Source organism: Enhydra lutris, unplaced genomic scaffold (genome assembly GCF_002288905.1).
Source record: "Enhydra lutris kenyoni isolate GAN:26980312 unplaced genomic scaffold, ASM228890v2 scaffoldscaffold6, whole genome shotgun sequence".
Taxonomy (NCBI): domain Eukaryota; kingdom Metazoa; phylum Chordata; class Mammalia; order Carnivora; family Mustelidae; genus Enhydra; species Enhydra lutris.
Window position 1 is genome coordinate 14,966,897 of NW_019154090.1, and position 70,096 is coordinate 15,036,992.

The following is a 70,096-nucleotide window of genomic DNA, read 5'->3' on the forward strand; positions in this document are numbered from 1 at the left end:
TGCCAGCAGCCTGCAGAGGGGAAGGTCAGAGCCAGGGACCAGAAGGTGCTCAACAAAAGGCACCCTATTCTCATCAGCGCCATCCTTTGGGTAAGCTTAGCTCCAAGAGGCCCCCCAATGACCTATCGCTGTGCAAAATTACCCCCTGATGGAGGGGCTAAGGACCAGTATCTCGCAGAGTTTCTGCAGATCAGGAATGTGGGAGCAGCTGAGCTAGGGCGTGTGGGGCCTCTCGAATTTGTCGTCAGAATGCTGACCAAGGAGGCAGTCATCTAGAAACTTGACCCGGCTTGGAGGATCCACTTCCAAGGTGGCTCACCCCCATGTCTGGCAAGTTGGTGCTGCAGGCTGTTGACAGGAGGCCGCAGTTTCTTGGCATGTGGACCCTCAAGGGCCGATTGTGTGTCTTCATGACATTGGTGGCTGCCATTCCCCAGACAGTGATCCATGAGAGCAGGAAAGTACAATGCCTTTTATGGCCAAACCTCGGGTCCCGCACTGTCACTTCCACGAAGTAGCCTCTTGGTCACACAGGTCAGCCCCATTCATTGTGAAAGGAGACTCCAGGAGGCAAGACCCCTTAGAAGCCATCTTAAAGGCTGGGTTCCATATATCCTGGCTTCTGGCCAACTCTGGACAGGGCTTCATTTCCCTAAGTGCTAACTCTGAGTGCAACTTGGGATAATATTATTTCTGAGGATTGGGCACAGGATGCAAAGTAGATTTTAGACAGTATTGAGCCATTTTGTTCATGATTTTGCCATTTTCCTGAAGCAGTAAAAACATGGATCCCTGTATGGGGCAATTCCTCCATGGGGCATGGGGAGGCCTATAGGCCAAAAAGATTCCCCCTTGCCAGGAATTTGCTATGTAGTTTTGGGGCATGAAAGAGTCAGAATTCTAAGGTGTTCCCCAATAATTCTGCCCTCTGTTGTAGACACCTGTTATTCTTTCCCCTTGAACGTGGACAGGACCTGTGAACATGATGGAGGCCACCTCTATGACCAGGTTACATTAGATAGGAAAGGCAAAGGGGTTTCGCAGAGGTAACTGATGTCCCAAATTAGTTGATTTTTGAATTAGTAAAAAGGGAGAGTACCTTGGGCGGGCCAGGCATAATGATTAGAAAGCACAGATAAGAGGGTCTGGAACCTTCCTGAGAAGAGAGATGCTCTCCTGTTGACCTTGAGGAAGCAACCTTCCAGGAGTTCTACAGCTACAAGGACATGAGTTTTGCCAGCTGTGAACTTGGAATAGGATCCTTGGCCTCAGACAGACTGCCCTGTGAGCTCTGGCTCGCACCTTGATTACAGTGTTGGGAAATCCTTAGCAGATGACCCAACTAAGCAATTGCTTGGACTCCCAGTCCGTGGAAACTATGGGACAGTAAACAGGTGTTATTTTCACCCATTATATCTGTGCTAGTTTGTTACACGACATAGAAAACTAATACAGGAAGGTCACCTGCCTCTGGGTCACCAGTTTCCCCATCCGTGAAATGGAGGGGAACACAATGTCTGGGTCACCTCTAAATGTACTTCTGGAGGAATGACAATGAAAGCAAGGTTCCCATATAAAGTGGGGACAGTGGGGCAGGTCCTGCTGAAAGTGTTTTACATATATTGGTTATTTTATTCCTCGGGACGCCTTGTGAAACCAATACTTCCCCCTTTACAGAAGGGGCAACAGAAGCACAGAGCGTTTAAGCGACTTGAACTTGCCGAACCTGCCCAGCTTCAACATAAAACTTGGCCTCCAAGATGGCTGTATGGAGCCATACAAAGCTACCATTTGTATTCCTTGATTTTAAGGTGATCCCTCTGAAAACACATATGAATCATTAAGTGTGAGAAGGGAATAGATCTATGTGTATCAGGACAAAATCAGCCAAGCCCAGGATACTCCTTGCCAGGATGAGGTGTGGACGGCACCCTTCCAGACACCAGCCAAGGCTGGGGAGGAGAGGAGGACGGTTTGAACCAGATGGGGGCTGGGGGATGAGCTCTTCAGAGTAGGCTCCCCATTAGCCCTCTATCATCAAAGGGAATCCATAAAGAAGTTGGTCACAAGGCTTTGCCTTCCCCTAGAACTTTGCCTGCCTCTGGGGCGCGCAGCCAGCTGGAGCAGGTGTTTACCCCTTCGGCCCCTGAAAGCATTATTGTGCCACTACTGCCCCGCCTGCCTTTTTCCCTGGGGTTTGGGAAGAGAGCCAAGCCTGCCTGGAGGGCCTTTTTTTGGTGAGTATGGTCAGGGATGACTCTTACAGAACTTAGTGGACATTATCTAATTGGTTTCATTCCCCTTGAAGCTGTTTCCTCCCTCCCTTGCTGTCTTTGCGGTCTGTGCCTTCAGCAGTCTACAGTCTTCCCCAGGGAGGAAGGTGTCTGAGAATTCTACCCACACTGCGGTTTTAACAGTTCCTCTGAGAAAACCCCACTTAAAAGAAACAAAAGAGAGAGAAACCCAAGAGTCAATGCTTAAGTCTGTAGACTAGGCTGGTTATGGTGGAACCTCAGGCAACGTGAGCTGGTAAACTAGGAGATTTTAGAACCGAGATTTTGACTTTATTCTTGCTCTGAGAACCCCAGAGTCCCAGATTTAGCATCAAGAGTATAGGATTTAAATTGGGCTCTGCCATCATCCTGTTCTTGGAGTTTCGTGGTCCTTCTCTCTGAGCCTGTTGCCTCGTCTGTAAAACTTGGAGAACTATGGACTAGAGCAAGGATTCTCCACCCTGGGGTTCTGATCATGACAGTGCGAAAATGTTAAGATTAGGTTTTAAAGACCCGAATAGTTCTTGAATGAGGCGTAAATGAAAACTTAACTCTTGGGCGGGAAACAGTGCCACCTGCTGGCCTCACTTTGCACTTGCAAATCTCCTAATTGCCAATGCAACGCACAGCTCTTGGTATTCATTGAGCCCCACTCAAAGTTCAAAGTACGCCAGTGTGCCCTCTGGGACACAGCCATGAGCCTCTTTCCCCAGGAGCTCACAGTCTAGAGGGGACAATCGACATGTACATAAGGCCCTTTGATCCAGGGTGGGTGGCCACAGGGTCCCGGTGAAGTTCTAGGGAAACACGGGGTGGGGCCAGAGTATGTGAATTGTGCCGTCATTCAAGGCTCCGTACTTAGAAGGGCCTGCCTTGATTTTTACGCTCCGGTGTCACTGTCTTGAAATTCTTAATGTTTGAACAAGGTGCCATACCTTTTCATTTTCTCCTTTTGTCCCCCACATACTTTTTCATTTTGCACTGGGTCCCACCCATAAGGTATGTAGCTAGCTGCTCCTCCCCTGGGGAAATCTTAGAAGAGGTGATATTTGAGCTGGATTTGGAGAACAGCGTAGTAGGTGGAGGGAGAGGAAAGAAGGAGGCCTATTCTAGTGTAAGAGACACGGTGGAGAGGTGGAGCCCTTAGGCCTCCATGACGGAGAGGTGTGAGGGAAGAAGCTAGGGGATGGGTTACTAGGTGATGGGAGGGGTGGACAGGGAGGGGACAAGATGTCAGAGGGATTCAGGTTCGGGGCTAGGAGGACCTCCAAGCATAGAACAGCAGCTGGAACTCAGAAGACAGGCCAGGGCTGGAGCTGTGAGGTCACCGACTTCCACGTGGGCACACAGGTGGGACCAAGGGCACTACGGTTCCCCGAGGGGAGTAAAAAAGAAGACAGAGCTGCACCGCTGGGCCTGGGCTCTCAGGCCAACCTGGGATCTTGGCTTCCAGGACTCCTGCCTTGTGGAGTGGCAGAGGAAGTCCTTGAGGGCACAGCTGAATGGGCCTTTTTGCCCCAGTGCCCTGTGTGGTGTGCTGTGAAACTCAGTCTCCTACAAGTGGCTTCCTTCTTCAACAGCATCACGGGGCCATGAGAGCAAACTCTTGTGAGGCAGGCTCTCCAGTAAGGGCCGTTTCCCATTCAACTTGTTCGCTGTATTCCTGGGCCAGGATGAGTTCTCAGGGGCACGAGGGTCCTTCAACAAGCTTCTCCTTCCTTGCCATCGCAGGTTTTAGCCGGCTGATAGCAGGTGACAGAACTTCCCGAAGACTTTGGGAGGTTTAAAGAGCAAAGGTCACCTCCTCCCCTTGGGAAATGGGCCCTTGCTCACAATTCAAGGAAGGGCCGAGAGGGGTAAGAGCTCTGAACCCGAATTTCAGATCAGTTGTCTCCGCTGGGCAGCATGGGGACTGGTTCCGATCTCTGGCACCCAAGGTGTATCTATATCCTTGGTTCCAACGGCCAGAGCCAAGACCCTGCCTGGTTTTTCTGCTTCCCTGTAAACCATAGACTTGACAAAGTAGGGGCAGGTGGATCAGGATGGACTGTGATTTGGTCCCTAGACCCCATGCAGAGTGGTCTGGTTTTTGCCCAGTTGATCCCAGGAGTTCTGCCCAGAGTTGTCCTGTGTTTTGTATCCTGTGTTTGCCCCGGGCCCGGGGAGCATCTTTGCATGGACTGGTGGGGGTGCATAGCTAGGAGGGTAACTCATCCCCAGAGCCGGCAGGTGGGCCCTGGGGCAAGGACAGGAGCTCGGGGATGCTAGCTGCTTCTGAACGCCATTGCTTCTCCAGAAGGGGTCAGAAAGGCAGGCTCTCTGTTCCATCAGAGTTGTCCCTTCTTCTGTGTGAGGGTGGGAGGGAGTACACTAAGCACCCCACTCCTTGGGGCGGTGGGTCATGCAGATCAGACTCTCCCTTGGCATAGAGGAATCCCTGATCTGCAGGACTGCATCCCGCTGGACCTGCAAGACAAGTGCCTGGGGGGACAGTTAAGATGGCAAGACCTGACCACTGTCCCAGGCACCGAAGCCATAGGCCAGAGAGCAGACACAAGCAAGGGTACTGTGCCTGGTCCAGCCATCGTGCGTGAGTTCGAGGAGAGGCAGGTCTTTGGATTCCAGGGTGGAAGCCGGCACTCCAGGGCAGGACCCTCAGGCCCCAGGAGGGGCTTGGTGCTTCCCATGGGATCCAGTGTTCAGGATCGGACTTGGTGCTCCAGCAAGCACCTGCGCCAGGTGGGACTGGGTGTGCTGCGGGAGCCCAGTGCTCCAGGTGAGACCCGGGGCTCTAGGAGTAACCTACTGCTCCAAGTAGACCCCAGCGCTCCAGGCAGTTCCAAGTGACCCAGGTAAGAGCCAGTGCTGTGGGCAGGCCATGGGGCTCTAGGCAGCTGGCATTCCAAGGCAGGTCTAGCACTCCAAGTAGGACACGATGCTCCAGGGTGTGTCTCAGGAGCCCATGCTCCATGCCTGCGTGGGTGACACCACGTGTCTTCTCTTCAAGAGGAGACACAACTGCATGGAGGGTAAACACCCCAGACCTGACCTCTAAGAGTATGTGAAATCCTAGTGAGACTTGGAGGAAGAGAGAGAGACAAAGTTGGAGGGATAGGGACACACAAGTAGGAAGCCATGCATAGTTACTCCAGGAGAGAGAGAGAGAGAGGAGATTGATTGCTTGATTTAAAGAGAGAGTTGGGCAAACACAGGGAGAGCCACACTCGTGTCTGGACGCAGACACACAGCATCACTCAGGTCATGTCTTGTTGGATATTTAAAGACAAGTGAGTGACAGTTTCTATGGCGAGAGCGTCCCCAGACCCAGGCTTTGGCCTTCTCTTGTCCGCAAAGGAGCAGGGGCCAGGGCTGGGGAGCCAGAACACCGGCCCAGGCCGGCCGTGGGCGGGAACCTAAGTCTGGATGAAGAGGTGGAAGTTGGTGCGCGTGAACTCGTGGTGGATGCTCTCCAGCAGCGCGTCTGCGTCGGGGGCGGGCTCCGGGGCGCCCGGGGGGCCGGGCCTCGCACTGTACTCCGGGGTGTAGGTGAAGGAGAAGGCGCTGGGGTAGAAGAGGCCGTCGGCACGCACCAGGCTCACGGGCACAGTGATGGGTGTGCGCAGCCAGCGCCAGTCGCTGCCTAAGGCGGCTATGTCAGGCACGACGCACACCAGGGACCGCGGGCTCCTGGGGGTGGCACCGAGGTTAAGGCTGCAGTGATTCCGATGACGCGCACCCGCCCCGTCCTCCGCGGCCCAAGGGAGGCGCCCGCTGTACCTGTACATGGTTTCCGCCTCCACGTCCCCGAACCACACCTTGAGCCCCGCGTGGAAGTTCTCACCGTGGAGTTCCAGCGTGGCCACGTCGCCCCCACCGCTCAGCTGAGGGAGGAAGGGAGCGGGTGCCGTGGCCGAGAGCCTGCTGCTCTCCATCGCCAGCCCCTCCACCGCTCCCGGAGTCAGATCCCCGCCCGCCCGCGCCAGCCAGCGCCCAGAGTCACCTCCAGGGTGCTGATGAGGGGCACCGGAGTGACCGGCTCCCGCGTCCATGCCAGGCTGGTGCTGAAGGAGAACTCCACCGCCTCGGTGCCGATGATGGTCCAGCAAGAGCTGTCGTTGAGTAGCGCCCTGTTTGCCTCCTTGGGGCAGGGGGAGGCCTTCGAGGAGACGAGGGAATGGTGGCCACCGGCATGGGGGAGCCAGCATAGTGCCTGAGTCTTTGCATTCTGGGGTCCAGTCCTAGGCTCTGAGCTTTACCTGCCCTGTGAGCTTGGACAAGACCCTTATGTTCCCAGGGGCAAATAAGTTCGCTGAACTAGCTAGTTTCTAATAGTCTATTTTCTTTTCTACTTGTTTGTTTTATTTTTAAAAGATTTTATTTATTTATTTATTTGACACAGAGAGAGATCACAAGCAGGCAGAGAGGCAGGTGGAGGAGAGAGGGGGAAGCAGGCTCCCTGCTGAGCAGAGAACCCCATGTGGAGTGCTCTGCCAGGACCCTGAGATCATGACCTGAACTGAAGGCAGAGGCTTAACCCACTGAGCCACCCAGGCGCCCCATTTTCTTAGGATTTTAGAATGTTATTTTTTAACATTGTGCAATTCTATTCTACATTTTATTTATTTATTTATTTGACACAGAGAGAGAAATATCTCAAGTAGGCAGAGAAACAGGCAGAGAGAGAAGGGGAAGCAAGCTCCCTGCTGAGCAGAGAGCCCGATGCGGGACTCGATCCCAGGGCCCTGAGATCATGACCTGAGCCAAAGGCAGAAGCTCAACCCACTGAGCCACCCAGGCGCCCCTATTCTACATTTTAAGAAAATTCTTTGGGAGGGATTATTGCTCAATAATAATGTTACTTTCTACATAATTTTTTTATTTCAACATTCTATGACAATATTCTTTTGGGAGTTATACTGCTTAATAATAATAATAGTAGCAGTAATAATAATAGTAATTTTCCACATTCTATAATTCTACACTTGATCTTAGCCAAAAGGCTGAGAAGTGATCATTCTATAATTCTATGGCTTAACATTTTATGATTCTAATGATCTCTGCACAATAATACTCATGCTATTCCTTATTGCGAATTTAAGTTTCGTTCTATAACCTTATCTCCAAACATTCTATGACTCTTAATATTCTCTGGGAAGGAGCATGGCTCAATGATATCATTACCATTTTTTCTTCATTCTTGGATTCTGTCCTGATAGTCTGCGGTTCCAACATTTTAAGGGAGGTAGTGTTGCTCAGTAAGCAGCAGCCGTGATGATGATCTTATAACCTATGGTTCTCTGTGTTCTGGCTTTCTAGGATGCTTGGTGCCAGTACAGTATCCCTCACCTGGAATTGCACCACCTTGTCTGTAGCCAGGCATAAGTAAGTGCCCACCCCTCCGGAAGGATCACCGGGAAACTGGAATGCACACTTATGCAGTTGGGAAATGGGCTCGTCCACGTCAAGGAGGGCGCACTGTTTGGCTGCTTTGCGGATGATCTACAATGGAAGGAGTGCTGGGCAGTGAGGTGTCTGGGTGGTCAGAGGCTGCCCTCCAGGCTAGCTTCCCGCTATCCAATAGCCATGCGGTCCCTGGTAGGCTCCTCCTACCCCGTGCCACGCCCCGCCCACCCTTTACCTCCATCCCGCCCCACAAAGCCCCGAGTATCCAGAGTGAGAACAGGTGTCTTTATGCCTTGGGCTCTCAGCCTCTAGCCCTGCCCTTGTGGGTCACACCTTCGATATGCACCTGTAGGGATCTTTCCCTCTCCCCCCAGGTATGCCCTCCCTTCTCGTACCATTGGAGGTAGTGTGATGCCTGTGACAGTACAGACAAGTTGCACTAGGGAGCCGTAGCGGACGTAGCCTTCTCGAGGCGGGAAGTCCCCCTGAGAACAGTGTTCATCAGCTGGGGTGCAAAAAGGGAAGGGAAGAAAGGAAGGTTTCAGGGGTTTCAAGCTTTTGCCCCCAACCCTGCCCTCCTCGCCTCTAGCTCCACCCCACTTCACGCATGGGTCTTATGGGTGGGGTCGGCATGCAGTCCTGGAGGGGTCCTCTGTGGCTATCTTTAAAAATGTTTGCTCCTGGGATGGGGTTTGAGAGGAGAGGAGAGGGCTGGACATTGGAGCCAGAATGGCTTGGACCAGTCACAGACTCACCGGAAATTTGGGGCAAGCCTTAATTCCATGGGCAAAGTATACTTTTCTCAAGGGGTTATAGGGAAGGTGGAGTGAACTCATGCATGCGAAGCACCCAGTCCCGGGCCTGCTGTTGTGGTTACCCAGGTGGAGCGTGAAAGCAGCCCACTGGCGTGCGCTGGCCACAAAGGCCCCATCTTCCACAGAGAGGTAGCGCGTGGACACGGTCTGGGAGCGCAGGCGGTTGAAGAGAGAGACCTTCGAGCCCGAGGATATGCACACTGTGAGGGGAGGTGAAATCAGCACCCAAGCCTGGCTTGGTTCTTTGTACTTTTCAGACAATTTCTGGTCCCCTGTCCCCTGTGTCAGTCCCCTCATATGCTCACTGGCTTAGATACACTCGGCTGATTTTATGGTCATTTACCTAGCACTTGTGGTAGTCCTGTTTTTGTACTTTTGCCTGTTCCTTTTTTGCTGCCTGGGCATCCCAGCTCAGCAAGTAATATTACCAACTGTTCACCAAGTGCCTTCTTTCAGGCGGGCACTGTGCCGGGTTCTGGGCACCAAAGGGTGAATTAGACCCAGTTTTGCTTTGGAGGAGTTCACGTTCTCAGAGAGGAGGGACATATATATAAAATTTCAAAATGATGTGGTAAGGCTGGGTGAAGGAGGGCATCCTGGAGGAGGTTATACTCTCAGCTGGGGAGCAGGAAGTAGGTAGGAGTTGCTCAGGGCCTGCGTAAGCAAAGACCATGTGGTGTGAGACAGCAGTGTGATCTTTCCAGGGCTTGGCACTGATCTCTTCCTGCTTATCACTCACACTCAGAGCCATGGTTTTGTTTTCTGATTGAGCTCTGACCACCTGGGGAGAAAGCACTGGGTCATCTCCCTCTCTCGCCTGCTAGGCATACAGTAGGTGCTCAGTTTATACTTAGTCCAAGTTCCCATCCATTGGATAATAATGATAGCTAACATTTGCTGTGTGTCAGGTACTGTTTTAAATGCTCTATACATGCTAGCTCACTTGATTCTCTCAACAGAGCTCTGGGACAGACATTATCTCTATTCAAGAGAGCTACCCTCTCCACATCACAAGGCTGGCTGGTGCTTAGCAGAGTCAGGATTCAAACCCACCCACCCAGCTTTAGAATCTGCACTCCTAACCACCACACTATAGCACCTACCTGATACCAAGGGCCGGACAGAGCCTTGCCTGGGTCTGAGAGGTTCTATGGGGTTTTTTAATAGACAGAAAGTAAATATGATGTAGGGACAGGAGCTGGGCTCTGGAGGCACACTGACTCAAGTTCAAATCCTGGCTGGGTCTCTTCCTAGCCGGGCAGTCTTGGCCGAGTCACCTGGATTGTCACCTGAATTGTGATAGGCCCCAGGAGTTCATTACATGAATGGATGAATGTTCCAGACCTCCTTTTCCTCATCCCTGACATAGGAACAATGATAGTACCCACTTCAGAGGGACACGATAAATATCAAATAGGATGATTCGTGTTAATGTTGGCCAGGAAAGCTCCACCTTTCCCTAGGTCTTCCCCCACCTCCCTGCCAGGGTAGTGGTGATGTCGTCATTGTTATTCAGCCCCACCCCCTTCTCAAAGCCCCCAGCCCTGGGATTTGTCACTCGGCATCTAGGGTAGTACTTATTTCAAACTGTTTCTTTGATAAGCGATGTGTGTCCTCCCCTGCTAGGCGGTGGGTTCCTCCAGAACAGACACTTGTCCTTTTTTTACAGGGACGCGGCAGCTAGCACAGAGCCAGGCCTACATCAGCCACTGAATTGGTACTTTTGACTAAATTTCCGTCACTTTTAATTAATTTGTCTTTAGCTCAGCACCTGCAGGCCATTTTTGTCTGCTCTGGACGCCACCTCCCGCCCCCTTTCCCAGGGTCTGGGCTCTGTCCCCTTTCCTCTCTGCTCTTGCTCCCCTAGTTTCTCTTTCTCCGACCTCCGCCGCACCTGCTTCCCCAGACCCCGCCCCTCTCTCGGCCCAGGCTCCACCTCCCCCGCTCTGGCCCCACCCCTCCAGTCTAGGCCTCCGCCCTCCCCAGTTCCGCGGCTGCAGACCTGGTGGCCCATCCCCGCCCTGCCCGGCGCTCACGCCCCGCCCGGCTCACGGTCGGTGTTTTTCAGCGACTGCTTCTTCTGCGAGGGCTTCGAGATGACCTTGATGAGGCGGCTGTGGAAGGTGCCCAGCTCTCGGCCCCCTCTGTGCACCAGCCGCAGCACCAGTCGGAAGTGCTTCCTCTTGTCTGCGTCCGAGATGTACAGGGTCTTGGCGCAACCGAATTCCTACGGGGTGCGCGGGCGCGGGGCGGTCTCATCTCAGCTCTCCGCCACCAGGTCTGCCCCATCAGACGTGACATGAAGCCCCACGATCCCAGCTCCCGGGCTCACCCTCGAGGCAGAACCCCGGTCCTCCCGCCTCTCTACCTATCTCTTGGCTTCTTCGGGGAGGGTGGTGGGTGCAAAGGACCCCTCCTAGCCGAAGGAGGGGCAGGGATGGGAGCAGGAATCGGACCTTATCCCGTGCGCTCTCACCCTGGAGTCCGGCTGCTCTTCGAAATTCAACTTTTGCGTCTCGGCGGCGCTGCCGGACGCGCCGTCCAGTCCCATGTAACCGCAGACCGTGGGCCCGGTTTCCCCTGCCTGGTGGGCTGGAAAGGGACGCGAGCGGGCTCAGGAAGGACTCAAGTGGCAGGCAAGCTGAGTCCTCGCCGCCAGAGGGCGCGGCGACACTGCGCCTGCGACCCGCCGGGCTCCCAGGCCTCGCTGCGCAGTCCCCCAGTAGGGGGAGGCGCCCGGCAGCTCAGGAGTCCGCCCTCACCTTGGCCCTGCACTGGCTTCACTCTCCAGCCGGGACCTGCGAGGTAGACACAGGGCGGGGGGCAGAAGAACCTGCGGAGACATGCAAACAAGCGCTGGACTCGCACGTCCGTCCCCCACTTGACCTTCTCTAGACTTCTCAAAGGCAGCATAAATGGGGCAGGATCCTTGATGGTTCCTCCACATTTCCCACCGCCCTCCCGGGGCTTCTCCATGACTGTGGACCCCATTAACATCTGAACCTTCTTTTATCACTTCTTCCACTCAACCCATTAATCAGTCCTGTCTCCCACATTCAAAACACATCCAGAATCCAAGGGTCTCTTACCACCTCCACCTTAATCCCAACGGCTATCAATTTTGCCTGGACTGCAGCATTAGCCTTCCACGGCTCTCTCCGCTTCCCCCCCCGCCACCCCTTTGCACAAAGCAGTCACACTGTCTTTTCCTTTCTTTAAAAGCACTAGTCAATCATGTTGCTTTTCTTCCTAAAACCTTTCGGTGGTTTAAATCCGAACTCCTCACATAATGTGGCCCCTGCTTTACCTCTCTGACTTTATTCCCTGTAACATCACTCTCCTTTTCTAATTCCAGCCCCTCTGACTTCTTTTGCACCAGAATAGGCCAAGCTGGTACAGCTTCAAGGTGTGCGCATTTTCTTTTCTTATTAATGGGAGCACACTTCTCCTGGATTTTCTCCAGTCTGGAGTCTTTTTCATGTTCGTCTCAGTTCAGCTGTCACCTGCTTAAAAGGCCTTCCCACCATCTTGACATTTCTAGCTCAAGTGTCCCCCCACTTCAGTTTCTGCTATATTATGCTATTCTATCACTCTTCTAGCTCTTCTCACGATCTGGAAGGATCTTGATCACTCATCTGTGGGGAGTTTGTGGTCTGTCTCTTGCCCACTACAGTGAAGATACCTTGAGAGCAGGGGCTGTACCTGGCATCTGGAGCTGTAATGTGCTGGGCCCAGTGCTGTCCAGCCAGCCTGGCACCTGATAAATGCCCACTAAGTCCTTGGTGAAAGACAGAAGGAATGAATGGATGGATGGATGAGTGAGTGGGGACTGTAGAATCACAGGGATGTTCCAAAGTGGGAGCTAGTAGGGGCTGATGAAAAAGGTTTGTGATTGGCCAAAAGTTGAGCCCTGAGTCCTTCCCAGGGTTCTAAAAGGCACCAAACTGGGAGGCAAGCATAGAGTGGAAGGTGGCCGCTTGGAGGGGCCGCTGAGGCACCTACCGCTTCTCATTTCCATAGGACTTCTGGGCCACCTTAGCGTGCAGGATCCGCACAGTCTGCGCACCCTGTTGCTGCAGGCACTGGCGCACGCCTTCCCTCAGGACCATGACGCGCTCTGGGGAGGACCTGGGAGTGGGGGCAGGCCGGCGGGGCAGGAGCGATTGTTAGGGGAGAGCGGGCATGGACCCCAGCAAGCAGGGTGAATGAAATGCAATGCATGGGGGCAAGGGACTAATTTAGTTCTGCCCCCCCCCCCCTCCACCGGGGATCAGGGAGGGGAAGCGTTAGGCAAGAGAGGGGATTTGGGTGTAAGTCATGGGTTAAATATTTAGCTTGCCAGGTACTCAATGAGGCCAAACGGAGCCCACCGCCCACCAGGACCACCCAGGCACCACTCCGCAGGTCTGGCACCATGCCCGTGCCCCGTGCAGCCTGAAGCACTGGGGAGAGGCCCCAGCGGCACAAAGGCCACGCTTGTGCCCACCTTGGGATGGAGACTGAGTATGGGAGGGTGCATGGTTTCCTTCCACTTTGAGGGGGCCCACCCCAGTGACATCTTGATGCGGGGGAGAAGAGTTTTGCTGGACCCCCGGGGCCCAGAGTGCTCTCTTGCTTGTCCTCAGAAGCCTGGAAACATGGAAGCCCCCCCCCCAAAAAAGTGTCCCCAGGATCCTGGGGGGAACATTTGAGTCCTTCAGGGGTCAAAGCACCCCTCCTAACCCCCTTTCTCCCAAGAGGAGGGGCCTGTTACTGTCGTAGCCTTCCTTCCCTTAATTACAAGACCTCCACAATCAAGGGACTGGGCCAGCCAGAGTCCAGCGGCCTGGGGGTTTTGAGGAGCGAGGGTGGTGGGTGGGCCCAAGACTTGAGCAATCGCAGAGATCCGGTGGGGGAGTCCGCGAGGGCAGAGATTTGAGGAACCACCAGCGGATGGGGCCTGGGGAGCCATGCACCCTGCGGCCGCCCTTCTGAACCCTTCACCCTTAAGCAGGACCAGAGTCCGGGGCTTCTCCTCCCTCCTGGAAGGGGCCCGGGAGGGCAGGAGCCCGGCCGCGCCCTCGAAAGCGGGGCCCGGCAGCCGGCCGCGGGAGCCAGGCCCCGCTCCGCCCCTTGGGGCTCTACTCCGGGAAGGGCCTCAGAGGCTTCCGACACATTCCGGCGGCCGAAAACGGAGCCGCCCAGCCTCCCTCTGGGAGCCGAATTCCGACCCCGCAGCTCGCGCCGCGGGCTCCCGGGGTGGCAGGCGCAGGGGCGCCGCGCTGGCCCCGCCCCAGCCCTCCGAGGAACCCGGAGCGCTCGCTGCCGGTGGGAGGGGTCGCTGCCCGCGCTCCCCCTCCCCACCGCCAGCCCCGGGTTAAATGCGGCCGCCGCCTCGGCTCGCTCCAGCCGCCTGGCAGTCCCCATCTCGGGCACGCTGCCTGCGCCGTTACCTGGTCCAATTGCCCGGGAGGCTCCGCCCGTGGGCTCCGCTCTGCGGCCGCGCCTCCGAGCTGTCCGGCAGGCTCAGGTGAGTCAAAGGGCCTGGGGGCGCTGAGGGGTCTGCGGGGGAGCAGGCGTCAAGCCAGACCGGGCGACCGTGTTTTACCGCGGCTGTACCACTGACGGAGCCCCCATCTGACTCGCAGTGCCCTTCGTCATTTCTGTGGGGTCCTTTCCAAGTTCAACCTCCATCAACAAGGCCACCATGGGTAGGGGGACTTCCACCCAATCGCCTCCCTCGAGGAACCGCCAAGAACGTCCCCGCGGTGTTTATTCTTCAGCCAGCTCTTGGGGGGTTATTCACAGACCTCTCCTCCCTTTCGAGCCCGGTCTCCGCACCCTCAGGCATTTCCGAATCTTCCCAAATTTAGGATTAACTCCTCAGAGGAGCGCAGGGCTCTAGCGTCAGACCTGTCACCACACTGCTGTGTGGCTTTGGGCAAGACACTAGTCTCTGGACCTTACTTCCCCCTCCGTGGAATAAGAGGGTTGGGAAGGTGATGGGCTTTGACGCAGTCGCTATTTTAACTCTCTAGGATTTCTGGGGTGGTGGTGGGGGCGACACGTGGGCTCAGGCCAAGAGCAGGATAACGGGGAATCTTAATCAAGATTTGGGGCCCCTGAGGCTTCTGCAGGTGGGGAAGAACGGGAGGTGACAAAGGTCCCTTCTCTTGGGCCCCTCACGCCCCAGAGGTGATGGCCCTGGCTATGGCCCAAGCTAGGGAAGGCCTTCCGCACCCTCCAGTTTCCAGCGGCAGCTGAAACATCTGGCTTACTCAACCTCCCACCACGGGCCCTGCCAGAGGGATTTTTGTTCTTCTACTAGGCCTGAAAGGCGAGGGCGGAGAGGATCCGGGTAGGAAAGGCCTCCTGGAATGAGCGAGCTGTAGGCACCCGACCTTGCTCAGAATAGGCCCATTCACGGAATTGGGGGAGGGGGGTAGAGGGGCTGCGGTTGGGTTAAGGCAGCTGGTCCCCTCTGCCAAGAAACACGCAACAGAAAAATGGCTAAGGCAGCTTCAGCATGGGGCGGGGGCGGGGCGGAGTGCAGAGCAGTGCGAGTGGGGTACAGAGCAGTGGGAGCGGGGTACAGAGCAGTGCGAGTGGGGTACAGAGCAGTAGGAGGAGATGTAAGGAAGAGAGTTTTAGTGACTCCGAGGAGCCAGGTTGCTAGGCAGCCAGGCAGCCCAGAAGGGAGAAAGGAAGCCAGGAGTCCCGGGTTCTAGTCGCAGGTTCCTTTGCAGCTCAGCGGGCAGCCTTCTTGGGCCTCAGTTTTCCCATCTGTGCACGGGAATTCTTCGGGATTATCAAGGGCCGTCTCTAAGGGCAGTGGAAGAGTGAGCGCTCACCTGTTGCCCGTACAGGGTCCATGACCACACTCGGGCCCACTCACCGCCCTCCGGGCTCATCCAATGCTGCTGTCCCCGGAACCCTGCGCGCGCCTGCTTCTTGGCCCTTGTGCGGGATATATCCTGCCCCGGGCTTATCTCCAAGGCCTCCAGGCTCCCGGCCACTGTTTGCTCTGGGCAGGGGCACCTGCTAGGCAGATGTGGGCTTCCCACGGCCACCTAGCCAACGCAGCCAGACCCAGGAAGACGCCCCCTGGCGGCCTCTCCTGAGAGCAGGAGGGAAGCGGAGGCGCCAAACTTGCGTGGTGGGTTTTGGCCTCGGTGCTGCGGGTCCCCAACCCCCAGAGACCCGTGAAAGGGCGCGGCTCTCCCCGGCGGCCTGAGGCTTGGCGGTGCATGTTTGAGTGTGTAGGTTCGTGTGTGTGCGCGCGTGCGTGTGTTGGAAGGACGGCCACACAGAAGCGCCTTATGTGAGGAGGGGAAGGGGAGCGAGGAGGGGGACTGGCAGGCTTTCGTCTGCAGAGGTTCTCCCGGGAGAAGAGCGCGCGGAGCCGAACGCGCCGCTAGTTTTGGGAACCGCTTCAACATAGGACTGTACGGTGGTGAACCACTTTCTTGCCAAAAGACTTTGGGTACCAGAGTTTACCTTTTCTGAGCCTGTTTCCTGATCTGTACAATGGGAACAATAACGGTCTTAGTCTCATAGAATTGCCGAGAGGATTAAATGTCCGAGTGCATAAGAAGCATTTAACACTGTGCTCGGTATTCAGAAAGGTCTTTTTTCTTTTTCATTTATTTTTGTTTTTGTTTCTTTTAGAGGGTCCTTTCTTTTTAAATGTTTTATTTTTAAAATCTACTTTCTATTTATTTACTATTCTGCAATTCGGCAGAGTAGAATTCCTTGTATTGCCCAGCACTGTAAATGCAATATTTTTTTTAAAGATTTTATTTATTTATTTGTCAGAGAGAGAGAGAGGGAGAGAGAGCGAGCACAGGCAGACAGAATGGCAGGCAGAGGCAGAGGGAGAAGCAGGCTCCCTGCTGAGCAAGGAGCCCGATGTGGGACTCGATCCCAGGACACTGGGATCATGACCTGAGCCGAAGGCAGCTGCTTAACCAACTGAGCCACCCAGGCGTCCCTGCAATATTTTTTTTATTATGACAAACTTCAAACATACACAAAGGTAGAGAGATTAGTAAAAAAAAAAAAAAAATCCATAATCCTTCTCCCCCTCCAAGTGCCCATCACCCAGAATAAGAGTTCCGTAAACATTATTGCTTTGCTTTTTTCTTTGTAGGGTCCAGGCTCCAATACTTCTGTTCCCTGCCACTCAAGCGCCATGAGGGGCCTTCTGTGCTCGCCACTGCTCATGTTGCTGCTTTTTCTCCAGCCCTGGGAAACCCAGCTCCAGTTTGCAGGTGAGTGGGGCTCACCAACAGGGGGAAGGGAGCAAAAACTGATTATCCCTCTGCAGCCAGCTAGGTCTGCTGGGGAGAGAAAAATCAAAGGTTCTGAAATCATAAAGGGGCTGGGTTCTAGTTCACAGCTTCCCCTCTCTGGGACTCAGATTTCCTTATCTGTAGGATGTGGCTTAGAGATGACAAAGTTGTGCTCATGCAAAACTGCCCATTGGTGTTTAATTTAATTTAATTTTTAAAAGATTTTATTTCTTTATTCGACAGACGGAGATCACAAGTATGCAGAGAGGCAGGCAGAGAGAGGAGGAAGCAGGCTCCCTGCTGAGCAGAGAGCCCGATGCGGGGCTCAATCCCGGCACCCTGGGATCATGACCAGAGCAGAAGGCAGAGGCTTTAACCCACTGAGCCACTCAGGCGCCCCTAATTTTTAAAAAGTTAATTAAAAAATCAGGAGACTTCACATACAAATCCCGATTTGGGACTTCTCTTGAAAAATCCAAGGATCTGTTACCTTGGGGTCCACATTTGGCCGTAGAAGGGATACGTGTGTCCGCCAGCCTAACGCAACCAGTTCATTCATTTATGTTACCTGCCTGGTCCCTATAGACATTTGAGATTGCCATATCCCTTCACCTACTCCCGAATTGTAGAATACCTCTTCAGAACAGCCCTAAGAGCTGTAGGATAGAGAATTGGGGGAAATCTGGCCCAGGCCCTTAGCAAATGCTAAGTGAATGTATCTAACTCACATTTACTAGGTTAATTCTGCGCTAGGCGCTATTACCCCTGGGATGGCACCACTTCGCCCTGGGTTTCTTGGGGATCTCCTCCAAGATGAGGTTTTGCAGACCTAGGAAAGTCCTTCCTGATCTTCTCGAAGGTCCCAGGTGTCGGACGGGACCCCTGGATTTGGTGTTCGTGATTGACAGCTCGCGCAGCGTGCGCCCCTTTGAGTTCGAGACCATGCGGCAGTTCCTGGTGGGCCTCCTCCGCGGCCTGGACGTGGGGCCCAATGCCACGCGCGTCGGCGTGATCCAGTACTCGAGTCAAGTGCAGAGCGTCTTCCCACTCGGCGCCTTCTCGCGACGCGAGGACATGGAGCGCGCCATCCGCGCGCTGGTGCCGCTAGCTCAGGGCACCATGACCGGGCTGGCAATCCAGTACGCCATGAACGTGGCCTTCAGTGTGGCCGAGGGTGCGCGCCCGCCGGAGGCGCGCGTACCGCGCGTCGCTGTCATCGTGACCGACGGGCGGCCCCAGGATCGCGTGGCTGAGGTGGCGGCGCAGGCGCGCGCCCGGGGCATCGAGATCTACGCGGTGGGTGTGCAGCGCGCCGACGTGGGCTCCCTGCGGGCCATGGCGTCTCCCCCGCTGGACGAGCACGTCTTCCTCGTTGAGTCCTTCGATCTTATCCAGGAGTTTGGCCTGCAGTTCCAGGGCCGGCTGTGTGGTGAGTTAGGGGAGCACTGGAGCGAGGCGCGCACTACCCAGACGCTTGGATGCCGCTTCCCTCCACGTAAATAACATTCTATCCCGGGAGGCACCGCCCGCTCCTGCGTTAGCTCCGCCCACCAGATGGTGGCGAGGCGCCCGGCTGCCTCAGGCTGTTTCAAATTCCAGCTCTGCCCACTTTTGCTTAGGCTTCGCCCACAAGAAACAACATTTAGCGTGCCTGCTCACCCGGATGAGCTATTGTGGTTTACCACAGGCCTAAGGTCAAACTCCAAAATCGCCCTCGACACAAAAAGCACCGCCTTTCGAAGCTGAGAACAATCGCCCACCCGAAAGAGTCATGTCCCGCCCACATGGGCATGGCCCCGCCCACTGTCACTTTAGTTCCTCCCACAATGCAGCAGGTCTGGTCTAGTCACGCCTTGACTTAATTCACCCACCTTGATTTAGTACCTCTCCACCTCCTCTGTCTTGTCCCTGAGCAGTCCTGCCCTATGTCACTGCATTTAGCCGGCATTTAGCCCGGTGACCCCTTCTGAGCCTATTCATGGGAGCTACACAGGCCCTGTTCTTTCTCTAAGCCCTCTCATCTGGACTGGCGCTCTCAAATGAGACTTGTCCCCTCTAAAGTTGTACTTGAGTTTGGTGCCTGCCTCTGACCCCACCCAGTTTTTTCTTGTTGGAGGGTTCTGCCCATCTGTCTCTCACTGATTCTACTGTTGTGTGTCCTCAGGAAAGGATCTGTGTGCTGAGGGGGAACACGGCTGCCAGCACCAATGTGTCAGCACCCCAGGCACGTTCCACTGTGCCTGCAACCCTGGCTACCAGCTAGCTGCAGATAACAAGAGCTGTTTGGGTGAGAGCTGCTCCTGCCCTGAGTCTTCTGTGGCTCCCTATTGCCCCAGGATCAGACCAATGAGTCTGGAAGGGCTTTTGGAGTAAAAGTTCAGTGCCCTTACTTTATGGGTCCAAGAAAGGGACAGCATTGCCTGCGGCCACACAATTCCTTGATGAAATCTTGACCCCACAGTTAAGTGTGCTTTTTACATCATTCTTTCCCTTATTTCAGCCTTGTCTCCTACCTGGCCTCCCAAACTTGTTTGTGAATTCTCACATGGATATCTTCTTACTGTTTCTGTTACTTAGACACTCACTGTTGCAGTCTTCAGTTAGGGTCTCCGTACTCCTCCCTACACCTCTATATACACTGTTCATTTCTGCTTCTGCATCTCAGCTCTTTCTGGGCTGCCCTTGCTACTTCTTTCTGCAAATGCTTCAAGGCCTGGTTCTTCATTTTTGTCTTCTGAAAAGCTATGGCACACTATGCCTTCCTTATACAAATGGAATTTGCTTTTTTGTGTGTATGTGTGTCCACTCCTTTGATCATGATGGCAGCTACCATTCACAGAGTACCGATTTAGTATTAGACAATGCACTTGAAGCTTTCCATATATCAACTCTCAATCTCATGACTACTGGGGAAAAGAAGCCATGTGTTCCCCAAAATGCAGATGTCAGCTGGGGTCTTCTTATTTCCAGAACTTAGAAAAAGCTGGCTTGAAGCCTCATGTGATGACTTCTGAACATTTGAATCATTCCCCAACATCTCTGGGAATTCCCCAAGTGTTACATTCTATGGTCACCTCTCATTCTGAACTTCTGGGTCCTCACTCAATTTCTCAACTCGCACATGCTTTTCTTGTTTTATGCATGTAAATCAGTCTCTTCTTTGATTTGTACACTTGTGCACACAAGGACATGTGTGTGTACATGTAAGTTGTGCATATGTCCATTTTACTAAAGATGGGGGTGGACAGAGGTGTGAGTTACATCTAAGTAAAGTCAAACATACACACATGAAAGAAACACCCACTATTAATAATTGAATATTAGACACCCTTGATCCCCAAAGTCCTGTCGCCCCATTAGAAGTGATTTTTCGCTGGCAACCTCAGCCCACGCAGGAACTCATGCTCACACTCTCTCTTGTTCTTCCTCTCTCCACTCCCATCTCTTTCCTAGGAACCCCAAATTCTCACTTTTTTCATGCATGGCAATCTGTATCTCCCCAGTTCCTATTTTCCAGCTCAGCTCTGGGCTATCTTTGCACATCTCAACCATCAATTGATACTCAGCAGGCAATAATAGTTCACCCTCCTTAGAAGGAAGTTGTAAATAGCAATTGTACTCTTCCATTATATTCCCATTTTGCAGATGGAGAAATGGGGGCTCAGTAGGTAATGGCAGAGCCTGGTCCTCCTCTGTGTCAGTGAGCATCTTGAGGGCAGGGGCCCTGTCTTCTGCAATTGTCAATTCTGGTTCTTATGCCTGGGTTAGTAAGGGGCACATTAGGAGGCAGCTGGGTTTTGAGTCAGGAGAGCCACCTGGCCCACTAGGAAATTGGAGATGCCTGGGTACCACCCCAGACTAATTAAGTCAGGATTTTGCGGGGTTGGGGCCCAGGCATAGGTATTTTTGAAAAGCTCCTCTGATGACCGTTCTGTTGGGGCTGAGAAGTGCAGCCCCTCCCAGGGCACATGCTGACCTCACCTCTTCCTCAGCCATTGACCTGTGCTCTCAAAGGACCCATGGCTGTGAGCATCACTGCATCAGCTCCCCAGGTTCCTATTTCTGTCGCTGCCGAGCTGGCTTTGTACTCCAGCAGGACCAGAGAAGCTGCAGGGGTGAGCGAGCCCCACCCCTTGCATCCTGGACTGAGGTCCGTGATGGCTCGAGTCAGAAGCGACACCTTGTTCTTGCTCTTCCTTCCCACCAGCCGTTGACCACTGCAGCTTTGGGAACCACAGCTGCCAGCATGAGTGTGTTAGCACCTTTGGTGGGCCACGGTGCTACTGCAGAGAGGGCCACGACTTGCTGCCTGATGGGAGGAGCTGTCAGGGTGAGGAGGGGTCTCTTGTGTTTATGCAGAGGGGTAAGGGATCTTGAGTGGCGGAGTCCACCCTGATCCATCCTGACTCATCTCTCCTTGAAGCCCGGGACCTCTGCAATGGTGTAGACCATGGATGCGAGTTCCAGTGTGTGAGTGAGGGCCTCTCTTACCGCTGCCTGTGCCCCAAGGGCCAGCAACTCCAGGCAGATGGCAAGAGCTGCAACCGTGAGTGGCGGGTGGGAGGGTGTTCTGTCTGCCCCTGCCCCCCCCACCCTCCCACCGCCTCTCCCGGCCCACATTATGAGCATCCTTGATTCTGTGGCTCAAGGGTGTGCTGGGAATGTGTAGTGTTGGTGATGGTGGGGTGGGGGGTGGAGGGCGTGCCGTATCCGGCCTCCATCTCTTTCCTCTCAATCCTCTACTCTGCTGTCGTGGTTAATATCAAAAGTACACATTTGCTCCTATTTCTCCCTCGCTCGAGAGTCTTCTGGGCTTGCCAATGCCTACCCCTGAGTTCAGATGCCTTATCCCTGAGTTTTTCAGATGGTGGGTGCAGGCACCTTAGTGGATAATGAAATCAAATTAGTTTTTTTTTTTTTTTTTAAGGAGAAAACAGAGCTTACTGCATGTGGAAAGAATAACTATTGTTTCATGAAATTTAATTATACGTGCGCATCCGAAGGGTGTCCTGTTGTACTATTATTGTGACTGTGGGGTGCGATCAAAATTTTGAAACCACTGCCTCACCTCATCTCAACCTGGTTAGCAGGTCTCCTAGCACACCTGTTCCTCCTGGAAGAACAAATCAGATGTTACCACCTCCATGCAACCTTCCTCCCCAACTCCAGGAAGAGAGAATTATTCCTACCGTGGGCTCTCTAAATGCCCCTCTTCTAGCACTTTCCTTGGCTGTAGCATAGGGCATGTCTGACTGCTCTGTTCTGTCCTGAATTCCTTAGGATCCCAGTTATGTTAATTAATTGTTGAACCCCCTTCAGGGCCTAGCGAAGTCTCCAATTCAGAACAGGGGAGGTAACTTTGTAGAGTGATTTAGGAGCATGGGTTTTGGGGTCAGACCGAGCTGGCTTCAAATCCTGCTCAGTCACTATTAGCTATGGAGTCTGGAGCAAATTATCCTTCAGAACCTAAGGTTATATAAAGTGGGGATAATACCTAAGATTATTGGGAGGATTGAGAAAAAAATATATGAAGCACCTAGCCCAATTCCTGGCACACAGTAAGCTGTCAAATAATAATGTTTTTGTTTTTATTTATTGTTGTGATTGTTTATATATTAACAACATATGTTTTTCAATGTATATTATTTTGATAAATTTATTATTTTCATAAAGTTTTATTAATTTGTTATTATTACCATTATTATCTAGTATAGTGCCTGGCACAGGAAGGACTTCACACATGGTACCTGTAATGTAATAAATGTGAATGACCAGGTGGGTAGATGGCAGCTGCCAGCACAGGATCGGGCCCCCAGTTTAAGCTCTTCTCACCGTACAGGGTGCCGGGAAGGCCACGTCGACCTGGTTCTGCTCGTCGATGGCTCCAAGAGCGTGCGCCCGCAGAATTTCGAGCTGGTGAAGCGCTTCGTGAACCAGATCGTGGACTTCCTGGACGTGTCCCCCGAGGGCACGCGTGTGGGGCTGGTGCAGTTCTCGAGCCGCGTGCGCACCGAGTTCCCGCTGGGGCGCTACGGTACCGCGGCCGAGGTCAAGCAGGCGGTCCTGGCCGTGGAATACATGGAACGCGGTACCATGACCGGGCTGGCGCTGCGCCACATGGTGGAGCACAGCTTCTCCGAGGCGCAGGGCGCACGGCCCCGCGCCCTCAACGTGCCTCGCGTGGGCCTGGTCTTCACCGACGGCCGCTCCCAGGATGACATCTCGGTGTGGGCCGCAAGGGCCAAGGAGGAAGGTGGGCTTGGCACGGGACGCACTGGCCTGGGGTTAAGTGGGATGCGGAAGGCGGTCTTAACTGAGGCCTGGGGCGCCCACTGTGTCTCCCTATCCCGCCCCCGCCCCCACCGCAAACCCCGACCCTGTAGGCATCGTCATGTACGCTGTGGGCGTGGGCAAGGCGGTGGAGGAGGAGCTCCGGCAGATCGCCTCGGAGCCTTCAGAGCTGCATGTGTCCTACTCCCCTGACTTTGGCACCATGACGCACCTGCTGGACAACCTCAGAGGCAGCATCTGCCCGGGTGAGCGCATCTGCCTTCACTCAATGCCCAGCCTCCGAGCTTCCCCTCTCCTATCCAGCCCTGTTCCCTTGGTAGAGTTATAGCCAGGGGTCCGACTCACTAGTTAGACCCTTGTTACTCCAAGTGTGGTCCCTGGACCAGCGGCAGACTTGTCACCTGGTGGCTTGTTAGAACCGCAGCATTTCCAGAGCTCTCCAGACCGAAAGAATCAGATTCTGTACTTTAACCAGACCCTTGGGTGATTCCCAAGGACGTCAGAGCTAAGCACTAGACTGGGCTGGCTTCCTGCCCCTCACATTAGTGGGTGTTCACAGTAGTTTGAGGAAACTTTTTCCAAGGCATGCCAGAGTCCTTGCTAGCAGTGGCACCTCACATGTTCTTTTATGACGTGTTGGAATTCAACTACACGGAGCCGGCAAAGTGACAGGACTGAGTGTTCCGAGTCCACAAAGACATGTATTTTTTTTTTTTTTTACAATATCGCCCATAAATTCAGTCCCTCTACTTCATCTGGTGCTCAGTTGATGAAAAAGGGACCAACTCTCTCTGTGGAGGAGAAGCGGGCTGTTGAACCTGTGTACTGTACTTCACAGGTCATATAGGGAACTTCTTGGGGGTAATTTTTACCACAGAGTCTTCAGACTCTAACCCAGGCCATATGTGACTCTTTCACATTACCAGGCCCCTCCAGAGCTAGGTTCAGTAGCTGGCCTAGTTGGGCTGGCCTAGAGAATCTGTAGTCAAAAAAAAAAAAAAAAACTTATATAAAATACATATGCATATACATATACATAAAGTATATATGTATATACATACACATCTGTGTATATACACATGTAAACACCCAGGTGTGTGTCTGTGCATATACATAATACACATACACGCCTACCTACCTATGTCCCTCTTCCTCTCTCTCTCCAGGCTAACTCTAATAATTTGCTACAGTATTGTGGAAGCACTGGATTAGCTGCTCTGTCAGGGCCCTTCCTGTCCTGACACACTGCAGTGTGACTTTGGGCAAGTCACTTAACTTCCATCCCTACCTTAACTTCCCTCTTCTGCAACAGGGGCAGGCCCTGGCTGCCCAAGCTTGCTTCCAGCTCTAAAATTCTAAGAGAAATCTGGGGTCTGTGGTGAGGCTCTTCACCAATCAGCTGTGTGATCTTGGGCAGATCTTCCCCTTTCTCTGGCCCCTGGTTTCCCCAGCTGTGAAGACAGGCATCTTTGCAGGACCTTATCAGTACCATTGATGACCTATCATACAGCAATCTGCTAAGGGTGCAACTAGACTAAGAAATCACTCTTAAATCATAAGAACAACTCTTTTGTGAAGGCATTGTGCTGTTATATGAAAAAGGGCACACGTTTACAAAATTTTGGTGAATCTAAGATACCGTCCATTATAAGACTTTCCATTATTTTATATACCGCTAAAAAAAAAAGGTGCCAGATTTAATTGTAAGGCACATATTTTGATTTCAGGAATGTTGAAGTGTGTGCGGAAATAGAGTTGGATCACTGGTTTTTGTTTGCTTGTTTGGGTCATTGGTTTTTATTTTTATTATTTTTTAAAGAGTTTATTTATTTATTTGAGGGAGAGAGAACGCACGAGTGAGAGGTAGGTGCAGAGGGAGAAACAGTCCTTGATGAGCAGGGGGCCTGATGCAGAGCTCGATCCTGAGATCATGACCGGAGGTGAAGGCAGACGCTTAACCGACTGAGCCTCCCAGGCACCCCTGGATCAGTGTTTTTTAAACATCAGTGTGGAGGGTTTAAAACACCATTTGCTAGACTCCAACCCTAGAATTTATGACTCAGTAGGTCTGAGGTGGAGTCTGATGATTTGCATTTTAAGAACTTTCTAGGTGGTACTGATGGTGCTGGTCCAGCGACCACACTTGGAGAATTACTGGTCTAATTGAAATACACAATAATGTATATACTTGAACTAGGCAATACACTAGATCTTCCCTCTCTAATAAGGTAGATGTGCCCACTTAAATTACTTTTAAAAGTTCAAAATTTTAGTTCTTTAATCACATTAGCCACATTTCAAATGTTAAATAGCTGCACGTGGCTTGTGGGTATGGCACTGGACAGACCAGAAACAGAAGAGTCCCATCACCGCATGAAGTTTCATTTGGAGAGTGCGGCTGTCATTTGGACTCTCGCTACTCAAAGTGTGGTCCATAGACCAGCAGCACCAGCATCACTCGGTAGCTAATTAGAAATGTGGAGTCTCAGCTCTTTGACCATTCAGAATCAGAATCGGTATTTTAACAAGATTTGGTGATTCCAAAGAGCACAAAGGTTTGAGAAATACTCTTTTAAGATGTCCACGCGCACGCGCGCGCGCGCGCGCGCACACACACACACACACACACACACACACCATAGAATCCTCAGCACCACCAATAAATAAGTTTCCCACTGTACCCATTTTTACACACAAGGAAACTCAGGCTTAGAAAGGTTGCGTGAGTTTTGCAGTATCTCACGCCTGCCTAGCTGGTATTCACCCCAGGTCTGTTTGAATCCGAAGCCCACATACACAGCCACAGGCGGGTGCAGGTGTATCCGAGGCCCTTGCCAGGGCCGGCTCGTCCTCCTGCAGATTCTCATTCCCCTGACTCTCTGTGCCCCGCTGGCAGAGGAGGGCATCGGCGCGGGCACAGAGCTTCAAAGTCCCTGCGAATGCGAAAACCTCGTGGAGTTCCAGGGCCGCACGCTGGGGGCGCTCGAGAAGCTGACGCAGAACCATATCCTTTGAGGCCGGAGGGGAGGGGGGCCGGGCTGGAGCGGGGGTGGTGGTGGTGGTGTAGGAACCCCCGAGACCCCCAGCGGCTTCCTTAACCGCTCACTGGCCCAGCTGACGGCGCGCCTAGAGGATCTGGAGAACCAGCTGGCCACCCAGAAGTGAGGGCCGCCGGTGGCCGGGAGCCGGGCAGGAGCGCGACCCCGCGGACTGTGCCTTCGGGGCGCCGTCGGGGCACCGGGGGGGCCCCCAGGACTTGGGCTGTCGAGAAGGGGGCGCTGGCGGGCTCCCCGGCGCTGCGCTGGAGCTGGCCTCGCCTGGACCAGAAGCCGGACTGCGGGGGACCGAAGGGGCGCTACGTCCGCACGCCCTCGCTGCTTCTGCGCTCAGTTCTTTGTTGGATTTCCTTTTTGTTTTTTCTTAAAAAAAAAAAAAAAATTTTTTTTTTGTTTTGTTTCCACGGGGTCGGTTTGTGGGTCTTGCTGGGCCGCCAGGGGGAGGGGAGGACAGACGGAACGCGCTCCGGCGGCGCCCGGGCGGCTCCTCGGAGAAAGGCGCATTGTGCGGGGGTCGGGCTGGGGGGCAGGGGGCTGAGCGCTGCTTCCCCCCCTTGTTTATTCAGCGGCGAACAGACGGCTCCTTATGCGGGCTGCGGGAAGGGAGGAGGGGCTCAGCGCGCACCCTTGGAGTTTGAGCAAGACCCAGCGGATGGAGGGCTTCTTTCTCTGGCCGTGCTTATCTCCTGGTGCCCCCAGATCGGGCTGAAAAACTGCTAGAACTGGGTTGGGGAGTCGCTGAACCCCTAAATGGACGGGATGGGGCAGTTAGGGTGAGTGTCGCTTTGGATACCTCCCTCCTCCACTACGAAGAAAGAAGAGGAGGTATCAGCCAGGACTTCCGGCCAGAGCAGCTGTTCAGGCTGTGACCCGCCCTCTTCACCCCTCTCCCGCACCCCGTAAACAAAAACAAAAGCCAACCCTCTATCAGGAGAGAGCCCAGGTGCATATAAAAAATTGCTAAGATTAAAATACTCCAGTTCTCCAGATTTTGGCCAATTACTCTGGGTTTGTTTCCTTATCTGTAAAATGGGGATTGAAATTGTTACCCCCAGGCGTGATGGTGAGAATGGAGGAAATTATTCCAAGGCATCTGAACTGTGCCTGGTACATGTTAGGCCCTCAATTAATGGTAGCTATTAATCTTAACAAGAGTTAACATATTTTGTCTTGGGCATTACTCTAAGTGATTTGCAGATGTTTCCATTTTATCCTCAGACAACCTTATGAGATAGGAATTATCGCCTTTATCATCCCCATTTTATAGGGAGGAAACTGAAGCATAGAGAACTTAAGTAAGTTTCCCAAGGTCACAGAACTACTAAGAAGCAGAACCAAGGTATATTAGTTTCCTATGGTTGCCGTGACAAATTGTCACAAATTCAGTGGCTTTACACAACACACATTAATTACCTTATAGTTCCGGAGTTCAGAAGTGTAAAACAGGCCGGCAGGGCTGCATTGCTTCTGAAAACTTCTGTTTTCTTGCCTTTTCCAGCTTCTAGGGGTTCCCGATTTCCTTGTTTTGTGGCCTGGTGTCATTTCCACCTCACCTTCTGGCATCACACCTCCTTCTGGGACTCTGACCCTCCTGTTTCCATTTTACAAGGACCCTTGTGTTTATGCTGGGCTGACCCAGATAATCCACACTAATCTCTCCATCTCAATCTCTGACTTCATCACTGCTGCAAAATCTCTTTGCCACATCAGGTGACATAGTCACATGTTCCAGAAACTTGAGTGTGGACATCTTTGGCGGGGGGTGGGGTTGTTATTCTGCCTGCACACGGGTCTGAAGCCCCACACGCTGACCTCAGAGCAGACCTCTGAAGCACGTCGATGCCCAGCACATTGCTAGGCTTGAAGGGGGAGAAGCATAATTGAGAAAAGCCCATGGTGGGGGCAGATAGCTCAGGGCTGAGGCGGTGAGGTGCCCCTGACTATCCCTGCAGCAGAAGGAGGGACCTTCAGGTGAGAACATGGAGCAGGTGTGTAAGGGCAGGTAAGCAGGGAGAGATCCTGGAGGAGGAGGCCTGGAACCCAGACCTAATCCATGGCTGGAGTTTCTGCATGGCATGAACGGGTGGGTCAGGGGTGACGAGTATGGGGGAGCAGGATGACTGAGATCTTCCCCACACAGGAGCGGCAGGTGAGCTGAAGTGCTAAGCAGTGCCAGGCATGTGCTCATTGGCACACCAGACCTAGAGGACGGGATTGCCTGCCCAAGGTCACGCAGTGAGATAACCCCAGCCAGATGAGGCAGCAGCCTGGGGAGTCTGATTAGAAGCGAGTCCTCAACTGATGAGGGGAGCACTGAGGGCACAGGGTGGCTCCCTCCTTTCCTCCTGACCAGAACCGGCCAGGACCGCCTTCTCTGGCTTTTCTTTCCTTCCCGGCTCCTTCCTCCTGTAGTCTCCCCAGTGGCCACTGGATGGCGCCCGGAGCTCTGACTTGGAGTTGGGTCTCAGAGCCCTAATTGGCACTTGGCACCTGGTGCTTGGCACCTGGCGCTTGGACTGATGAACGGGGCCTGCCCTTCCATAAGTTCCTCCTTTCCTCTGAGACCTCGTCCTCTCTCTGGAAGACCCACAACCCCAGCCTAGAAGCTGCTTCTGTTCCTCACGCATTGACCGTAGACCGGCCCGGCTACTCACCAGCTGTGTGTCCGTGTTGACAGCTGCTGGTTCCCTTGTCCATCTCCCAACTCGCCCTCTCTCTCATTTCCCTTTCCTCTTCTCCCCTTTATCCTTTGGATAAGAACAAATGTCCCACAGATGGATAGCTAGCCTTTGCTTCTTTGTTTGCACCCGCCTCCTTCAAAGGATCAAAGACTTACAAAGGGCTCATTGGTTCAGCAAAACAAATATCCATCAACCCAGGAACAGAAAATAAGAATCCAAGTAACACTGGAGGGAGAGAAACACTGCCAAGCAAGCTTAGGCTGAGAGAAGTCATGGAGTCTTCCTTGATCCCAGACGAGCAGGGAGGATATGTGGCTCTCAGAATCTGGTAGGACTGGTGCAAGGCAATTATGTTTGGGGGGGCCTCTTGAGCCCAGGTGTCCTGCAGGGAACTCAGAGCCTGCAGCCCTCTTGGTTCCTTCCAGATCTGAATGTTTAAAAAGGACAGTATCTTCTGCAGAGGTTGGCCATGGAGCTGTTTCTTATCCTTGGTAACACACACGAGACATGGTCTCAGATGGGAAAGCCTAGGAGGGCAGGAAAGGCTGTAGCCTCAGCCAGTCCCCCCATCTCCTTTCTGAATGCCACCTCTCTCTGCGTTCTCTGCCTATTTGGTTCCCCATGATTTTTGGCATTTCTATCCTATTCTATCTCAAAGCTCTTCTCAGTTTCTATGGTTGGCAAAGCTGCTCTCTTCAAGGGTTATCTACTCTTCTGGATCTTTGGACCCAAAGTAGCAAGAAGAGGGAGAGAAGAAAATTATCAATCACAAAACACCTACAACGTGCCAGGGACCATGCTATGCTTTGCACCTGCATCGTCTTGTTTAAACCCCTCAACCTACAGAAGGAAAAACAGGTTCAGAAGAGCCTAGTTGTCAAGGTCACAGAACTTCAGAGCTAGGGTTTGAACCCAGGTGTCCCTGATCCCAGAGTGTGCCCCACTTGTATTTCTACCCTTCAAGCCATCAGGGACCAAGTTGAACGTTTTCAAAGAAACTTTTACTGGGAAACCTACAAGGCGGACAAAAACAAAGCCCAAGGTATGGAAGGGAAGAGGGGGCAGGGTGGTGGTTCTTTGTTGAAGGGTACGTCGAGCACATTTAAAACTCCCAGGTCCATGCCACGAGTCAGTGTTCTCCCTGCTCTTCACTCTGCTCCGGGCAGTGCCATCTCCACCTGCCCCCAGGCCCTGCTCTGCCCTTCCCAGGTCCAAGGAGAGTCTTTTTCCTGAATAAAACCTTCCGCTGCTCCCCTGGGACTCCCCCGCCCCAGCAGGGGGCACAAGGCAGGAGAAGTTTTTTCCCTGGCAGCTGGGCAGGGGTGGGGATTTGTGGAAGGGGCTGGCAGAGGAAAGTAACAATGCCACTATACAACACACAGAGGACAGTCAGGTCCATTTTCTCCCAGATGAACAAGAGAATCTCAGGGTGACCTCTGTCGCTATTCTTTGCAGGTGCTCGAAAAATACCTTCCCAGTGAGTATTTCCTGAACATCTAGTTCAGAGAAACATTAGCTATTATACCAGGCACTGAGGGTGCAGTGGTAAGAAAGAGAATCGTACTCCTCATCTTCAATTTCTGTTTTAGGAGGGGAAGGCGGACAACAAATAAGTAAATGAATAAAGTTTCAAATAGTGATTAATACTAAGAAGATAATAAAATAAAGGTTGGAGCAGTGCTGTCCAGGAGAATTTCTGTGGCAGGGGAAATGTTCTATATCTGCATTGTCCAGTGCTCGCTTCGGCAGCATGTATATATCTGCGCTGTCCAATATTAGTAGCCAAACATGGGGCTACTGAGCCCTTGAATGTGGCTTGTGTGGCTGAGGAACTGAATTTTAAATATTGTCTTAATAATTCATTCATTAATGAATTACAAGTTAAACAGCCCCACGTGGTTTTTGGCTACCGTATTGGGCAGTGTAAGGGAGGGAGAGAGGGGGAGGACTTCAGGAGGGTTGGGGAAGGGAGACTGCCCCAGGTGGCGATCTTTGAGCTGAGGTCCCAGTGAGGAGAAGGAGGCCAGACTTGCAGTGTTCTGGGGAGAGCGCAAATTTGAGGCTGCAGACCAGCCCGGTAACCCCAGCGCCAAGGAAAGAAGGTCCCCCCCCCCAGGCTGGAACCTGGCGGGCAGGACAGCGGGGTGGGAGTTGAACGTGGGTGGAGAGATGCCCTGCAAAGAGAGCTGGACTGGGCGGACTGCTGGATGTGCTCCTGGAGGCCCTGCTCCTTCACACCTCTCTGGCTCCTCTGGGGCCCCTCTCTTGCCTGCTTGCTTCTCTCTCAGGGTGTGGGGAGGATCCAATAGGACGAGGTGATGTTTGAATGCTTCCTAAACTTAAAATGCTGTCCATGCGAGAAGACTAGAGCTCTGGTCCTGAGTGTGGAGTGTCACCTGGGAGCTTGTAGGAACGCATATTCTCAGGTCCTGCCTTAGATCTACCACTTCACCCCTCTGGGGGTGGGCCCAGCAATCTGTGTTTCCACAAACCCCCCAGGGGGCAGTGACATGAGCCCAAGTTTGTGAACAGCGGCCCAGAAGGGATGGCATTTGATTCCTCTTCCTCAGCCCCGTTCACAGCTCCCCCCAACAGAGTCCCCCCACAGTATCCCCAGCAACCCCGCCCCGCCCCCACAGAGCTCCTTGATGGCAGGTGTCAGTGCTCACCATCCTCCCGAGCCTCCTCCCTGCAGGACTGGCTCCATTTTTAGCTCCACATCCTCAGATTAAGAAAAAACCAAAACAACAACAACAACAACAAAAAACAACTGGCAAATAAATGCTCTGTGTTAAAAACATTTTTTTTGTAATTATAAAAATAATTCAGGCTCATTGCTAAAATAAAACTTGAATACCACAGAGTATCAAGGGGAAAAAAAATCCCCTCGCTCTCCTAATCCCATTCCCCAGAGGTAACCACAGGACAACGGTTCCTTGTGATTCTTTCCAGACGTTTCCTGTGCTCACAGAGGCAGCCAGTGCAGGGCCCTGAAGTCAGTCAGTCTGGTTGGTTTGGAATCCTAACTTTGTTTCTTGTTTGCCGAATGTGTTGGACCAGTTGTCTTAGTTTCCTCATTCAGAAGATGGAGTTAATAATAGTATGACCCTCACAGAGTTGTCTTGAGGATTAAATAAATTAATTCAAGTAAACTTTTCAGTGCTCAGCCTCCAGGAAGCACTGTATAAGTGATTTCAGTATGTATTTTGATAAACTTCTTTTGGTTTATTTTTGTTTTTTTCTAAGCCAAACTGTATGCAGCTTTATTAAAGATACTTTTCATAAGCAATCATGGTATTTCAGGAAGGACATGGGCAGACAATCATCAACAGTAGACAACAACTTTCAAACTCCCTTCTTCAATGGACTGCCACAGCCAGAACCACTGTGAAACCCAATGAAGTCTTCACGGAATGTTCTGAACAGGGAAAGTCCCGAGTGAGGGCTGACCCTTCAGATCTGGCATGTTATTCGGTTACTTTTCACAAGCCAACCCTGACCTGCAGGAAATGAAAGGAAAATGGCAGAATGATCCATCTGAAGAGCCACAAAAAAAAAAAAACTTTCTGGAAGTATGATCTCCATGGTGACACTGGAACGTCCAGATTACCTGACTGGGTCAAGACTCTGTGGAGGGCAGACAGGGAGAAGAGGACATAAAAAAATGAATTTTAGTTTTTCCACACCACAAGGCATTTGTGCCAAGGTGGCTTATGTGCGTCAACACCAAGGAATCCTTCCTTCTGGAAACAAAGAGGAAGTTCTTCAAATCTAAAAAAGAAAGGTGTTTTTCCCCTGGTATTCAATCCAGATTTGGAGACATTCTATTCATGACATATGCCCTTTCCCCAGAACAACAATGAATTGTTTGGTATACTAATGACATAGCTTAAAAAGAAAAGTAAAAGAAAATTCTGAATTTTTATAAAACTTGATAAAAAATGGTATTTCACACTGTACAGTCACCAGAAAAGTACTCAGTTACCCACAATGCACACACACTTCACTTGGCATCTCCTATAAACTTCTTAAAAAATGGAATCACGCTCCACACATCAGCTGAAACCGTCCTTTTCACTTCCTGCTCTATCTGGGACATTTTTCCCAAGGCTGGACATGCATATCTATGTACAGCATGCCCCCCCCCCCATTAGGAAGGATGGTCAGATACAGGTAGATAGAAAATGATATTTACAAGACACATACCTGACAAGAACACTTAAATCTGACAAAGGGTGCACACAAATTATTAAGATATGTAAAGACCATCTACAACTCAATCAAAGACTAAACACACACAAAACCACAAAGACCTGAACTGACATTTCACAAAAGAACATATATTAATGGCCAATAGCACATTAAAGATACTCAATGTCATTAATTAGCAGAAAAATGCAAGTTAAAACCACAATGAGATGCCATTTCATACGCACTAAAACATCTAACAACAACAACAACAAAAGAAACCCCTGACAATATCAAGTGTTAGTGAGGATGTGAAACAACTAGAATTTTTTTTTTTTTTTAAGAGAGAGTGTTGGTGGAGGGTGGGGGAGAGGAGGAAGGGGCAGAGGGAGAGGAGAGAATCTTAAGCAGCCTCCACGCTCAATGCAGAGGGCTCACAACCCTGAGATCGTGACCTGAGCTGATATCAAGAGTCTAATGCTTAATCAACTGAGCCAGGTGCCCCAGAGCAACCAGAATTCTCACACTCTTCTGGAGAGGATACAAAATGGTACAAGCACTTAGGAAGCCTGGCCATTTATAACAAAGTTCAATATATACTTACTCAATGACCAGAAATTCCATTCATAGGTGTTTACCCAAAAGAATATAAAGCAGAGGCACCTGGGTGGCTCACTCATTAAACATCTGCCTTTGGCTCAGGTCATGATCCCAGGGTCCTTGGGATCCAGTCCCCACACAGGGCTCCTTGCTCAGCGGGGAGCCTGCTTCTCCCTCTCCCTCTGCCCCTCCCCCTGCTTGTGTTCCCTCTCTCCCTTTCTCTGTCTGTCAAATAAATAAGTAAAATCTTAAAAAAAAAGAATATAAAGCAAATATTTATGGGAAGATTTGAAAAGAACGTTCACAGCAGTCTGCTTATAACAGTCTGATGCTGGAACCCATGCAAATGCCCATCCACAGGAGAACAGATACACAGATTGTGGTATATCCACACGACGGAATACTGTGTAGCAGTGAAAAGGAACAAACTGCGCACACAGGGGACAACATGGATAAATCTCGAAAACATTACATTGAGCCAAAGGAGCTGGACACAGAAGAGTCCATAAATATGATTCCATATACCTGACATGCCAGAGCAGGCAACACTGATCTATAGCAAAAGGCAGACCATTGGCTTTCTAGGGCTGGGACCAGGGAGGGTGGAGAGATCGATTATAAAGGAACTCTCTGGGTGGCAGAAATATCCTGTATCTTGTCGGGAGACTGCTTACCTGTGCACGTTTATCAGAACTCATCAAACAGTCATTTGACGTTTGTGCATTTTATTGAATATAAATTTTATCTTAAAAAAACGATGAAAAATCACAGATCCTGTTTTGCAGTTCAGGGAACCTCCTCTGGCCCAGACCTTTCTCATGGATAGTGTCCAGCTCCAGCTGACAGAATCTTAATCTTGAGTGCTCTCTTCTCAGTCTTGTCAGGGATCAAAATCATTTCCTCCAGAGAGACTGCAGCTTCTTCCCTTAGCAATCTGATACGTGGGATGCCTTCTTCTGAGCCCTGGAGGGATGGCCAGAAATGCCCTGGTGCATCTCTGACATATTCACAAATCGTTGCTGGACAGGGTTATTGGTGGGGAGGGCATTCAAGCTCTCCCAGTCTGTTCCCTCTTCTACCATGGAGCTGGACCTTTGTTGCCTTTGCCCCAGAGTCTAGGTCCTACCTTTCAAAACAGACAAGGAAACTCAAGGTTAAGAGGTAGAGGCATGCATTGGGTTTCCATCGGTTCTTAACCCAGAGTCCAAACCATTTTGGGATTGCGATGAGAGATATAGAGGTATGGACTCACTCCTCTGAAAAGTCAGAGGCTATCTGCATACCATTTCCTGGGGTTTATAGATCCCATTAGGGGTTCTTGGGCCTCAGATAAAGAAGCCTTCACAGAGGTGTCGAGCCTCGGGGCCCTTCTGGAGTCAGAAGTTAGCTAGCATGTCCCCATTTGAGGAGGATCCCTTTTCTCATCTTGCCTCTGAGAGACCTCCCTGGAGCTGGCTAACGTAGACCCACGAGCATGAGGGCTCTCCTCTCTTGGGAGAATGACCATCCTGAGTTTGGGGCCCAGGAGGGTGCAGAGAGCATGGGAATTCCTACACTCTGAGGGGTGTCAGTGCTAGCAGGGCTCCTCACCTTTACCTGACCCAGTGCCCTTTTTGTACAGGTGAGGAAGCTGTGGCTCACAGAGACAGGCTGCGCCTACATCAAGACTGTGCAGCGAGTCAGGGACAAGGTCTCAAAGATCCGGTTCCGAGAGGATGGGGCAGGAGGCAGAGGGACTCCGATCAAGGGTAAAGACGGCATTTGCTAGGCTGTGGAGAGAGAACTGTAGTCTTAGATAGAAGACGGGACCAGACGGGGCTGATGGTCACCTGGCCTGAGCAAGGCTGCCCCAGAGACAAGATCTGAGGTGACAGAAGGGCCTGACCCCTCCTTCTGAGCTCCAGACATGCAGGAAGGAAGCTATAATAAAAATGAGAGCTACTGTTTTCGATTCCCTGCCTGCCAGACACGGAGCTGGATGCCTTATGACTATCCCGTCACTTACTTCCAACAATGGCCATAAATAAGGGATGAATGATGAACCTATTTTACGTAGGTTCCCAAAAATAATAGAGGTCTCCTGATCTGCCGAAATCATGCAGGGAGCAAGTGGCAGAGTCAGGGTTGGAGTCCAGGCCATTCGGACCCACAATCTACCTCCGAGCCACTTTGCATCTATGTGTTTCTTTTTCACTGTTGCCTCCCCAGCATGCACAGTGCCAGGCACTCAGACAGCATTTTTAAGGGACTGAATGAAGAAAGAAGATCTAGAGGAGGTGTTGGAAGCTGGGTGGAGAAGCCTCGGTTGGATTCCGGGAGCTAGAGCCGGTCAAGAGAGGTATGGTAGTATAGACCAGGCTCCAGGAGTGACATCCACCTGGCAGGTGACTTGGGCAAGGTCCCTCATCTCAGAGTCTGCTTTCTTTCTTGGAGACATGGCTGGTTTGGCCTAGATGATCTTTGAGACCCCTTCCACTGGTAACATGCTATGGCTTTAGGGTTTAGAACTAATTATAGCCAGGTCAGGGTAGCTCTGAGCTGGGGATACAAAACTTGTTTCTGGCCTGGAGGAACCGTGGGAGATAGAGGAAAGTAACCACAAAATCAGGAAGGAGAGGCACAGAGAAGGGAAACAGAAACTTTCCATTCCAGGCAAGTTCACACACTAAAATGGGAACATATGTGCATAAAAATGATACTAGGAGGGGCGCCTGGGTGGCTCAGTCTTTAGGTGTCTGCCTTTGGCTCAGGTCATGATCCTGGGGTCCTAGGATCAAGCCCCCCCACATTGGGCTCTCTGCTCAGCGGGAAACCTGCTTCTCCCTCTCCCACTCCCTCTGCTTGTGTTCCCTCTCTCGCTGTCATTCTGTCAAGTAAATAAATAAAATTTTTTTAAAAAATACTAATAGGAAAGCAAGTTGCTTTCGGCATTGACAGAATCAATGGAGACCCTTCATTCTTGAGCTAAGGTTAATTTTGGTTAATTTAATACAATCCATAGGGCTGAAGGTTTAGGAAACCAACTTACCCAGAGACTAATCAAATAGTTTTTCTGTTTTTCCCTGAGTCTGTTCCCCAGTGTTCAGTCATCACTACATTTTTTGTTACGAGGGAGAGAGAGCGAGAGAGCAGGGGAAGGGAAAGGGCAGAGAGAGAGGGAGAGAAGAGAGAAACTCATGCAGACTCCCTCCTGAGCCTGGAGCCAGATTCGGGGCTCAATCTCACAACTGAGAGATTGTGATCTGAGCCGAAATCAAGAGAGTCAGATGCTTAACCGACCGAGCCACCCAGGTACCCCTTTATGACTTTATTTTTTTTTTTAAGATTTTATTTATTTATTTGAGAGAGAGTCAGTGAGAGAGAGCATGAGCGAGGAGAAGGTCAGAGAGAGAAGCAGACTCCCCGTGGAGCCGGGAGTCTGATGCGGGACTTGATCCTGGGACTCCAGGATCATGACCTGAGCCGAAGGCAGCTGTCCAACCAACTGAGCCACCCAGGCGTCCCTATGACTTTATTTTTAAGGAGGGAGGGGCTCTGTTCCTTTTCCTAACCTGTGATGAGACTTGTATTCTTTCCACTACTGCCTCTGAGGCAGGTTCCATGGGCACAGCCCTCTCTGTTCCTCAACACTAACGAAATCAGCCAGCTGGTCCAGTGTTTGCCCAGAGGAACTTCTCATGGATACCTTGTAATCATTTCATGTTCTAGTTGTTGCTACATGTAAGATTTATATTTCTGAAACATGAGCAAGGATCTTCCATGATTGCTTAATTGTTATACTCTATTAATTTATTTTTAAATATTTTATTTATTTATTTGAGAGATGAGAGAGAGAGAGAGAGAGAGAGAGAGAGAGAGAGCACGAGTGGGGGAGGGGGCAGGGGAGAGGCAGAGGGAGAAGCAGCCTCCCCACTGAGCACAGAGCCCCATGTGGGTTCCCATCCCAGGACCCTGAGGTCATAACCTCAGCTGAAGTCAGACACTTAACTGACTGAGCCACATAGGCACCCCTCTATTAATTTATTTTTAAGCCAATAAAGAGAACAACAGTTTTATTTTATTTATTTTTAAAAAAGATTTTATTTATTTATTTGAGAGAGAGAGCATGAGAGGGGAGAAGGTCAGAGGGAGAAGCAGACTCCCCATGGAGCTGAGAGCGCGATGTAGGACTCAATCCTGGGACTCCAGGATCATGACCTGAGCTGAAGGCAGTCGCTTAACCAACTGAGCCACCCAGGCGCCCAGAAAAACAGTTTTATTGGGAGTGTTCGAAGATCTCAGACTTATACAAGGCATTTTGATGAAGGATCTCTTGAGAAAATAGCCAACAAATTTAACAACTAGGGTATGAATTCACGAAAGGCAAAATGCAAATAACAGTCTAGTTCTCCAAATAATTTTGAAATAAGAATTTTAAGACCCTTGAGAGATTAAAGGAGTAACATTCCCAAAAAGAGAACATGAGATTATAGAATAAAAATTGGTGGATATGAGTCAAGAACTGATGGATATGGGAAAAAGAAAGAAAAAATATGAAAAAACCCACACACAGCTCAAGTTGTAGAGAGAAAGAAAAGCCAGAAGAGATAATGCAAAGAAGCAAAGGGAGAGGATTTTCCAGAAGCAAAGGTGTGAGTGTTCACACCGAAAACACATCAAGTATGGGGCAGAATGGATAAATGAATTCCCATGCAACCAGGTACTTGGCTTTGATTACGAGTCCACAGCATTGACTGGAAGCAAGTGGAGCAGAAACTGACTACAGTTGTAAAAATGTATCAGCCAGGAAATTCCAACGTTGGCCAACAGGGGCATTGCTTATTCTGGAAGGCAATCCTCAGGACCTATTGCACCGACAGCTCAGGTGGGAACCCACCTGTGATGGGGATGAACTGTGGCCTTGCTCTTTCCTGTTGTGATCAAGAAAGCCTGGAAGTACCCAGAGGTGAGCATGTGATGCTTGGACCCCCCTCCCCCCCAACAGCTGTGAGATGAAAGGCCAGCGCTACATGGGTGTGTAGGACAGACGTGCGTTCCCATCGTGAAAGATCCAGAGGGGTTTGGTCTCAGGCAACCCACGTATGACCACAGCCTTTGGTGCCCTGGGCCATGAATAAGAGATCATCTGCCCATTTACCTCTTTGGGGAGCACCTGTTTGGCATTTCTATCTTCAACACTTTCTTCCATCACCTCAACAATTTCGCACAAGGAGCTGCGGTGTAAGATGTCAAATTAAGACTCAATATTATGTGTTGCCTTGACAATGGGTAAGATTGGAGGAAACCTGGAATGTTCAAACCTCAGCCTCTCCTCACCCCCACTCTGCACCCACTGACAAAGTCTCTGAGCTAAATAATCCCTTTATCAAAGAACCAGGGAAGAGTTCGTGCTTACTCCTGAGTAGCCCATTTCAGTTCCCTGTAATTATGGACATGGAAACCAGGAGACACCCACCCTCTTGATACTACAAACCCATCCTCCCACAACCTTTGGTGGTTTGCTCTGTCTTCTAGTACAACCATCGCGTGCCAGTGTGTGGTGTCCTCCCTCAAGCTGTGAGTGTATGTAACTGGTAAGTTGCTGTTGATATCATTTGTCCAGGTTGGCGGTCATGTGTTTGACCATCCTCATACCCTAGGGCAGGAGTCCCTCCCTTACCAACAGGATCTCCCCAAGAAGTGCCTCTACCCCAGTCCCCTCTGATCAGGGTTCTAGAATTGAGGGCTGCTTGGGGCTGGGGAGATGAAGGCCACATCCTAAAGAGCCTTGGATTTGAACCTCAGCTCTGCCTTTGACTGGCATTTGACCTCAGGCAAGCCCTGTATCTCTCTTATTGTCAGTATTGGTTAAGGGCTGGTTGCAAAACCAGGAACCACTCTAAGCTAGTTTAAGCAGAGAATAATTTATTAGCAGAAACTGGTATCCTAGAAAATTTCTCAGAGGGCTGGCGGAGGCTGTAGACCGAGTTTCTGGGAAAATTTCCTCTTCTGAGTCACTCTTCCTTGGCCAAGTTGGGGAAACTACCAACTGGAGAACCACGCTGCTGACCATGGTCTGTGCGCGGCGCTCTGTGTCCTTCCAGACTAAGTTTTGCTTCAGGGTTTTAGAGAGTGCATCTGGTTGGTGAAACGCAAATCACAGCCAGAACCCCAGCTCTGGGGGGTCATGGAAATGTAGCTTTTTAAAAATTATTTATTTGTCAGAGAGAGAGAGAGAGAGAGAGCGCGCGAGAGAGTGCACAAGCAGGCAGAGTGGCAGGCAGAGGTGGAGAGAGAAGCAGGTTTCTTGTTGAGCAAGGAGCCTGATGCGGGACTAGATGCCAGGACCCTGGGATCATGACCTGAGCTGAAGGAAGTGGCTTACCCGACTAAGCCACCCAGGCCTCCTGGAAATGTAGCTTTTAACTTTCCAGCCTCTGTGCTTTTGAGATGTATGCCAGAAAGAAAGAAGTCAAAATCAGGATGCTTGGCTGGCTCAATCATTAAGCATCTGTCTTTGGCTCAGGTCATGATCCCAGGGTCCTGGGATCCCTGGGGATTCCCCACATTGGGAAGCGGGAAGCCTGCTTCTCCCAGTCCCTCTGCTTGTGTTCCCTCTCTTGTTGTATCTTACTCTAATAAATAAATAAAATATTAAAAAATAAAAGAAAGAGGTCCAAATGGTTGGTGAGTGTGTCAGTCCACAGATTCTGCCTTAGCCTCTCCTCTCCACAAAGCAGTGGTTTGCTGGGGTCTCTGAGTGGGTTGGGAATGGGTGTGGGCTTGCTGCCTAGAGTCAAACCCAAACTTGTCTCACAGTCAGAGTCCCTCTGGAGGTAATCTAAATCAGTGCTTTCCAATCCTATGGACCCAATGTCCCACACCCTTTTAGTAACAAGTCTTTTGTTATATCCCCTTAACCTGCATGTGTAATACCAGAAACAGGTCACTATCGTGTACTTAACCACAATGATAGAAATGAAGTGAAAGGAAAGTAAGATTTATAGTAAAATGATAGACGTTTCAATACTTAAATGCCCCGCCAGGACTACTCAGAGATGTGGTGAAGTTCTTAGGACCTCATGTCACATCAGGATGTGATGTCCACAAAAGCAGATGGTTTTAGTTACAACTCCAAGATTATGGAAATGTCTGTCTTGGGATATCATGTTGTAAATGATCAACAGCTCTTGATAAAGTTCTGAACAAAAGATAAACTTCCCTGAACTTAGATGGTGGTTGCGTTCCTGAAGAAAAACAAAACAAAACACTGGTTATTAAAACTGGACAAAAAATATTTTGTGTTTATACATAATGTGAGATTAGTACTAAGCTCATATAAACAGATGTTTCACCTTCAAAATGTCCAGCAAGACTAAAAAAAAAAAAGTTTTGGGGGTCCTGGGTAGCTCAGTGGGTTAAAGCCTCTGCCTTCGGCTCAGGTCATGATCCCAGGGTCCTGGGATCGAGCCCCGAATCGGGCTCTCTGCTCAGCAGGGAGCCTGCATCCCTCTCTCTCTCTGCCTGCCTCTCTGCCTACTTGTGATCTCTGTCTGTCAAACAAACAAACAAATAAATAAATAAATAAATAAATAAATAAATAAAATATTAAAAAAAACCACCTTTTACAATGAAAGTAAAATTCATATAACTTAAACTTACTGTTGACCATCTTCAAGTGCACAATTCAGTGGCATTTCTGCAGTCACAGTGTTGTGCAACCATCACCTCTGTTTTGCCCTGAGACACCACTCCAAAAGGAAACCTGACCCCATGTTAACCAGTTGCTTCCCATTCCCCGCTCCCCCAAGCCCATGGGACCAACTAGTCTGCTTTATGTCTCTGTAGATTTACTTATTCTGGCAGTTTCATACAATGGATTCATAAAAGTAGGTGATTTTTTGTGTCTGGCTTTTCACTTAGCATAAGTGTAGTAAGGATCAGGACCTCATTCCTTTTTATGGCTTAATAATATTCCATTGTACGGGCATACCAATGTTGTGGAAAAGAGTTCAGTCCTTCCTCAAACAGGTAAACATAGAATTACCATATGACCTAGCAATTTTGCCCTGGCTATAGACCCAAGAGAATTGAAAACAGTATTTAAACAAATATTTATACACAAATGTTCACAGCAGCATGACTCACAGCTCTGGGACATTTTGAAAGTCACGCAAGATGTTGACCCTTGTTAGGTGTGGAAAATCGTCTTGCAATGTATGATGTCTGCCATCTTCAGTCCTTACCCACTAGAGGTGAGTATGCCTCCACAATTATTTCGAAACCCAAAAACACCTTTATAGGTTTTCCAAAGGTCTCTGGAGTTTGCCACTACCAGTGAGATCACTGATGGGATCTCGATGATCTGTGGGTCGAGGGGCGGAGGCCCAGAGAAGTCTCTTCACACAGGGAGTCCATTGAAGATGGGGTTAGCATTTGCCCTCTCCAACCCAAGCCAATAGTCTTTCGGTGTTGAGCCTCCATTCATCCCACTGAACCTCAAGAGTGGGAAGAAAACACAGCCCGTCCCCAGTGTTCTGTTTTACATCCCCCAAACTTGATTCCCACCACCAACAGGAGAGAGTATAAACTGCTCTCCGTAGGATATAATCTTCTCATTTTCTACAAGGCTCAAGAGGACAGGGCTTAGAATTTTCATTACTTCTGAATTCCCCATGCCTAGGAAAGTCCCTGGCACATGGTTCGTTTTAACATGTATTTGGTGAATGAATGAATGAATGGGTGTATAGTGTGTAGTCCCATGGCCCAAAGATTCTCTTTCTCCTCCCTGGATGGAAAAGTAGAGGGTTTGTGCCTAGTGTGAGCACATCCTTCAAGGAAAGCTTTGGATTCCATTCATCCCCATGTCCGGAGTGCTCAACTCAGAGCCCGGCACACAATGGGTAACACACACAGTGAAACAGTGTGTTTTCTACACTTTCAGTTTCTGTCTGGGTCAGAAGTCTGGCCTGGACCTGTGGGATAATGGGAGGAGAGGGAAAATTGGGCGAGGTAATGGGATTTGTGGTCTCGCTCTCTCAGCACGAGGAGTGGAAAGAACAGAGGGCTCTGAGTCAGACAGATCATAGCTTGAATCACAATCTTGCATTATCAGCACTGAATGCTGAGCCCATGACCTCACCTGTCTGAGCCTCCCTTTCCAGGTACGTAAGATGGGCAAGAATATGTGCTTTCTTCTGTGGCGCTGGGCACTAAAGATGTTACATTTGTGAGACGACACAAATGACACAGATGACACAGGGACCGCGGTCGATAATGGAACATATTTATTTGCCTTTAGCATGAGCTCCTGGTTCTTCTCTAAACCCATGCACACTCCACCTCCGAATGAAAGTGTTACTAATTGCTACTGATGGTCAGGTTTAGGACTTTCGATTGGGCTTTATTCAGAAATTAAGGTAGCACACACAAGGGTGTGATGTTCCTTGATTTCATTTTTCAGGAGTTGTAACAGGGTTCTGCACTGAACTGCTCTAGTGGGGACCGGTATGACCAGTCTTTCCTCTTTCTTGTCCTTTGTGGGTTCAGGAAGAAATTCACAACTGAATAAAGCTGTAGTCATTAAAGAATTTGAAGTGGTAATTAAATTACTCTTTGTAAAATGAAATAGGTTGAGATATTTCAATTTGGTGATTAAATTTCTCTCTTCAAATACGGAAACGATAGGTGGTGCGTTAATTTTTTACCAAACTTATAAGAAAGAGACAATCTCTAGCCCCAGCTACTTCAGAGACCAGAACAAAGAAAGCCTGGATAAAATCATTGTGGCTTTTATTTCTGATACTGTGTGTTTGATATTATAATTAAAGTTTGAGAAGAAAATTACAGACTTGTTTTTTTCTTATGAAGATATGGTGGGAAAATCCTAATTAAAACATCAGGAAATCATTGATATTGAGTTCCTTGAAGTTGATGACTGTCTTGTGGTTATGTAGAAGAATGCCCTTATTCATGGAGGATACATCCTGAAGTATTCATGACTAAATCTGATGTACACAACTTACTCTCAAAGGACAGTACAGAACATTAATTTCTCACTCTCACATGGAGGAAAGAGAATAATAAAACAAATGCGGCAAAACGTTAACATGTAGTGGATTTGAGTGAAAGGAACATGACAGTTCTTTGTTCTGTTCTTCCAGTTTTTTCTATGCATTTGAAATTATTTTGAAGTGACAAATATAACTAGTGTTAGGGAATTGAGTGTGCTAAAAAGAAATCCCTCATAAATAAATAGGGCACATCCTAGGAATGCAAGGGTAGTTCAAGAACAGAAAATCTATTCGTGTGATCAAGCAAATTAAAAGTTTGAGGAAGAGAAGCCAATTGAGTCTTTTACATCGATTTATGAAAATCATTCTATATGGTTCTATGTTCTATGATAAGAATACACAGTACACTAGGAACAAAAGTGAACATGTTTAGTGTGGTAACGGGTATTTACCAAATACCCACAGCAAATGTTATACTCAATGGTGAAACTAGAGAAGCAGCATCTTTAAAGACAGTACAAGGTCAAGATGCCCTCTATGGCTACTTTCCTTCAAAATCCTATCAGTGATCTTAGACCAATGCAGTAAAATGAGACATAAAAATGAACAGGCTTATCTATGTGGTTGCTGGGGGTGGTGTGGGAGATGGACAAGATGGAGAAAGAGGAGTGGAAACTACATTAAAACTTGTGAGAAAATACACTGAGTGTGTGATGACATGTCAGTATACAAAAAATTAATTGCATACTTACACACCAGAAACAATTAAATATGTGAAAAGATGAAAAGATCCTATGTTCATAGTAATCATAAAATTGATAACTACCTGAAAATAAACCAAAACAAAGTTTGCAAAAATTATATGAAGATAATAAAACTTTTTTTTTCTTTTTCAGATAATAAAATTTTATCAAATAACTTGAAGAGGGCTTGGATAGACTAATGCTCATTGTTTTTATATTTGGGAAGACTGACTGTGGTAAATATTTTGGCTGCCCCAGTCACTTAGAGCTTTGATGCAACTGGAATGAAAATCTCAACAGATTTTTCAAGGACCTTGAAATTTTGATTCTAGAATTTATGTAGTAGAGTAAAAGCACAGAAAGGGCCAAAACAATTCTGAATAAGTGAAACAGAAAAGAAATATACTGCAAAACACCAAGATATATTAAACATACATGTTAATTAATAAGAGGACCAAAGGACTGGCTTGATTGTGGACAGACTGAGTGAGAACCCCTAACAGAGTGCAGAAGCACATCCGTCTATCAGTGAAAACTTGGTACAAAACAGATGTGGTTTTATAAATTAACGGGAGATCAGTGAGATGGGGGGAGCAATTGGCATTCCATATTGGAACAAACTGAAGGAAGATCTATAGTACAAATCTTTCACAAAAAATAAGTTCCAGATGGATTCATTTTTTAAAAAAAAGATTTTATTTATTTATTTGAGAGAGAGCAAGCAAGAACACAAGTCGAGGGAGAAGCAGACTCCCCACTAAGCAGAGAGCCCAACATGGGGCTTAATCCCAGGACCCTGAGATCTTGACCTCAGCCAAGGGTAGACGGCTTAGCTGGCTGAGCCACTCAGGTGTCCCTCCAGATGGATTCATGTCGAAATGTGGATATCAGAACATTTAAAAAGGTTTAAAGAAAATATAGGGGATTGTTCTCTGGTGAGGATGGTCTGCCACCCCCAAACTACTAGAAATCATACAGCAATTCAGCAATGTGGCAGGATACAAAGTCAATGTACAGAAATCAGTGGCTTTCTTATACACTAACAATGAAAATACAGAAAGGGAAATTAGAGAATCGATTCCATTTACTACAGCACCAAGAACCATAAGACACCTGGGAATAAACCTAACCAAAGAGGTAAAGGATCTGTACTTGAGGAACTACAGAACACTCATGAAAGAAATTGAAGAAGACACAAAAAGATGGAAGACCATTCCATGCTCTTGGATCGGAAGAATAAACATTGTTAAAATGTCTATACTGCCTAGAGCAATCTATACTTTTAATGCCATTCCGATCAAAATTCCACTGGTATTTTTCAAAGAGCTGGAGCAAATAATCCTAAAATTTGTATGGAATCAGAAGAGACCCTGAATTGCTAAGGAAATGTTGAAAAACAAAAATAAAACTGGGGGCATCACATTACCTGATTTCAAGTTTTACTACAAAGCTGTGATCACCAAGACAGCATGGTACTGGCATAAAAACAGATACATAGACCAGTGGAACAGAGTAGAGAGCCCAGATAGGGACCCTCAACTCTATGGTCAAATAATCTTCGACAAAACAGGAAAAATATACAGTGGAAAAAAGACAGTCTCTTCAATAAATGGTGCTGGGAAAACTGGACAGCTATATGTAGAAGAATGAAACTCGACCATTCTCTTATACTGTACACAAAGATAAACTCAAAATGGATAAAAGACCTCAACGTGAGACAGGAATCCATCAGAATCCTAGAGGAGAACATAGGCAGTAATCTCTTCGCTATCAGCCACAGCAACTTCTTTCAAGATATGTCTCCAAAGGCAAAGGAAACAAAAGCAAAAATGAACTTTTGGGACTTCATCAAGATCGAAAGCTTCTGCACAGCAAAGGAAAGAGTCAAGAAAACAAAGAGGCAACCCACGGAATGGGAGAAGATATTTGCAAATGACAGTACAGACAAAAGATTGATATCCGGGATCTATAAAGAACTCCTCAAACTCAACACACATAAAACAGACAATCATATCAAAAAATGGTCAGAAGATATGAGCAGAACTTCTGCAATGAAGACATACAAATGGCTATCAGACACATGAAAAAATGTTCATCATCACTAGCCATCAGGGAGATTCAAATTAAAACCACATTGAGATACCACCTTACACCACTTAGAATGGCCAAAATTAGCAAGACAGGAAACAACATGTGTTGGAGGGGATGTGGAGAAAGGGGAACCCTCTTACACTGTTGGTGGGAATGCAAGATGGTGCGGCCACTTTGGAGAACAGTGTGGAGGTTCCTCAAGAAATTAAAAATAGAGCTTCCCTATGACCCTGCAATTGCACTACTGGGTATTTACCCCAAAGATACAGATATAGTGAAAAGAAGGGCCATCTGTACCCCAATGTTCATAGCAGCAATGGCCACGGTCGCCAAACTGTGGAAAGAACCAAGATGCCCTTCAACGGACGAACGGATAAGGAAGATGTGGTCCATATACACTATGGAGTATTATGCCTCCATCAGAAAGGATGAATACCCAACTTTTGTAGCAACATGGACGGGACTGGAAGAGATTATGCTGAGTGAAATAAGTCAAGCAGAGAGAGTCAATTATCATATGGTTTCACTTATTTGTGGAGCATAACAAATAGCATGGAGGACATGGGGAGATGGAGAGGAGGAGTTGAGGGAAATTGGAAGGAGAGGTGAACCATGAGAGACTATGGACTCTGAAAAACAACCTGAGGGTTTTGAAGGGGCAGGGAGTGGGAGGTTGGGGGAACCAGGTGGTGGGTATTGGAGAGGGCACGTATTGCATGGAGCACTGGGTGTGGTGCAAAAACAATGAATACTGTTACGCTGAAAAGAAATTAAAAAAATGTTGTTCTGATTAATTTACTAATAAGGTAGCAGAAAAATACACATCATTTAGATTTCCCAGATGGAGATAGACCTCTATCTATCTATCTATCTATCTATCTATCTATCTATCTAATCTTTCTATATAAGATATATAGATATATAATACAAATTTATATATAATACATTTTCCAAATAGCAATTCTGAAAATAAAACATGACTGGAGAATAAAAACAGAAGGTCTGATAGTTAGCCAATGGAAGCTCCAGTAGGAGAATGGAGAGGATGGCAGAGAGGCTACATTCAAATAGATAAATGGAAGAAAAATCTCGGAATTAATTAGACGATTAAAGACATGCATCTTCAGACTAAAAGTGCACATTTACAACTGAGCAGAACACATAAAAGGCAAACATGATTTGATGAGACTTCTGACTATGGTTACCAACCTGTGCTCTTATTTGAAGCAAATGGACCAAGAGTCAACTAAATTAGAAACCCCACCCTCACCAGCAATGGTCACTGATTGCTCATGCCAAAATGCATATTCTACTGTGCCCTATTTTTAAAAAAAACTTTTGCTTAAATTCAATTTAATTAATGTATAGTATAGTATTAGTTTCAGTGGTAGAATTTATTGATTCATTGGTTGCATATAACACCCAGTACTCATTACATCACATGCCCTCCTTAAGGTCCATCACCCAGTCACCCCATCACCCCATCCTGAGTTTTGTTCCCTAGAGTTAAGAGTGTCTTATGGTTTGCCTCCGTCACTGTTTTTGTCTTATTTTATTTTCCCTTCCACTCTGTTCATCTGTTTTCTTTCTTAAATTCCACATACGAGTAAAATCATCTGATATTTGTCTTTCTCTGATAATTTCTACTGCACCCTTATGAAGTGAATTCTCCCAAAAAGTACAGACCCCTCCCCCAAAATGGCATCGTTTGCAATGCTTCCCTGAGTTATGGCCGTGGAAGGCACTGGGCAGGAGAGAGGCTCCCAGATTGCAGAGCTGGATCAGCCAGATTCACTGAACAAGAAAGTCACTCTGCCACCAGAAGGAAGCCTTCACATCTCTGCCTTCTGGGATACAAAACATGGACTACGGGCCAGTGGCTGCCTATATGTTGCTTCCCACATGTCTCTTCTGTAAACGGGAGTTTTCAGGATGGTTATTCTGTTCCCATCCTACCTTTCTATGTTGGGTACATTCAAAGTGGTCACACTTGTTTAGAATTATTACATTGACTTCATCTGTAAAGTCTATAGAGGGCCTTACATGGACTTCACTGAGAGAACTGCTTTCATCCAGATTCTGGAGCTGGAGATGAATGGAGTACTAGAAGAGATATTTTGTTGTCTTTCTTGGGAGAGAGATTGAGCTCACTTTATGTGAGTATTGGTGGTTTGGGAAGTGTTTGAATGTAAATTTATGACAACGTTGATTTTCGTGGCCATAAGGGATAGACCTTAGAGACTTTAGAGAACACTGTTGTCTTCACCACTGGGCATCCTTTCACCCTTCTGGTGTCTGTGCCCTAATCTCTGCTGAAGAATCACTCCCTCTCCCACTCCTGAAAATTACCTTGCATTAGGGGTTTCACCCAGTGATGAGCACAGTGACCTTGGCCTACATCAATCAGTATATCATGTCCCTGGCCCCAGTTATTGGTTCAAAGGTTTAATTCTAGCCAATTCTATTTGTTTGGGTTACCCAGAAGAAGTGTTTAGGCTTTCTTCCCGGACCTGGATTTGAGAAGATGGAACGAGTGTGACAGCCATCTGACAAATACCAGGAGGGAGCCTCACAGTGAGGGGCAGTGGAGTGGAGAGAATCTTCAGGGAACTATCATTTGAGCCCTTGATCACTCTGTACCTGAAAATAACACTTGTTCGTGGTTTATTCAGTTTTTCCTGAACCAGTAAATCCTGCTTTTTCCTATGCCTGTGTGAATTAGATTTTTCTCTCAAGTGCAGCTGGCAATGAGTTCTGACACAGTGCTCCAACTTGCTCAGAACTTGGCCATGCAAGCTGGCGGTCTGCTCCTTCCAGTGATATCCCCCATTCAAATGTTTTCCATTTCTCTCCCCTGCCTCCCATACTGTTCTTTGAGTCCTCAGGGTCCTCCCTGGAATAAATAAGCCATTATCATTGGTCTGAACCGGGGCTGTGTGTGTCTGGTCGAACTTCCCAGCTATGTAACATCAGCTCAGAAAAGTCTAGTCAGTTCTGGAAGGGGAATTAAGGAAAGTAGAGGTCACTAGGCTGGGAATGGGCCATCCCAACGACTGCATCTGCCCCCATGATGAAACCCTTGTAGCGATTCCCATCCTTGAAATTCTGGCTCCCAAGTCTGTGGAAGTTGCCAATAACGGTTGCAAAGTCACAGAAGAGGCTCTGGCTAGAGGACAGGTGGCCCATTCCCCGTGGCCCCAAAGACCCTGCAGGTGCAGTGGACCACCTGCTTCTACTGGTGGCGTTCTGGAGCTTCCAGAAGCTTCTGTTTCTTCTCCCACTCCATGGCTCTTCTTATCTGCCTATGTCTAACTGCCTTGAAATCCATCTCTCTCTTTCTCATTATCTCTTCACCCTGTCCCTGATTCCAGATCCATCTCCTTGTCAGTCTGGATCATTCACTGGTTTGCTCTTTCTTCTTCTCTCATGATCATTGTCTGACTCGTTGTCTTTGCTGCTGACTCTTGCTGTGTGTTGTTCTGTTCTTGCACCATAACACTGTTATCTGACTTTCTCCCATCTCTGTTACTCTCTGCTGCTCTCTGTTTCTCCAGCTTTGTGAGTCTTTGAAGTTCCCTGGATGGAAACCCCTGGCTGTGAGCTCTGAACTTGTCCTCCGACACTGTTTCTCTTTTAGCCAGCTCACAGGCTGATCTTCCCTCCTCCTTTCCTGGTGTCCTGAGTGCCCCAGTGGTTCATCCTTTCCTTGACTTTGAGGTCAGCTGTCATCTCCCTCTCACTTTTGGGAAGTATGTCCTAATGTTCAGGGTCAAGAACAGTGATTTAGCTTCAACGATCCCCTGAATCTTGGGTCTGCCTTTTTAGAACTGGCTTCTTCTTCCCCCAATGCCATGGCCTCAACTTCCAGAGTGACTAGAACTGCTGGAGAGACAGGCATGTCAACCACATATTTGCGACCGTAAGTATGAGGATCCTCTGACACTCAAGGCTTAGGTGATTAGATTCTGACTGAACAAAGAGGGAGCAGGAAGGCCAGAGCCTGAGGTCATAGACTCTTAGAGCATGCAAGATAGACTGGGGGGTAGGGAAGGAGCTGCACTTTCTTTCCTGGCTTTGCAAACCTCAGTTTGTCATCCTGTGGTCAGTTGGTCATCAGCAAACCCACCACCCAGCCACCTAGTCCCTCAGTGTTCCAGGCAACCTGATGGCCAGATGTGATCTAGTGCTGACTTGTGGCCCATCCGGCTTCCGGGAGTGCATAGCACCCGCCCTGGGACTATGGTGGGTGGTGGACATTACTGCCACCAGGCAGGAACTGGAGTGCTTGGTGAGTATTAGGGCTTCTGGTTTCTAGCCTGTGGCTTTGTTCTCCCCAGTTGAGGTGAAGCCTGGAGAGTTTCAGTGGTGCCTTTCCAGGAAGGGAGCTCGTCATCCCAAACTTTGAGGCAAGGGCGGTCAGGGCCAACAATATTCAGGTGCCACAAGGAACCTGCAGGAAAGCAGTGTACTTCTCGTCTGCATCAGGAGGAATACTGTGAAGAGGAGATATGCTTTAGGTCATCAAACTTCTTTTAATCGATGACCCCGTGGTCTCAGGATCCTGGTACCCCAGGCCCGTGGCCAGGGGGCTGCCCAAACCCTCAGTCTGGGAGTTAAGAGACCAGAAGCCTCCAGCTGCAGCCCCCCAGGACCCTGCCACCACCTGGCAGGCTGCAGGGAGAACTTCCTGGAGACTCCTTGTCCTCATCTGTAAAATGGGACGGCATCTGTACCTACTCCATACCACGGGAAAATTAAATGTGATAAAGCATGTAAAACACTTAACACTGGGACTCCCTCCAAAAATGTTTCCCAGCAAAGGTTTGGGATGGTGACTGGCAACAGCCCAGAGCAATACAGATGTTCTTAAGTGGGGAAGCCACAATCATTTCCCGCTCTGACTGATTTCGGAGTCTGGAACGTTTGCAGGAGACCATACTACGCTCCACATGCGAGGAATTGGAGTCTAGTGACGGGAAATGTTTTCCCAGGCTGCTTGTAGCTCTGCTCCCAAGTTGAAAAATTCAGTGTTTCTTTCCCTCCGTACCTTCCACAGGTAATCCTGCTCACCGTTACTTCATGTCCGACACCCGTTTTCTTTTCTGTCTTCCCAGATCTGGAAGTATTTCCTCAGGGCAAACCATAGCCTCTGATTCATTGACCTCACAGAAAATGGTGTCTTCTCCTGGGGAGATATTCAGCCTCTGAAGGAGTAAGTTGTAGAGCCCTGATCTATACAGCCACCTCCTCTTCCATGGCTGGGCAGGAAGACCCTTGAGATCTATTCTTGTTGGTGGTTTCCATCCCTCTTGGATGGATGGCCATTTTTCAACTTTGCCTGGATTCTGCTTAACCTGGGAGCTCTCCACCCATTCATATCTGAGCCTAAAAGAACAGTTCATTTTCCCCAGCTGTGTCAGGAATCCAGTGAGTGGCTGGGAAGGAAATTCAAACCTTGTAAAACTCAAATGTTCTTGGGTGAAGAAACACTACCAAGGAAGCAGCCATCTTTTCCTCTCTGAGGGGTGGGGAGATCTGGCTACCAGCTCCATCACCCATGGATCTCCAGAGGTGATTGGAATGACCAGCTCTGCCCTCACTCTAATTCTTTCTCAGTCTGCTCTTCCTGTCCCAGCTTGGCGGTATTCTTCCCTGACACTCTCATCACCCCGTCTGGCTGCTTCTCCAGCCCTCCTGGCTTCTGCCTCTCCATTCCCCTCAGTCACCACTGCATACGGTGTGTGTTTCGTTTGAAGGAGTATTTCAAGTTAAGTTATAAGGCAACTGCAAAGGTCAGAACATGGGCTGAGACCCTTGGGGTGTGTTTATGACCTGGAAGGAAGCAGGGTGACATTGCTTCTTACAGAGTCACGGGATCAGCTTGGGACAGAGGGAGGAACTGTGAGAGAGAGAGAGAGAAAGCCAGTGGCTGCCTCATCCATACAGGAATGAGCCATGACAACCCTGTCTCCTGACTTCTGGATTCTGAAACGGTTTTGGTTTTTGGTTTTGAGACCAAGAAAGATAATGAATTTTAGCAAAAGGCAAGGACGTTGTTTGGATCGGTATGGGGAGCTCAGAAATGTATCTCCCTCAGACACAGGTAACGAGGGCCTCCTGCTCGGGGCCTCACACCTCCCGGGCCCTGTGCTTTAGAGTGTCTCCCTCAGAATTTTCCATGTTCCCTCCGCTGCTTGGGGCCAGCCAGGGCCAGCAGTGCCATGGGGGGCAGGGGTGAAGGTGGTGAGGCACCTCCAGCCTGCCCTGAGACCTGCATGGGTTCTGGTTCTTCTTTCTCCCCTTTGGTCTTTCCCACTCTCTATGCCTGCCCTCATCACTGGCGTCCATGGCAGTCACCCTGCCGGACCATAGCCCTAGAGGCCCTTCTGGTGGATGGGGTGGGGGTTTTGTTGTTGTTTTTACCTCTAATTGACCTGTGCTTCCCCCCGCCCAACCCCGGACCCACATCAGACTTGAACCATGTGGGGTGAGGAAGAGACATTTCCCATGCAAATGGACTGCTCCACTCACTTCCCCCATGAGCCCCTGCATGGTTGGCTGCTTAAGCTGTAGGACCCAGGGCAAAGGAAGCATATAGGCCCTTTGTTTAAAGGTGGCGGGGGAAAGTGCCATTGAAGACATTAAAATACCCCTAACAGACCAAAACACCCTCCATTTCCCTTTCTCCTGTGATTGGTCATGGTGGGTTTTATTTGTTGCATCATCTTGTTCCCCCTCAGGGACAGGAAGGGTGCAGAGCCTCACAGGTGCCCCGGGTCCCTGTTGCACTAGCATGTCTAGTCACAAGGCCCGACCCACCAGTCACAAGGCCCCCTTCCCACTGGCTGCCCTGGTGGTAACATCAAAGACCAACGCTCAAAGCACCAGTTGGAAGCCAGTAGTGAGCGGTGGCAGAATGGGTGACGTGGTCTGAGGACAGTGGTGCAACTGGCATTGAAGAAATGATGTTGGGAATGCAGAGGGAAGGGGCTGGGACTGGCCAAGGCTCCGTGGTGAGATGGAAGCAATATAATATATGCATATATTAGCATATATAATATTACATAGTCTACATATAATATACATGATACTATTATATGATAGATGAGAGATAGACAGAGGGAGGAAGAGAGAAAGAGAGAGAGAGAATGGGACATCTTATTTCAGGGAATGGATTTATGCAATCCTGAGGCCAGGCAAGTATGAAACCCCCGGGGCAGGTTAGACAATCAAGTAAGAGCTTGGGCTGCCCTCTCTCCCCTGAACTCCGCAGAGCAGCAGGCTGGGGAGTCAGGCAGGCTTTCTGGGTTTCACTCTTAAGGAGCCTTCTTTTCTTCTGGAAACCAGTTTTTGCCCTTAAGGCCTTCAACTGATTAGATGAGGCCCACTCACACTATGAAGGGGAATCTGCTGGGCTCAAAGTCTACTGATTTAAAAGTCTAATCACACTTAAAAAATGCCTTCAGAGCAATACCTAAACTGGTGTTCGACCAGATAACAGGGCAAATTAATCATCACAAAGGTCTACATTGTTTTAATACAGAGGATATAAAGCTTGGTGCTCTGAGTCATAACAGAGCTGCCATTTTTCTTGTGCTGGGAGATCTGAAGCTAGTCACCTCTGACCATAAGGAACATGAAGAGCTGGTTTCTGGACCCGTGGAGGAAGGAATGATGCCTGGACCCTGAGAGGAAACTTCTCATGTTCTCCCTGGACAACAGGCAAATACACTGGCGTCCTCTCTCATTATTCCAAATCTTCCTGGAATTTTGTAATATATATTACAAATATATATATATTAATATGTAATATATATTATATTATATTATATTATATATATGTAATATATATTATATTATATTTTGTAATATATATGATATTTTGTAATATGTATATATTACAAAATAAATTATATTTATATAATTTATATATATCATATATATCATATATAAAACAAATTATATAATTATATGTATATGAAAAATATAATTAAACATATTTAAAATTAAATTTTAATTTATTACTAATTATATTAAAATATAAATATATATTACAAATACATTATAAATACATATATTACAAATATATATTTTATTGATATTACACATTATATATATAATCAATTAATATTACAAATACATATAGATGTTTAAGCTTTTTTTTTTTTAAATTTTTTTTATTTATTTGACAGACAGAGATTACAAGTAGGCAGAGAGGCAGGCAGAGAGAGAGGAGGAAGCAGGCTCCCTGCTGAGCAGAGAGCCCGATGTGGGGCTCGATCCCAGGACTCTGAGATCATGACCTGAGCCGAAGGCAGAGGCTTTAACCCACTGAGCCACCCAGGCACCCCGATGTTTAAGCTTTTTAAAAATTTTTAAGTAATCTCTACACCCAACGTGGGGCCTGAACTCACAACCACGAGATTGAGAATCATGTGCTTTACCAACTGAGCCAGCCAGGTGTCCTCATAATATATTTTTTAATCATATTGTTTATATAGACAGAGGGCCCTTGAGAAATATTTGCCCAGTCCCCCAGGTGTCCTAGAAGCAGCCTTGTCCTGAAGGCTCAGTTGGGCATTTAATGGGACAGAGTAGGCAGCGTCCCGGACCAAGGTGAGGGGCTGTCGTTCAAACCCACCAGCTCCCTGTGTACCCAGTGTACTGACCGTAATGAGAACCAGGTCTGCCCTTTCGAGTGGACTAGACGCTGTGCTGAGTGCTTGCCAAGTACCCCCACAGCAGCCATGTGATGTAGAAGAAACCAGTACAACCCCGAGGAAGCAGGCTCAGAGAGGCTCAGTGACTTTCTTCCAGTCCGGGACTCTGACTCTGCTTAGGTTCTTTTTTGTTTTTTAAAGATTTTATTTATTTATTTGACAGAGAGAGAGAGAGAGAATCACAGCAGACAGGCAGAGAGAGAGGGGGAAGCAGGCTCCCTGGCGAGCAGAGAGCCCAGTGCAGGGCTCCATCCCAGGACCCTGAGATCATGACCCTGAGAAAGCAGAGGCTTAACCCTCTGAGCCACCCAGGCACCACTCTGTTTAGGTTCTTAGTGACCGTGCAGTACGGAGTCCGTGTGTCTTCTTCACTGTGGCCTCAGGGCCTAGCACAGCATCTGGTGTGCAGTAAAAATGCGTTAAACAATTCTCCTGTGAATGAATTTAATGAATGAACAAATCTGTAGTATTTAGGAGAAGGCAACAGAGGTTGTGTGACGCAGGTTTAGTGAATCCGTGCCAGGCTGAGATCAGGCTAGGAGGGGAAGTGTTCGCCACCAAACAGGTTCTGGGGATCAGCATGGGAGTAACTGGCTTCAGTAAATCATGGTCTGGTGCTGTGTGACTAAGTCCTTATGCAACTCCGGGCTTGTACCAGCTTCTGAGGGCCTCGGACCCTTGTTGCAACCTGGAGGTTTGGTCTAGATCAGGGCACAGCAAACGTTTTCTGTGAAGGACCAGAGAGTAGATATTTTAGGCTTTGTAGTAAGTGTAGGTCTCTGCTGTAACTACTCAACTCTGCCATTTGTAGTGGGGAAGTAGCCACAGAAATACATAAATGAATGAATGTATGGCTGTGTTCCAATAAAACTTTATTTGGAAAAACATTCAGCTGCCTGGATTTATTTGGGGGCTGCTGTTGCTGACCCCTGGTCTAGACGAGCTCTGAGCTCTGAGCTTCCTTTTCATTTTAACAGTCTATGATTTAAAGACTAAGAACCAATTGTATGAAGGACAGAAATGATCACATAATGTCTTTCTCCTTTTGTGGCGCTCATGGCAGACATTGCTAATGGATCACAGGACTCCTTTCTGACCAGAAGAGAGTTGGCTTTTATGATCAATCACAAATGGAGAATTCCAACTGGACCATTCCCCCTTCACCCTTTAAGACACAAATACTTAGAAGACTCCAGACGCTCTCTTGAGTGTGGCATTGAGGAAGAGAGGAAGCAACAGAGAGTGAGAAGTGTGACAGCTTCTCCTACTCCCATATCCCCGTGTGAGAGGAATCAAATTCTCCCCCCGGGGAGGGGGGCGGAAGCGAGAGCCCAGATCCTGAACCTAAGCCAGGATGTCTGAGCTGACATTGGTATTACCATGGGTAGAAGTCAGACCCTCCACCTCTCTCTTACTTGTTCTACTGGGCTTGAGCTAGGAGTGGACACCTAGTGTTGACTAGTTACCCAGTGAACGCTAATTTTCTTCTTTCCCTCTCCCCACCAGAATGTAAATCATTGTGGGACTTTTGTCCAGCCAGATCTGCTGACAGTTGACTGCTGGAGAATACTTTACAAATCAGCTCCTCTGAAGCTGTTGGTGCATGATAACGCCAGAATCTTTCACGTCTATTTGAATTTCCACAAACCTTCACTTTGAGGAATGAATGGGGAATTCCCAAGTGTCTAGAAGTCACACGATATAAGGGCTTGGGCTATGCAGTTAGACAAGTGTGGGTGGAATTTGACACTTGGTAGTCGCTCTCTTGATCATTAGAAGCAATCTCCGCAGATGGGGTAACACACAGAGTAAACTTATTTTATAATAAGCCACATAAGAACTTAACATTAATTTTTTTTTTAAATGCGGGAGTTCCATAGGGGATTTTGGGGTAGGAAGCATCCGTCTGACCTCTCCAGTTACACACTGCAAATGCATGTTGATTCTGGTGGTCAGGGAGCTCTTTGCACCTTTCTCTCAGATTTGTTTCAATGTTCTTCAGTTGTAAGGGATATAATTCAATTGTCCTTTTTCCAGCTCTTCCACACCCTTAATCTCACAACTCTCTGAGAGGGGCTGATTTGTTAGTATCCTCCCATTACGCAGTTGGGAAAACTGAGCTCCAAAGAGGTTTGCTGTGGGCCGAGTTCTTCTTCTGCCCCTTTTTATTTGATAACTGTTTTATTTTAAATTTAATTTAATTTTTAATTTTTTAAAAGTAACTTCTACACCCATCATGGGGCTTGAACTCATGACCCCGAGATCAGGAATAGCATGCTCCACCGAATGAGCTGGCCAGGCGCTCCTGTTTGACAGTTGGTTAGTGAGCACTTTCCATGCTTCGGGTATGGACTAGGCAGTGCAGATAGGATGGTGTCAATGTTTCAGGGAAATAACTATCTGCTGGTTGGCTGATATGTTGATATGTCATCTGAACTTTTGAGAAGGAAATTGCCTTGAGCAATCAGTAGTGAGTTTCACAATCCCCGAAAGTCCAGGAATGTGAGAATTAAGGGGGCCTTGCACAAGGTCTTAGCAGAGAGTTCACATCTGTGATTTCAGCTCTGCATCTAAAGAGCTTCTGCGTAACTGGCCTCTTCTTGCCCCCTCCTCCCACCAGGCTAATGGGCTTGGGGCCTCCATGACATTCACAGTTCACATGGACACATGAGATGGCCTCTTTTTTTTTAAAAATTTAAATTCAATTTAATTAACATATACTGTATCATTAGTTTCAGAAGTAGAATTTAGTGATTCAACAGTTGCATATAACACCCAGTGCTCATTCCATCACAAGTCCTCCTTAATGCCCTTCACCCAGTTACCCCATCTCCCCACCCATCTCCCCTCCAGCAACTCTCAGTTTGTTTCTTAGAGTTAAGAGTCTCTTACAGTTTGTCTTTCTCTGTTTTCATCTTATTTTTCCTTCCATTCCCTTATGCTCATCTGTTTTGTTTCTTAAATTCCACATACAAGTGAAATCATCTCAAAATTTGTCTTTCTCTGACTGACTTATTTCACTTAGCATAATACCCTCTAGTTCTACCCACATGGTTGCAAATGGCAAGACTTCATTCTTTTTGATGGCCAAGTAATATTCCATTACACACACACACACACACACACACACACACCACATCTTCTTTATCCATTCATCTGTCAATGGACATCTGGGCTCTTTCCATAGTTTGGCTATTGTGGACATTGCTGCTATAAACATTGGGGTGCATATGCTCCTTTGAATCACTATATTTGTATCCTTTGAATAAATACCTGGTATTACAATTGCTGGGTTGTAGGGTAATTCTATTCCTGAGGAACCTCCACGCTGTTTTCCAGAGTGGCTGCACCAGCTTGCATTCCCACCAACAGTGTAGGAGGGTTCCCCTTTCTCGGCATCCTCACCAACATCTGTAGTTTCCTGACTTGTTAATTTTAACCATTCTGACTGGTGTGAGGTGGTATCTCACTGTGGCTTTGATTTGTGTTTCCTGAGGCCGAGTGATGTTGAGCACTTTTTAATGTATCTGTTGGCCATTTGGATGTCTTCCTTGGAGAAATGTCTATTCATATCTTCTGCCCATTTCTTGACTGGATTTTTTGGTTTTTGGGTGCTGACTTTGATAAGTTCTTTATAGATTTTTGGATACTAGCCCATTACTGAGATGGCCTCCTTATCAGCCTGGTAACATCTTCCAGGCCAGCCTCTTCCACTTCCTCCCTGGTAGTTACTGTCAAGCTTCCCAGTCTTGCCCGGGACAGGAAAGAGCCACTGTCTCCCTGATATTAGCATTGCTGGTCTCACCCAGCTTCCTGTGTGTGCAATCACAGCTGGGAGGGGCTAAGGAAATTCTGTTGGGGCCACACCCATTAGTGGAAAGTATAAATAATGAGGTTTGGCATTGACCTTCAGGGCCACACCTCCTCTCATCATGCAGTCCAACAGCCTCTTCCCTCTCATGCTTCTTGTCCTGGGAACCCTGGGACCTTGGCCTGCAGAAGGAGTTGGAATAGGTGAGTTAAAGCCACCCTGGCACAATGTTGGTTGCAGGGCAGAAGTGAGGGCTCCTGGTGGAGGGGGGTGTCTCCTTCTAGAGGCTCTGATCTCTCAGCTTAGTTTCAAGAGACCTCCCTGAGGGTGGGTTCATGTCCGTCTGGGCTCCAAGGTCTCTGTGTGGGCTTCCGAGCATTGGGATGTGCTCTTTTACCAGAATCCGGTCAGCCCAAGCCCCACTCCCTCTGGTCTTACTGCTCTCTCTCTCTTCACCCTGTGAATCTGCCGTCATCTGTCTCTGTCCTCGTCTCTCTGTTTCCATCCTTCCGTCTCTGTGTCTCTGCCTCTGGCTCTAGCTCTGTCCGGTCCTGTTGATTCTATTTACTTTGTTTGTCTCTCTCCATCTCCCTCACTCCCGGACTATCTCTTTGAATTTGTGGAGCCTTGTTTTCCCTGAGTTAGGAAACCTTGGCTGGGAGCCCTCTGCCCTTTTCCAGGATCTGCCCATGTGTGTGGTTTACTCAAGCCTGTCCCTCTTTGTGGAGGTCAGACAGGCATTTCCCTCTGGGCTTTTTGGGCAGTCACCTGGGTGAGGGTCTCCCCTGGGGAGTGGTGCTTTGTTCCAGGAGTCATGATGGCTACTTAGCACCCAGCTCCTTCCTTAACTTGTGGTATTCTCTTCAACAGCGTTGAAAGCTGGAACCTGCCCTTTTATACGGTCTTCTCGGTGCCTTTCTGGATATGAGGAACCTGAGTGCCAGAGTGATTGGCAGTGTAAAGAGAGGCAGATATGCTGCTCTGATATTTGTGGATTCAGATGCAAAGACCCCATTAACATCTTCAGCCCGAGTGAGGAGGGGGAAGGACTGATGGGGAGGGAGCAAGCCTGAGAATGCAGCACCTGGGGGGACAGGACTGGGTGCTGGCCCTGCCAGGTCTCCTCCTTTCTAGGAATTGTCTAGTCAAGTTTGTCACCTGGCCAGGGAGTCACACTGACCCAGACAGGAATTTACTCACCAGCTTGGTGAAGCACAGTGTGTCCGGAGGTCAGTTTTTTGGGCAGTAGTCACCTGGCCATTCAGATAAGCAGGCAGATGGCAGCCATGTCCAGTCAGGACTAGACAACCGATCACCTATGTGGAAGGGGTGCCTAATGTGAGAGGAGACCTGGATCCTGCCTTGAGCGGATACGGAGGCCTTGGGAAGGAAGACATGGTCATGGGGATAGAGAAAAGATGATTCTCCCAGTGTGGGCTGGGCTGGGGCTGGGTCCAGGAAGTAGGGGTGGTACAGAAGGCACAAAGTCTTTGACCTGTGACTCTACTCTTCCAGTTAGGGTGAAGCCTGGCAGGTGTCCCGTGGTCACTGGCCAGTGTCTGATGCTCAACCCCCCCAACCACTGTGAGACAGACCGCCAGTGTGTGAGTGACTTCAAGTGTTGTAGGGGCGTGTGCGGGAAAGTCTGCGTGTCCCCTGTGTAAGGTAAGGAGGGGCCTGGGTCCACCCATCTCCCTCCCACCAGTCCTCTCTGTCCCAAGCCTCTGGCAGCTGTGGCATATGAGCAGGGGGACTCCTGATCCCTCCCCCAAAACAGCCTCTGCCTGCCCCCCTTGTGGTTCAAGGGCACTGTTCCCCAGGCCCCAGGGCCAGGATTTCTGTAGGATCACTCAGGGCCCTCTGGGTGAGGGCCCTGAGCATATGGCTCTCTGAATCTCAGTTTCCTTACCTATAATATGGACATAATGAAATTTAAAGTGCTTTGTAAAGCACCATGTGCACTAAGTATGTCTTATTAAGATCATCTCCAGCATGTTGTCTTGGGTCAAAGCCCATAGGAGCCATGGATTCCGAGGATAATCTAGCTCAATGCTCTGAGTTTAGAGTCCTACAGTAAAATTGAAACTTGAACTCAATCTCCCTGATACCAAGACTTTTTCGACTAAACCACTACCTTGCTATTTTCTCTGTGTTGGGGGATTTCTTGGGGGAAAGAATGGGGAGATAATTTGGCTGGTTCCTGTATTGAAGCCCTGACCTGATTTTCTCTCGTAGCCTGATTCCTGCCATTTAGAAGAGGTTCTGGATTCCTACTCTGTGGTCTGGAAATTCTGCTTTCTGCTCCCGGACTTGGAGCAATGGGGCAGCCCTCCGTGGTCAAGACTTGGTTCTACCACAGTATCTCCACTGGGGAAAGGCTTTACACACAGTAGGCGTTCAGGAAGTGCCTGTTGATTAGTGAATAAATAAATGTGCACATTTCTTTTTGTCCATCTGCTTTTGTGGTTTGCTGGTGCTGTGAATTGGGTGGGAGGTGATGAGGGAATGTGTGGCTATGAGGCCCCCCCTCCTATAGATACGGAGTGGGAGGAAGAGGCTTTGGGGCCGGACAGACATGAATCTCCATCATGAGTCTGAACATACGGACTCTGCAATTTTGGACAAATGACTCTATCTCATGCATCTTCATTTCTTAACCCGCAAAGTGGCCCCGTGTTTGGAGCACTGGGATATATATACAGTGTGTACGAAATGAGTAGCAATGTTGCTAGGCCACAGCAGGCTTGAAAAATGGTGGATACTGGCCTTCTGTGGGGATCTGGAGCTTCTAACTTCTCTTCTCTCTCCCAAGACACGATTTCTTCTATCTTAAAGTAGGTGTTGAGCTGAATCACATGCACTGATTATCAGTCCTGAGAGAGGACTCCAAACACGTCTGCCCATCTTGCATCTTGCTATCGGTGTCCCCAGGGAAAGCGCCGTGCAGTCAAGCCCTGGGTAAAACAATGCTTTATTCTTTTTTAAGATTTTATGTATTTATTTGACAGAGATCACAAGTAATCAGAGAGAGAGGAAGGGAAGCAGGTTCCCTGCTGAGCAGAGAGCCCGATGCAGGGCTCGATCCCAGGACCCTGAGATCATGACCTGAGCTGAAGGCAGAGGTTTTAACCCACTGAGCCACCCAGGCACCCCAAAACAATGCTTTATTACGTAGAAAAAACACAGAAAGATCATCTTCTACCTTGGGCCTCCATTTCCCATGGCCTGCAAGTCTCTCCCAGGAGCTAATGCAGGGCAATTTGCCAACCCTCCACCACAACCACATCCCTCTCAGGCCACAGTAGGAGGTCCCATTCCCACCTCAAGGAGAACAGAGCAAGCAGTGGGGTTGCTCAGATGCCACTGGGTACACACATCTACACAGAACAGAGGAACATACAGTGAAGCTTGAAAGGGGGAAAGATACTCCCACACAGGCCTATGAGCTCTTTATCTCTTGGTAAGGAAGTATTCCAGGTCCAAGACCAATCAGGCAGCCGAGGGGCAGGGGCGGGGGGGCGTGCAGGCTGCCCTTCCCCACGATGAGGGGATTGCCAGGGTGGGTTGCATCATGACATGCTGCCGGCCAGTAACCACACGAGGGTGATGCTGGTCTTGAGTTAATGGGGACAGAGAGAGTAGTATGAGCTGGGCTCCCAGATCTCAGAGCAAGCAGGGAACCGGGCTCCCCATTTCTCTGTGCTCTTTGGACTCCCAAGGAAGCAGAGAACTTGATTGGATAGTGGCACAGAAAAAGGACAAAACACAACCATAATTCCATCCCTTCCTAGAAAATATCACTGATCTAAAGAAAACATTCCACACACTACATCCAACCGTGTTCCAAGAGCAGCACCAGGATGGATTAAATTAACTGTTTGAGGGAAGAGGGGAAAGAGGGAGCGCATTTTATTTATTTGGTGAGTAGTGTAGCCATCCTCTGAGCTGCCTCCTGGTGACCCTCACCTTTTGGGATCCCCGCCCTTGTGTGGCCCCTCCGACGGTTTTGCGCAGTGGGTCTATGTGACCAAGAAGCTATCGAAGAGTGACAGGTAGCTATGTCCTGATGAGATGAGAAGAGTCAAGGATGGCACCCTCCATCTGGGGAGCACAGGCCCTCTCTCAGATCACCTGCTCTGGCAGAACTCAGCTGCCGTGTCAGGAGGAGCCTCAACCATCTGCAGAGTGGCCCGTCGGGTGAGGAGATTATGGGTCCGCCAACAGCCTGTGAGGAACTGAACCCCACCAACAAACACGAGAAGGACTTTGGAGGCAGAATTCCAGGCCCAGCCTAGTCTTGAAAGCACCGCAGTCCCAGCACACAGTTTGATTATAACCTCGTGACCGGCCGTGACGCAGAACCATCCAGTGAAGCTACTCCTGGCTTCCTGACCCTCGAGTTGGGAGATGATGTTTATGATTTTAAGGTGCTAAGTTTGGGGGCAATCTGTATGCAGCCACTGACATCTATTACAGTGAGGCCAGCGAAGTCTGCCACTGGCACCAAATAACGGAAAGGACGAGAAAAGATCGCTGTAAGGTGATGTCGTTGTCTCTGAACAAAGCTGACAACACCCTAAGTAAAATGTTAAAATTAGAATTCATGAAGGCTTAACGAGCTTTCATAGAAGTTCAGTGTGAAACTTTTTAAAGATTTAATGTATTTTTTTGAGAGAGAGAGAACACGAGCAAGGGAAGGGCAGACAGAGAGGGAGAAGCAGGATCCCCACTGAGCAAGGAGCCCTACACCAGAGGGCTTGATCTCAGGACCCTGGGATCATGATCTGAGCCAAAGGTAGACCCTTAACCGACCGAGCCCCCCAGGTGCTCCCAACACGAATTCTTTATTAAAATTAAGGATAGAAACCAAAGGATAGAAATTAATTTTAAAAACAACAACAACAGAAAATCTACCTGAAACTATAGCAAAACCTACATCAAGTTGAGTTGTCAGAGATATGACCACTGAAGTCAGAAATAGACTAAGAATCACTGCTTTTTTTCAAGGGTGTATGAGACAGCGAGATGAGATCAGGGGATAAGGTCTGTAAGAGTGGAAAGAAAGATACCAAATTGTCATTATTTGCAGATAGTATCATTTCCTACATAACAAGTGAACACGTTCAATAAAGTTGATGAAGTTAAGTTTCATCAGAGTTGCTGGGTATACACAATTTTACAGCATTTCTACACATTATTCATAATGAATCAGAAATAATAGAAGGTAGAGATAATCAGAGAAACAAATCCTACAATACACCCAGGAAGGAACCCTAAAAATTATGCCAGACCTTTGTGAATTAAAGAAGAAATTTGCTGAAGGTCTAAAATAAGAACTGAATAAACAGAGAAACAATGTTTATGTTTGAGAAGACTCAATAAGGTCAAGATTACAGCTCATTAAAAAACCGTTTATAAATTCAATGTAACCATAATAAAACCCACAAAATGATTTTTTAAAAACAACTTGAAAAAGTGTTCCTCTAATTATTACATTAATAGAAAGTTTGCAGAAGAACCAAGAGCATTTTTTTTAAAAGTACAATAAGAGTTATCCAGACCAGGTATCAAATTTTTTTATTATATTAATTATGATAATTAAATGGAATATAATGTTGGTACAAAAATAAACAAATAGTCTAATGGAACAGAACAGAATGTCTGAAAGGAAATCTGTGCATTTATGGAAATTTGTCGTATAACAAGGAGGAATTTTTTTTTTAAGATTTTATTTATTTGAGACAGAGACAAAGAGCACGAGGGGTGGGGAGGGGCAGAGGGAGAGGGAGAAGCAGACTCGCCTGTCAGCAGGGAGCTCAAAGTGGGGCTTGATCCCAGGCCCCTGAGATCATGACCAGACGCTAAACCAACTGAGCCACCCAGATGCCCCAATAAGAAGGAATTTTTATAATTGTTAAAGGCAAAACTCAAACTAATACTGAAATTGACTTTTTTTTTTTAAAGTTCACAGTAACAACTTTTACTGAGTTTAATAGTAATTGTTAACATACGGTTCTCCTGACTCTCTCTCTCTCTCTTTCTTTCTTTTTGTCCGCCTGCCTGCCTGCCTTCCTTCCTTCCTCTCTCTCTCTCCCTCTCTCTCTCTTTCTTTTCTTTCATTCCTTTATGATGAGGAATTGACTTGCGCCATTATGGAGACTAAGTCCCATAATCTTCTGTCTGTGAACTGGAGACTCAGAAAAATCTGTGGCGTAATACAGCTCCCGGCTCAAGGCTTAAGAACCAGGGGAGCTGATGGCGTAAATTCCAATCCACGGACAGGAGAAAATGAGGTAAGATGTTCCAGCTCAAACAATGAAGCAGGAAAAAAGGTGTGGGCTTCTTCTCCCTGAACTTTTGTTCCATTGAAGCCATTAGTGCTTCGGATGAGGACTCCTTACCCTGGGGAGGGGATTCCACTCGACTGAGTCCACAGACTCAAGTGCTAATCTCATCTGGAAACTTCCTCACAGACACACCCAGAGATAAATGTTTAACTTGGGCATTCTGTGGCCTGTCCGCTTGACACAGAAATTACCCACTACAGGCCCAGCCCATGTCAACTTGACAGCCATTTGAATCTCCTTACACCATATTTACATTCCAAAGAAAGACAATAACAAGGTCATAATTCTGCCCAAAGTGACAATTATTATTCGTACAACCCAAACCACACTAACTCCACTAACTCTTTCCAAGAGAGGAGGTAAAGTCCTTGAGTAATGTTTGATCTCCTCCTTAATATCCAGTAACTATAATGTAAAATTAACAAATACTATGATATAAAGTCTCTACAACTTCTGTTGCATGATAAGGCAATAAGAGAGACGGAAGAAAGAACACACACACGCATGTATTCAGAGCAACATAAGGAGGAAATGTCATAATAATTCCAGTCCTCATTTCTGTAACTGGTCATGTGGTTGTAGCTGGTATTTATAATTACCCTCTTCTACCACCCATTGTATATTCCTTTGCCTTCCACAAGCACCTCAATGGACTGTAGTTCTCCATCACCTGATAGGGGGACCCAAACCTTCATTCCTGAAGGGCCTGGGCCATTATCAGCGTTGTTTGGATTGGGTTGTTGTACTTTTCTAATGACCTTACTTACACAACAAGGCAATACTAAGAAGTGTCCTAAGGGATCTCCGTATTCCAGACATACTCTTCCTTACTTCCCTTGTGGTTGAGTTCTCCAATTTCCCCTTAGAAGTCAAGATCGGTCATCCTGGCCAACACCATAACTCACTTCTTCGTTGATTTAGAAGCACGAGGAGCCCAAAGTGGCCAGGTGGCAGCCGTAACTTCCAGTTCAATGGAATCATTGTTGGGTCTCCTCTTGGAAACGTTTCTCCCTCTGGAATTAACACTGTGCCAACAGTGTTAATTGCCAACAGTGCACAGAATCATGGGAATTTTGCTAATGGGTGACTCGGGGTGATCGTGAGTAGTACCATTCCCATTTCTACCTCTTAATTCCTGAACCCATGAATCTTGGTTAGGGGAGAAGCAACATTATATATTAGGAATTGACTGAGAGCCTATAGAGCCTTCTGGGTAACCCTGTCCCAGCCCTGCAAAGTGTTGCCACCTAGTGGACGCTGTAACTGAGTCTTCAAAAGGCCATTCCGCTGTTCTACGAAGCCAGCAGCTTCAGGATGGGACACATGGTAAGACCAGGGAATTCCATGAGCCCATCGTGTCCATGGCAACAATTCTTTTGCTATGAAGCGAGGTCCTTGATCAGAAGCAATGTTGTGTGGAGTACCATGGTGGTGGAGAAGGCACCCTGTTTGTATGCGGGTGGTAGTTTGGGCAGAAGCATCACATGCAGGCCAATCAAATCCATATCCAAAGTACCTATTCCCGTAAGAACAAAATGCTGCTCTTCCCATGATGAAAGTGGTCCAATGTCATCATCCTGCCACCAGGCAATGGATTGATGACACTGGTGAATGGCTCTGTATCAGGGATCAGTGTTGGTCTCTGCGGCTGGCCAACTGGGCACCCAGCAGTGGCCATAGCTGGGTTGGCCTTGGTGAGTGGAGTCCCAGCTACTGAGTCCGTGCTTATCCTCCATCCCTGCCCTGCGGCCACTTTGTTCATGAGCCCACAGGGCTATGGCAGGGGTAACTGAGCAAAGAAACTGATTAATATCCACAGAACAGATCATGCTATTCGCTTGATGTTGACAATCCTCCTGCTGAGGTCACCCTCTGGTGAGCATTCACATAGGACACAAATATCTTCACTTTTTTTTTTTTTTTTTTTTTGCCCATTCAGAGAGGTCTATCCATATATCCCTTCTCCAGGTTTCTTTGTCACCGATTTTCTAATCCCTGCATTCCTTCCAACTCCATATTCCCCTTTCATGGTTACTTTTCTGAATTCCAAGTTGCCCCCACTCAGAGACTCTAGCAGCTGTCAGATAAGGTGGCTACCTGATCATCGAGGTTTCTGCTCAGCCAAATGACTAGCTTTTTCAGGACATCTGTAGCCGGAAGACTGTGATGCTCCCCCCTGCTGACCACCGTCTGCCTCTGTGGGGCAAGTCTCCCACCTGGGCTAGTCCTCCACGGGGATGGTGGTGGGAGATCCACGGTGGATCTGTGGAATAGTAAGTGAAGCAACCGCCCAGATGCCACAAGGTGTGGACCCCAAACAGGTGTTATCAGATGCTTAAAAGCAGAGGTAAAACAAACAAATGAAAATGCACAACAAATGGTCAACAGGAAGCATGAATCTTCCATCTTCTCATCATCTGCTCAGACTGTTGGCAGCTGAATGTTACATGGGTCTGACCTCACGAGAGGGACTTGTCCAGAGATGTCCCTTACATCTGTTGGATGTAGGTACTGACAAACATTAGAAAGCTACATCCTACCAAGGTTTGGTGAGAACGTGGGGCAATAGAGATGGTTATGCATGACGTGTGGGGACATAGATTGTGCAGCCATTTTGGAAATAGCCTGGCCGTCTGAAGTCAAACTAATTTTATTCAGTCACTCAGATTTTTGAGAATGGAAATCATTTGGGATACGTTCTCTGATAAAAACACAATTGTATAGAAATAAACAACAAAAAGATAGCCAGGAGGCCCATATGTTTGGAAATTTTAAAAATGCACTCAATACAACCTGTGGGTCAAAGAAGAAATGAAAATGAAATTGAGAAAATATTTTGAACTAAATGATGATGACCAAACTTTGTATCAAGGCCAGTGGGATGCACCTAAAGCAAAAATTAAATGGAAATGGATCATCTTACATACATAGATTAGTAAAGAAGAAAAGGTAAAATTCAGATAGCAAAGCAGCCATCTCAAGCATTTCCAAAAATAACAACAGAAGAAACCATAAAACATAAGATAAGAAATGATGAAGAGCAGAAAACAATGAAATAAAGAACGAAGAAGATCAATTGAGAGATAATCTGAGCCAGAAGTTGGTTCTTTTTTTTTTTAAAGATTTTATTTATTTGAGAGAGAGAGAGAGAGCATGTGCGAGAGAGAGGAAGAGAGAGAGAGAGAGAAAGTCCTTGTGAGTGGAGGGGCAGAGAGAGAGGCAGATGTCCCCCGGTCACAGGGCTAGCCATGGGGTTCCAAGCAGGGTTTGATCCCCGGAGCCTGAGTCATGACCTGAGCCAAAGTCAGATGCTTAACTGACTGAGCCACCCAGGCGCCCTAGAAGTTGGTTCTTTAAAAAGGTTTTCATAATAAATTAACCTCTTGCAACACCGGTTGAATAAATAATAGAAAAGGTAAGTAATTAGGGGTGCCTGGGTGGCTCAGTGTGTTAAAGCCTTGGCTTTCAGCTCAGGTCATGGTCTCAGGGTCCTGGGATCAAGCCCCGCATCGGGCTCTCTGCTCAGTGGGGAGCATGCTTCCTCCTCTCTCTCTGCCTGCCTCTCTGCCTACTTGTGACCTCTGTCTGTCAAATAAATAAATAAAATCTTTAAAAAAAAAAAGAAAAAAAAAAGGTAAGTAATCATTATCAGAAGTAAAAAGTGGAGATCACTACAGATACCAGAGATGGCACATAAGGCTAATGAACAGTGTCATGTCAATAATTTAAAAATTGAGATGAAATGGAAAAATTCCTAGTACTTCACGCAACCAGCCCAAGATGGGCAAGGGCAAACTCGTGTCCTCATAAAGGTAGGTTCATTGTAATTAGGGGACCAGGCACTGAGGGACAATACAGCTTCTCAGCAAAAGAGAAGATGGAGCTGTCGTACGATTGAACGGAAGGTAGGGATTGGGCAAAATTCAAGTGAATAAAGGATTTCTTAGCACATTTCACATTTATCTTAACAAGATAAGGAAACAAGAAATCCCTTATCTGAAGCTCTGTACCCAGACTGGATTGGAAATCAAGGCTGCCTCTCTAATGTCAAAGTAACTTAGATCCCTCAGGTAAGAAAGGGATGTTTTACTCTTACAGAAACAATTTCAGGTATAGTTTCTGATAGTCTGTGGTTTTTAGAACACATGTTTCCCTGGGGACTAAGAAAATGATTGTCTTTATTTTTTTTAAGATTTTTATTTATTTATTTGACAGAGAGAGAGAGAGATCACAAGTAGGCAGAGAGACAGGCAGAGAGAGAGGGAAGCGGGCTCCCTCCTGAGCCGAGAGCCGGACGCAGGTCTCGATTCCAGGACCCTGAGATCACGACCTGAGCCGAAGGCAGAGGCTCAACCCACTGAGCCACCCAGGTGCCCAGAAACGATTGTCTTAAAAAAAAAAAAAAGAAAGAAAGAAAGAAAGAAAATGATTGTCTTGTATGTTAATAAAAACAAATAAATACATTTTTAAAAAGTGTAAAAAAAAAAAAGAAAACGATTGTTCAAAGAGTGGGTCCTTTATGGCACATGATAGCTACAGGATGTCATAGGAAGAAACAGCCTTTGTTAACTCTGCAGCGAGATTTCTCTCTGTCACTGCTTCCAGCCTGATGAATGGCTAAGCAGATTTTTACTTCTGAGTTACTTTTACTTTCTCATTAGAAAAACTCAGCTTACCCAAACAAACACAACACAAAATAGAAACATGAATATTACTATAGATATTAAAGACATTAAATTTGTGAAAAAGAAAAATTTTGACCCAGCTGTGCTGGCAAGTTTCACCAAGTATTAACGGAATAAATAATGTTAATTC

At 48.4% G+C, this 70,096-nt stretch overlaps 3 protein-coding genes across 5 annotated transcripts; 2 read left to right on the top strand and 1 right to left on the bottom strand.

Moving 5' to 3' along the window:
• Positions 1–5,686: 5,686 nt before the first annotated feature.
• On the bottom strand, positions 5,687–15,388 carry LOC111141790 (recombination signal binding protein for immunoglobulin kappa J region like). Its single transcript, XM_022494606.1, has 12 exons — positions 15,322–15,388; positions 13,924–14,032; positions 12,494–12,619; positions 11,254–11,324; positions 10,968–11,083; positions 10,544–10,718; positions 8,554–8,691; positions 8,072–8,181; positions 7,620–7,772; positions 6,274–6,429; positions 6,051–6,154; positions 5,687–5,960 (listed from the first exon to the last, which is right to left on the bottom strand). The coding sequence occupies exons 1-12, from the start codon at positions 15,341–15,343 to the stop codon at positions 5,687–5,689; spliced, it is 1,554 nt and encodes a 517-aa protein (XP_022350314.1). The 5' UTR covers positions 15,344–15,388.
• LOC111141421 (matrilin 4) lies at positions 13,945–26,454 on the top strand. 3 transcript variants are annotated; one of them, XM_022493959.1, is made up of 11 exons: positions 13,945–14,000; positions 16,620–16,740; positions 17,621–18,190; positions 18,926–19,048; positions 20,754–20,876; positions 20,969–21,091; positions 21,185–21,307; positions 22,601–23,014; positions 23,145–23,297; positions 25,949–26,056; positions 26,159–26,454. In XM_022493959.1, the coding sequence occupies exons 2-11, from the start codon at positions 16,662–16,664 to the stop codon at positions 26,215–26,217; spliced, it is 1,875 nt and encodes a 624-aa protein (XP_022349667.1). In that variant the 5' UTR covers positions 13,945–14,000; positions 16,620–16,661; the 3' UTR covers positions 26,218–26,454. The 3 variants fall into 3 exon arrangements, with proteins under 3 accessions (XP_022349667.1, XP_022349668.1, XP_022349669.1); XM_022493960.1 differs by lacking the exon at positions 20,754–20,876; XM_022493961.1 differs by lacking the exons at positions 20,754–20,876; positions 20,969–21,091; positions 21,185–21,307.
• A 32,585-nt stretch (positions 26,455–59,039) lies between these two features.
• LOC111141725 (secretory leukocyte peptidase inhibitor) lies at positions 59,040–61,376 on the top strand. The gene is made up of 4 exons (XM_022494514.1): positions 59,040–59,137; positions 59,805–59,966; positions 60,450–60,599; positions 61,170–61,376. Exons 1-3 carry the CDS (start codon positions 59,056–59,058, stop codon positions 60,596–60,598), a joined length of 393 nt encoding a protein of 130 aa, XP_022350222.1. The 5' UTR covers positions 59,040–59,055; the 3' UTR covers position 60,599; positions 61,170–61,376.
• The last annotated feature ends 8,720 nt before the right edge of the window (positions 61,377–70,096 follow it).

Coding starts and splice junctions, on each gene's coding strand:
- LOC111141790 (XM_022494606.1), bottom strand. CDS start 15,343: ATGGACCCTGTACGGGCAACAG. Junction 8,692..10,543: donor GTCGCTGAAAAACACCGACC/GTGAGCCGGGCG, acceptor CTCCCCTCACAG/TGTGCATATCCTCGGGCTCG. Junction 8,182..8,553: donor TGCTTTCACGCTCCACCTGG/GTAACCACAACA, acceptor TTTGCACCCCAG/CTGATGAACACTGTTCTCAG.
- LOC111141421 (XM_022493959.1), top strand. CDS start 16,662: ATGAGGGGCCTTCTGTGCTCGCCACTGCTCATGTTGCTGCTTTTTCTC. Junction 16,741..17,620: donor AACCCAGCTCCAGTTTGCAG/GTGAGTGGGGCT, acceptor ATCTTCTCGAAG/GTCCCAGGTGTCGGACGGGA. Junction 26,057..26,158: donor CGAGAAGCTGACGCAGAACC/ATATCCTTTGAG, acceptor TTAACCGCTCAC/TGGCCCAGCTGACGGCGCGC.
- LOC111141725 (XM_022494514.1), top strand. CDS start 59,056: ATGCAGTCCAACAGCCTCTTCCCTCTCATGCTTCTTGTCCTGGGAACC. Junction 59,138..59,804: donor TGCAGAAGGAGTTGGAATAG/GTGAGTTAAAGC, acceptor TCTCTTCAACAG/CGTTGAAAGCTGGAACCTGC. Junction 59,967..60,449: donor CATTAACATCTTCAGCCCGA/GTGAGGAGGGGG, acceptor CTACTCTTCCAG/TTAGGGTGAAGCCTGGCAGG.